Source organism: Helianthus annuus, chromosome 11 (genome assembly GCF_002127325.2).
Source record: "Helianthus annuus cultivar XRQ/B chromosome 11, HanXRQr2.0-SUNRISE, whole genome shotgun sequence".
In the NCBI taxonomy this organism is placed as follows: domain Eukaryota; kingdom Viridiplantae; phylum Streptophyta; class Magnoliopsida; order Asterales; family Asteraceae; genus Helianthus; species Helianthus annuus.
Window position 1 is genome coordinate 29,894,112 of NC_035443.2, and position 72,089 is coordinate 29,966,200.

General features: G+C 38.9%; 1 protein-coding gene and 2 long non-coding RNA genes across 3 annotated transcripts; 1 reads left to right on the forward strand and 2 right to left on the reverse strand.

Annotated features, from left to right (window-relative positions):
• Positions 1 to 8,593: 8,593 nt before the first annotated feature.
• On the forward strand, positions 8,594 to 9,922 carry LOC110888011 (vegetative cell wall protein gp1-like). Its single transcript, XM_022135559.1, has one exon. It carries the CDS (start codon positions 8,594 to 8,596, stop codon positions 9,920 to 9,922), a length of 1,329 nt encoding a protein of 442 aa, XP_021991251.1.
• A 22,407-nt stretch (positions 9,923 to 32,329) lies between these two features.
• Positions 32,330 to 35,070, reverse strand: LOC110891882. The gene is made up of 3 exons (XR_002565631.2): positions 34,768 to 35,070; positions 33,531 to 34,029; positions 32,330 to 32,535 (listed from the first exon to the last, which is right to left on the reverse strand). It is a non-coding gene; the product is annotated as an uncharacterized LOC110891882 (long non-coding RNA).
• Positions 35,071 to 38,299: 3,229 nt separating this feature from the next.
• Positions 38,300 to 40,947, reverse strand: LOC110891881. Its single transcript, XR_004872306.1, has 3 exons — positions 40,643 to 40,947; positions 39,406 to 39,904; positions 38,300 to 38,410 (listed from the first exon to the last, which is right to left on the reverse strand). It is a non-coding gene; the product is annotated as an uncharacterized LOC110891881 (long non-coding RNA).
• Positions 40,948 to 72,089: the final 31,142 nt, after the last annotated feature.

The window sequence follows — 72,089 nt, forward strand, 5'->3', positions numbered from 1 at the left end:
TATCAATAAAATGAAACACTTTTTTGTATCCATGGTTATGAAACAATTATTCTGTTGCAACACTCCCCGACGTTTCCGCCACGGTTTGTTGTCCTACGTGGTCGGGGTGTGACAGAAGAAGTTGGTATCAGAGCCAATGGTTATAGGGAATTAGGCTATTAGTAATGCTTTGACCTAGACTATAACTTTAGGACCCTAACACAAGTTTACTTGCATTTAGATTTTAAAATAATACCGTCACCTACCCTTAGGTGATAACCACAATAAGTTCGAATCCGCTTTGAAAACTAATCATCTGTTCTAGGATGATTGATTACTAGGTTTTGAACCCTTTGTTATATGGTTTTGAACCCTTTGAGTTTTCAAAATCTCGTCAAAGTTTGGGTCTTAATAGTGTGAACACGTGCAAATTGGAAGAGTGGGTGCCTGTACCCTGGGTCTTCTGTCTAAGGCTAGAGTGTTCGTACAAATCCGCAGTATCGGACCAGTCACTCTTACCTGGGAACTCTTGAGGTGAGTGCCCACTTATAGGCGAGAATGTCTTCGCGATACATTATTTTTGACCCATTTACTTTGATTAGTCTCTGCGTGTCGTTTGTTTGTTCGAGGTAACGAACGAATGATCGCCTCTCTTGTGTTTTATCGATGCCTCTTTTGTTTTGATTCTCCTGTTTCCTTGTTAGACAATGCCTCCTCTACGTGAAGCACAATCTTTTACTATTGAAGAAATCGCAGCCCTGGTCTCTTAGCAAGTGGCTGCTGTGCTTCCCGGCGTTGTGACCCAAGTCCACGAGATATACAACAACAATAATAACAACAATAATGCATCGTGTAATTTCAAGAATTTCAATTCTGTGAAGCCGCTTATGTTTTCTGGGTCACAAGGAGCAACTGCGCTCCTGCAGTGGTTTGAGAGTATCGAGAGCACATTCAAACATGTGTGCAGTGTCCGAATGCGCGCAAGGTTGAATTTACTTCAAGTGTGCTCGAGAAGCGAGCGCTCACCTTGTGGAATGGTGTTATGCGCGATAGGGGTGCCGAAGTGGCATTGGCACAAACGTGGGATGAGCTTCGGGCTCTCATGATGAAAGAGTTTTGTCCCCGTCACGAGATTCGGGCTTTGGAGCGAGAGTTTGACGATTTAAAGCAAGATGGGGCTGAACACCGTGCGTACACGGACCGTTTTGAGGAACTCAGTCTATTGTGTCCCACTATGGTTACCCCTCTTGAGAAAGCAATCGAGAGATATATTGATGGTTTACCCGACTCTATTCTGGATATTGTGACCGATGTTAATCCTACTACCCTTCGTCAAGCGATCGAATTGTCTGCTACCCTGACTGAGTCTCAATTCAGGAAGGGTAAACTCACCCGCAAGGGTGATAAAAAGAAGTCTACCGATTCTGCAAAAGACAAGAAAAAGGGTAAGGGTAAGGAAGGTGAGACATCGAAGAAATCGAGGAAGCGAAAGGGTGCCCAGAACTTTGCTGTTACAGCACAGACTGATCAGAACCCACCGGCTCAGCCTCCTACGAAGAAGGCTTATGCAGGTACCGCACCTCATTGTGCATGCTGCAATAGTCATCATCTTGCACAGCAAGCATGTAAGCAATGCACAATGTGTGGTAAACTTGGGCATTTGGCCAATATTTGTCGCTCGGGACAAAATCAGGTTGCTCAGGTTCAAGCTCCGGTTCAGGGGAATGCTGCAAGATTCCCACCGGGTTCATGTTTTAATTGTGGAGAGTTTGGTCACTTCCGCAACAACTGTCCTAGGTTGGTGAATGCGAACGCGAATGCTAATGCGAACCCGAATGCGAATGTGAATCCTGCCCGAGGGCGAGCATACAATCTGAATGCTAACGAAGCGAGGGCCGACAACGAAGTGGTTAACGGTACGTTTCTTGTTAACAATCGACCTGCATCTATTCTTTTTGATTCTGGAGCCGATAGAAGTTTTGTTTCATTATCTTTTGAGCCTTTGCTTGCGATACCTCGAACTAAACTGAGGAAACCCTTATCTGTCGAAGTTGCAACTGGTAAACCTCTTGTTCTTGATTCTGTTATTCGTGGTTGTCAATTAAACCTTGATAACCATCTTTTTCCTATTGACCTCACACCGATGCAACTTTGGAGCTTCGACATTATCGTTGGAATGGATTGGTTAACCAAACACCATGCTGAGGTGGTTTGCTTTGATAAGATTGTTCGTATTCCCTTGTCTTCTGGTGATGTTTTGGAAGTTCGTGGAGAGAAACCTTCAGGTGGATTGAAGCTTATGTCGTGTATGGAAGCCCAAAGGTATTTGAGAAAAGGATATGTTGCTTTTCTAGCACATGTCACTGAGGAGAAAGGCAAGAGTAAGAGTATTCAGGATATCCTGATTGTTCGGGATTATCCAGAGGTGTTTCCTGATGAACTGCCTAGTTTGCCTCCAGTTCGTTAAGTACAGTTTCATATTGACCTTGTACCCAATGCCAACCCGATTGCGAAGGCACTTTATCGTCTTGCACCGTCGGAGATGCAAGAGTTATCGAAACAGCTTCAAGAGTTATCTGATAAAGGATTCATCCGTCCGAGCTTTTCACCTTGGGGAGCTCCTGTCCTCTTTGTGAAAAAGAAAGATGAATCTTTTCGAATGTGTATCGATTATCGTGAGCTTAACAAGCTTACCATCAAGAATCGATATCCCCTACCTCGAATTGATGATCTCTTCGACTAGCTGCAAGGTGCTTCATGTTTTTCCAAGATTGATCTGCGATCTGGGTATCATCAACTTCGTGTTCTCGAAGAAGATATTCCCAAAACTGCGTTCCGCACAAGATATGGGCATTATGAGTTCACTGTCATGCCTTTTGGTTTGACGACTGCTCCAGCCATCTTCATGGACTTAATGAGTAGGGTCTGTAAACCTTATTTAGACAAGTTCATTATTGTGTTCATTGACGATATTCTTGTCTATTCGAAGTCTCGAGCCGAGCACAAGCAACACCTTCGCTTAACGTTGGAACTCCTGAATAAGGAACAACTTTTTGCTAAATTATCCAAGTGTGAATTTTGTCTTAAAGAAGTTCAATTCTTGGGTCATATAGTCAATAAGCAGGGTATTCATGTGGATCCATCCAAGATTGTTGCTATTAAGGACTGGAATACACCAACAACACCTACAGAGATTCGATCTTGTCTTGGTCTTGCTGGTTACTATCGTCGATTCATTTCAAACTTCTCAAAGATCGCGGTTCCACTCATTGCTTTGACTCAGAAGAATAAGCCTTTTGAGTGGGGACCCAAGCAAGAAAAAGCGTTTTAAACGCTGAAACAGAAGCTTTGTGATGCTCCTGTTCTATCTCTGCCCGATGGAAGCGATAATTTCGTTGTCTATTGCGATGCGTCCAACTTAGGCCTTGGTTGTGTCCTCATGCAACGGGGTAAAGTTATTGCACATGCATCTAGATAGCTGAAAATTCACGAGAAGAACTACATAACTCATAATCTTGAGTTAGGAGCTGTGGTTTTCGCGCTTAAAATCTGGAGACACTACCTCTATGGAACGAAGTGTGTGGTTTTCACAGACCACAAAAGTCTCCAGCATATTCTTAATCAGAAAGAGCTGAAAATGAGGCAACGACGTTGGGTCGAACTCTTAAGCGATTACGATTGCGAGATTCGCTACCATCCTGGTAAGGCGAATGTCGTAGCCGATGTGCTTAGCCGAAAAGAGCGAGTCAAGCTTCATTCTGTTCAAACGCTATCTGATCTTCAAACTCGTGTTCTTCAAGTCAGCAATTTGGTGTTTCACAAAATTTGATAGGTAATGAATAACCACGTCAACTTGAGCTTAAGCTCGAAAGGAAGGACGATGGTTTGCTCTATTTCAAGGATCTTTTGTGGATTCCGAAACAAGACGATCTTCGCACCTTGGTAATGGACGAATCTCATAAGTCTCGATATTTTATCCATCCCGGTGCTGATAAGATGTACAAGGATCTTCGTACTAAGTTCTGGTGGCCTGGTATGAAGAAGGATGTTGCCTTGTATGTATCAAAATGCCTGACTTGTCTCAAAGTCAAGGCTGAACATCAATGACCTTCTGGTTTGCTTGTACAACCAGAGATACCGGTTTGGAAGTGGGAGAACATTGCGATGGATCTTATAACTAAATTACCGCGTACGTCTAAAGGTCATGATGCTATTTAGGTTGTTATCGATCGATTAACGAAATCAGCTCATTTTATTCCAATTCGCGAGGATCTATCTGCTAATAAACTTGCAAAGATTTATGTTTGTGAGATTGTCTCACGACATGGTGTTCCTTTGGATATCATTTCTGATCGTTATGCTCGGTTTTCATCTCATTTCCGGAAGACCATGCAATCTGCTTTGGGAACCCAACTAAATCTAAGCAATGCTTATCATCCCCAAACAGATGGTCAATCTGAGCGAATGATTCAAACTTTGGAGGATATGCTTAGAGCATGCATGATAGACTTTGGTGGTAATTGGGATTCTCATATGCCATTGATCGAGTTCTCTTACAACAATAGTCATCATGCTAGTATTAATATGGCACCATTCGAAGCTCTCTACGGTCGAAAATGCCGTTCACCTGTCTGTTGGAATGAGATCGGAGAAGCTTCGCTTACTGGACCTGAGCTCGTTCTGGAAACAACAGACAAACTTGATGCACAAAGCACAGTTAGCACACTGAGCGGATAACCCAAAAAACATACTGACAATGCCAGCACCTAGACAGACAATGTTTTTGAGGCCAGTATGAGCCAGAGACAGAATACTACACTAGTAGGGAGTGTAGGGAAGTGAGGACCATAAAACTGCGTCACTAGGTGATAGTTATAGTGCCGGAAAGTGCCTAAACCACACTCTAAGTGCAGAATTCTGCACTTAATAACAAAAAATTCAGCATTTAATTATGCTAGTAAGGTGCAAAAACTTGACAAAATGGTCCTAGATACTTTCCAAAGTATTGGGAATTAAAAGTGTCACTAAAAGTATTATAAAAGACATCTTACGGATTAATTAAGCACTTTAACGAACAACACCCAACCGGACAACCGGACACTACCCGAAACACAAAAATATTGCCAAACACATTGTTATTATTTTTCTGAGCTAGTTAGGGTCTCCGAACACCCTAACACACTATGTAATTAATAACACACCATAAATCACTAACTTAGCATTTGAATTCTAACTAGATCCCTAACTATATTGTTAAAACCCAACCCTATACCCCCCCCCCCCCTTGGCGACGGTCACCATGGGTGACCCACTCATTGATTTCTTTCATTATTAATTTAGATTATGTTGGTGGATAATAAGGCATGTTACACAATGGTTAATGAGGGTTAGGGGATTATAAGTAAACCTTGAGGATCTTCATTCTCTCACCATCAAACTCACCAACATCAACAAACACTCCTCCCTCTCTTCTCTTTGGTCTCGGCCGACCCCCACACCACACACCACCACCATCATTCAAGCTTCTTCAACCAATCTAAGGGCATCCAAAGGTGTTAGTGATCATACAAACAAGCTTGGTGTGTTCGGAAGCTCAAGGACCTATTTCATCTTCTTTTATCCACCACTTTTACACTCTTGGACTCCCCTAGCCTTGTGCTAGTGGTAAGAACTTAGATCCTTGCATTTTACATGTTGTTTAAGTGGTTAATGATGATTAAAGATCAAAATGATAAGAACTCTAAAGAACCATGAACAAAGTCTTGAACATAAACTAACTTGTGATGAAGTATGGTTAAAATGATGAAGAAATCATGATTTTCATGTGTTGTTATGCTTGTTGTTTATTGTTTGCTAGTAAAAATGATATGGATCATCATATGGACTTGCTAGATCATGATTAAAAACATGAACTAGCAAGATGGAAACAGTAAGAATGTTGTGGATGATGGAATCATCCACGCATAAACTATGAACTTGAATACATGGGTGTTTTCTTGAAAAATAAAGATCAAAGTAAGTTATAATCTTGTAGATCTAAAGATCCAAGAGTGGTTTTTCAAAAGAACCGAGTGAAAAGTATGAGTTTTGTTAAAACTTGGATCTTACATAAACTTAACACATTTTTAGTGGATAAACAAGTGTAGAAACACTTGTGTAATAAGAAAATTTCACAAAGAAATATTTTTAGAAAATATGACTAGAAGTTGTAAATATTCAAACTCTTTAAAAATGAAGTTTTAAAGGAACTAATCACATTTTTAAAGGTAACAAGACTTACAAAGTATGCTAGTAAGTTACTACATACTTTTATAAATTTTCAAGTTCATGAGTTTATGGTTTATGCTTGTTTTTGACAAGTTTGGTAAATAGAAGTTGTATGTTGATGATTGAGAATTGATTGAATGATTTTACAAAAGAAAATGATATGCTAGTAAGCATGGACGCCTCCATTTACAAAGGAAACTCTGGCGAAATTTTTCTAAAATTTCTAACAACTGTTACAAATATATTTTTAACTTGGTTTTCAAAATAAACTTCGCCATGATTTTTATTACAAAAATACTAAGTGCCGGAGGTTGATTTTCGTAAATAAAATTTGATAAATATATATGTAGAATATATATTTTATACTAAAACGCTTGTGTGATTGTTTGTTTATTCTGTGCACTAGATATATTATTTTTAGGATAAAATAATATAACTATTATATACCATGAATTACGACTCCAAAATAATACCAAAACTCTCACGAAATAAATATTTAAGTTACGCAATTATTATTGCAATACGAAACGCTAAAACGTAACTTATGTAATATTTCAGAAAAATACTTTTACACGTATATTTTTGGTAAAATATTATTTTGGAAAATCTATGAAGTAAAATATAATATTTTTGGGAAAAATATGTATATTTTAAATTAAAATGTTTTAGACAAATAATTTAAATATATTTTTCTAAGTGGGACTTAAAATATATTTTTCGGAATTACAAGTGTACATGTATAAATACCCCCATCTTTGGGAAAGAAACACACATATAAAATACTTGAGAAGTGTGGACCCGAAATAGTTGCCTAACTATTTTTCCTAAATACAAAAGTTAAGTTAAAATAATTAATATTATTTTAACAAGTAGCCAAACTTGATATAATATCAAGGTAGCGCAACTCAAAACATTAAACTCTAAGCCAGGGCACGCCCATCCGTCTAATAGGCATTAGTACGTGTAGGTCATCGTGCAGCAGACCGAGTTTGGATCGACGACTATTTCAGGAGACGCACTTCTGTGAGTTCATTTCCCCCTTTTCTCTTTTCTGTTTTCAGATTTATACTTCGGGGGTGAAATACATGCGACAATTATTACAAACATTTATTTACATGGTATGGTTAGCGTAAGGAGGGTTTACTACTAGATCATGTGAGGGGTGGGTACAACACTTAAGGCCATCAATCCTCGTTGTTAGGACCGAGGGACACAAGAGTGATAGATCTATTTGGGTATAGCGAGCCCACACCCGTGAGGCCGGGGCGGCCCATAGAGGTGACTGTGTCTTACAGTCGAAGCCCGGTAACAAATTTGCTAGGTTTGAGTCTTCCTGCACCTTTTCACACATACCAGTGGCTTTGCAACCCATTGGTGATCTCTTTTTTTTCCTTATTGCTACATACCAGGGACTTTTATTCATACATGAAGGGTTTATACATACTCACTTTTACATGAACTCGCTCAACTTTTGTTGATTTTTCAACTACATGTATTTCAGGAAATTAATGGATCTGGCGAAGTGTGTCAAGCTGCGTAGGGAATAATGATGTCATCCAGGTTTAGGAGGTGTAACCCTTACCTGGACGGGTTACATGTCCTTAATCCATGTTTTTATTCATGTGTTTTGTTGTGTCATGTGAACACGTTTTAAATTATGTCATGGTTGTAACTTGTTTTATGTATCGACATTTTAAACAATGATGTTGTGGTAATTTAAATTCAATGAATGGATGATCATCATGTGTTTTATTTTCATATAGCATTGTTATGATTGTTGCTATGGTATTAAGAAGTCACACCAAATAAACTCACGTTTCCGCAAAAGCCAGGGTGTGACAGCTTGGTATTAGAGCCTCGATCATAGCGAACTAGGATTCCTTCTCGAGTCTAGACTATGATCACTAGGGCTCTCACGAAAACATTTTTACATTGCATACACTAAATGTCCAGATAAAGGATACAAAATTTTTTTACAAACAAAAAGGCACAAATACACTTTTTCAAAATTCATGGTTTAGTCTTAGAGACTGAGGGAGTTCAGCCTTAGAGGCTGGGAAGGTTCAGCCTTAGAGGCTGGGGAGGTTCAGTCTTAGAAGCTGAGGGAGGTTCAATCTTAGAGACTGAAGCGTTCAATCTTAGAGATTGGGGAGGTTCAGTCTTAGAGACTAGGAGTTGGTCTTAGAGACCAGGGAGTTAGTCTGAGAGGCTAGGAATTCAGTCTGAGAGGCTGGGAGGGGTAGTCTGGGGAGACTAGGAGGATTACTTGTTTGCTTTATTGTGACTTACATGTTTATTTTATTTTATGTTGATATATGTGCATATATGAGGTTGTGTTACAAACACCATGGTTTCTTCTTCCGACACAGGAGTATCAGACACAGTGGACCACATGGCGGTTGTGTCAGACGATGAGATACCATCCGAGGGAGATGTTTACACGTCAGATACCACGAGCACGGATGACGATGATTTTCAGCCGTTCGCTCTGCCAGACATCGGAGTTGAGGTTCATCCTGCTGATGGCATTCCTGCTGGGGATCTACCTCTTGCTGTGATCCCTGCTCCCGTTCCACTTGTTGCTTTTCCCATGGCAGATGTGCCACTCAATGTCGTGTCTGATGATGACATTGATCTTTTCGAGGAGGGTCCCCCTGAGGGCGACTATGAGGGTGGGGCCCCGATTGATGTTGATGCTATCCTTCCTATTGCTGAGGCTCCTGTAGAGGAGGCTCCTCTTGATTCACCTATTCCAGACTCGTTGGAGTCTGTAGCATCTGCTTCTTTGCACGACCAGGGTGTGCAGCATCACTCTCCTGACGCTGACCCCGACGTAACGATGTCAGCTGCACCTGGTCCGTCACACAAGTTTGAGTTTGACCATGAGATCGATGGCGATTTTGACCCAGTTTTTCCTCCTGATTTCGATCCTGATCATGAGATCGAGATTATTCATATGGACCAGCCCTTAGAGGCGCTAGTGGCTCCTATTGATCCGTTGTTTGACATCCCTTCCAACTTTGATATGGACCTCGCTAACCCTGAGCCTGTCATGGCCCCAAAGCCTGTTGTTACTCCTGACCCTGCACCAAAGCCCGACCCTGTTCTCGATGATGCACCAGCCCTTGCACCACCCATTGCTGACCTTCCCACTGTTGCACCACCAGTGGTGGATGATCCTATTGCTGATGCACCTTTACTTGATCCCGTGCCGGTATTGGTTGACCGTGCACCTTTCGCCGCTCACATCGATCCTCGTTATGCTGACACCCGTAACGGGTGGATCGAGGATGATGACAACTACCCACCGTTTGTGCTACCCGTCACTCCTCCCGTAGCACCTGTTTCCGCACCTTCTGAGATTCCATTGTTACCCCCACACACCTCTGACGCCCATCGCACTGATCTTCCCATCACATTCCTCCAGGACATACCGCCACCTCGTCCTGGGGAGGGTTCATCAAGGCAGCCGCCTGTTTTTGTTCCACCTGTACCGTCATCAGTACCATTCATGTCCCAGTTCCCTCATACTGCACCATCATTCGTACCTTCGGGCGAGCCGTTTTTGTGGACTACGCCCCATGTTATGCCATTATCTGACCCGTACCACCCATTTCATGTGGGTATACTACGGAGGATATACTTGCGTCGTTGCAGCTACAGCAGGACGCACTGAGCCGTCGTATTCAGGAGTTAGAGAGAGCTCCATGTCCACCTTGTCACTGTCATACCCCCTTTGCAGCACCACACACTCCCCGTCCGCTTTCCCCTGATTCGGATGTTCGTTTCCTTACATCTGAGCAGCAGATTGCCTATTTACTGTGCGTCTGTCGTGCACTTGAGGAGGACTGGTTGCACATGCGTCGCTTGCTCTTCTCTCATTTTCCTCCTCCTCCTCCTCCGCCATCAGCATAGATATTTTTGGTTTGATGCAGGTCGATCATTTTGGTGAGAAAGTCGCAATTGAGCCAGCATACGAAGACTTTTGAGAGACCACACTTTTTGTATATGATATGTGTAGTTTGACTTGTATTTTGAGGGTGATGTGACCCTAAGATATCATTTGGATGTATGATGTACTATTAAACATGTAAAACAATATTGTGGTCGTGATTAATGAAAGCTCATTGGCAACGTTCTCACTATATGCTTTGTTGAATTATTTATTTTATATATTAACATGGAATGTTATGTGATTGATGAATGTTACTATATATGCATATTTATTATACTTACTATGACCTGACCGACATGATCATATTTTAGAAGATGCCTCCACGACGCGACGCGTGCATGCCCACTACTGAGGCGGAACTCCAAGGGATAATTGCCGCGGCTATAGCCCAGTATGCGGCCTCCCATGCAGAAACAAGCGGAAATATCTCGAACAACAACGGCAATAACAATCCACCCAATGGTAATGTTAAGTCGTTTGAGATATATTACAATACATTAGGATATTTCTAGCACGTCCGCTAATACCATTTGTAAATTCTAACGTATGTGCAGGGTGCACCTACAAGCAATTCCTCGACTGTAAGCCCGTGAATTTCAACGGCACTGGAGGTGCTGTTGCGTTTGTCAGGTGGGCTGAAAAGACAGACTCTGTCCTAAGGATGAGCAAGTGTGCTCCTGAGCAACAAGTGACCAACATCTCAGGGCTGTTTCTTGATGGGGCCCTATCGTGGTGGAATCTACAAGTGCAAACTTTAGGAGAAGCGGCAGCTTATGCGTTAACCTGGAATGAGCTGAAAGAGCTAATGAGGAAAAAGTACTGCTCGTGAGCTGAAATACAGAAGCTAGAGACTGAGTTCTGGCACCTAAAGATGGAAGGACCTAAGATTGCAGAATATGTTCAAAGGTTTCATGATTTGTCCCATGTGGTGTCGTACATGGTCACACCCGAATTTAAACGTGTTGAGCGCTTTATCTGGGGATTGGCACCCGAGATCATGAGCATGGTTACCACGTCCAATCCTGCAACGATCAAAGAAGCCATCGATCTCAGTGTGGCACTTACTGAGGAAGCTATTAGATTGAACAAGTTTTCAGTTTCGGAATCAAAGAAGAAGGAGACTCATGTGGAGTCGTCTGGTGAAAACAAAGCACACCGGCAATGTGAGTAAGAAGGGTGAACCAAGCACACCGGCCAGAGCCACAACCGGTGTCGAAAACAAAGGGAAGGGTTACATGGGCACTCTGTCCAAGTGTGATACATGCCAGCGCCATCATTCTGGCCAGTGCAGATTGAGGAAATGCGAGTCATATGGGAAGAACGGCCACTCGAAGGATACGTGTTGGGCCGGAACTGGTGCTAGGCGTGGTGGTAATCAAGGTTATGGGAATGGTAATGGAAACCGCCAACAGGGAGGAAATGGCGGAAATGGAAACCGTGGGAATTTTGCGAACTAAACTGGGAGTGGAAATCGCAACCAAAACAACACTCAGGGTGGAAATGGAAATGGTAATGGTCGGGGACCGGGATGTTTCAATTGTGGAGACGTTGGACACTTTAAGAGGGAATGCCCAAAACTGAATCAAGCTCGTGGGAGAGTATTCAACATTGGCGCAAGGGAAGCACGCGAGGATCCAAACATTCTCACTGGTACGTTCCCTATAAACCAACGCTTTGCATCTGTTCTGTTTGGTACTGGTGCCGACTATAGCTTTGTATCGTTAGAATTTAAGAAAATGCTTGGGTTAACTGCTAGTAAGTTAGATGTTCCGTACTCAATCGAACTGGCTAATGGAAAGCTAGTTGAAACCAATGAAGTCATCAGAGGATGCATAATTGAGCTGGGAGAACGCGAGTTCACTTTAGATCTACTACCAGTCGAGTTGGGAAGGTTCGACGTGGTAGTAGGGATGGATTGGTTGTCAAGCAACAAAGCCGAGATTGTTTGTCACGAAAAGACCATTCGCATCCTAATAGAATATGGAGAGACGATCGTAGTCCATGGAGAAAAGCGTGATACGCCTCTGAGAATCATTAGCTGTCTGAAAGCTAGAAGGTGTTTACAGAAGGGACGTGTTGCCTTCTTGGCACACATCGTGGATAAAGAAGCTGCTGAGCCAAAGATCGAAGACATTCTGGTCATAAAAGCATATCCTGAAGTCTTTCCAGAAGACTTGCCAGGATTACCGCCCCAAAGACAAGTCGAGTTCCACATTGACTTAGTTCCAGGCGCCGCGCATGTGGCTAAGGCACCCTACCGACTTGCGCCTTCAGAGATGCAGAAGTTGTGAACGCAGCTCCAGGAGCTGTTAGACAAAGGATTCATCAGACCAAGCTTCTCACCTTGGGGAGCTCCAGTTTTGTTTGTTAAGAAGAAGGATGGTAGTTTTCGCATGTGTATCGACTACTGAGAACTGAACAAGTTGACAATCAAGAATAGATATCCTCTGCCAAGAATTGATGACCTATTTGACCAGTTGCAAGGTTCAAGTTTCTACTCAAAGATCGATTTATGTTCAAGTTATCATCAACTGAGGATACAAGAGGAAAGTATTCCCAAGACTGCTTTTAGAACTCGATATGGACATTACGAGTTTCTGGTGATGCCGTTTGGGTTGACAAACGCGCCAGCCGTTTTTATGGATTTGATGAACAGAGTTTGTAAGTCGTACCTCGACAAGTCTGTGATTGTGTTCATCGATGACATTCTGATCTACTAGAAGACGAAGGACGAGCACGAACAACATTTAAGAGCCATTTTGGAGCTACTTAAAAAGGAGAAGTTGTATGCCAAGTTCTCGAAGTGCGAGTTCTGGTTACGCGAAGTCCAGTTTCTTGGACATGTGGTTAATGGAAATGGAATCCATGTGGATCCCACAAAGATCGAAGTGATAAAGAACTGGGGAGACTCCAAAGACGCCAACCGAGATTCGGCAGTTCTTAGGTTTGGCAGGTTACTATCGAAGGTTCATTGAGGATTTCTCAAAAATCGCTCAACCTTTGACTTCCCTTACTCAGAAAGACAAAAAGTTTGATTAGGGAGACAAACAAGAAGAAGCGTTTCAGTTATTGAAGAACAAGCTTTGTAATGCACCAATCTTATCACTACCCGAAAGAACGGATGATTTTGTGGTATATTGTGATGCCTCGCGTCAAGGTTTGGGTTGCGTGTTGATGCAGTGACAGAAAGTTATAGCATACGCGTCACGCCAATTGAAGGTCCATGAGAAAAATTATACCACGCATGACTTGGAGTTAGGCGCGGTGGTATTTGCATTGAAGATCTGGCGACATTATTTGTATGGCACGCGATGCACAATCTTCACTGATCATAAGAGCCTGCAACACATATTTGACCAAAAGGAGCTTAACATGAGACAAAGACGCTGGGTAGAGCTGTTGAACGACTACGACTATGAAATCAAGTATCATCCAGGGAAGGCGAATGTGGTCGCCGATGCCCTAAGTCGGAAAGAAAGGATCAAGCCCATAAGGATTAGGGCTTTGGAAATGATTGTCAAGACAGACCTCTCATTGCGCATCCGTGCCGCGCAGAGAGAAGCTCTCAAAGAAAGGAATGTTGAGGACGAGTATCTCCGTGGGATGGAGAAGCAATTGGTACCAAACGAGGAAGGAACTTTGTGCTTCATGAAACGAATTTGGGTTCCTCTGTTTGGTGGATCGAGAAAGGTTATTTTCGATGAGGCTCACAAGTCACGATACTCGATTCATCCAGGAGCGGATAAAATGTACCAAGACCTTAAGGATTTCTACTGGTGGCCTAGGATGAAAGGCGATGTTGCAGTATATGTTAGCAAATGTTTAACGTGCGCCAAGGTAAAGGTCGAATACCAAAAGCCTTCAGGTCTTCTACAGCAACCAGAAATACCAAAATGGAAATGGGAATAGATTTCATAACGAAACTGCCAAGGACGCCCAAAGGCCATGATACGATTTGGGTAATAGTAGACCGTTTCAAAATTTGCGCACTTCTTGCCAATCAGGGAAAAAGACAACACGAATAAACTAGCTGAGATATACATGAGAGAGATTGTTGCACGACATGGAGTGCCTCTCTCAATCATCTCTGATAGAGATGGACGATTCGTGTCAAGGATTTGACAATCCTTTCAAGAGGCATTTGGTTCTCAATTAAATCTGAGTACAGCATTTCACCCGTAAACTGATGGACAGAGTGAACGAACGATTCAGACGTTAGAAGACATGCTGCGAGCTTGAGTAATGGATTTAGGTGGAAGTTGGGACACTAACCTACCATTGGTCGAATTTTCATACAATAACAGTTATCATGCAAGTATTCAAGCCGCACCGTTCGAAGCTCTTTATGGACGCAAATGTCGATCACCAATTTGTTGGCCTGACGCGGGTGATAGACAACTAGTTAGTCTGGAATTAGTCCAAGAAACGACAGACAAGATTGCACAAATCCGATAGCGCATCAAAGCGGCTCGCGATCAACAAAAGTGTTATGCGGACCGAAGAAGGAAACCTCTGGAATTCGAGGTGGGAGATATGGTTTTATTGAAGGTTTCACCCTGGAAGGGTGTGGCATGCTTTGGGAAGCGTGGGAAGTTAAATCCACGTTACATTGGCCCATTCAAAATCCTGCAAAGGATTGGGCTTGTAGCTTACAAATTGGACTTACCTGCTGAACTTAATGGCGTTCATGATACATTCCATGTATCAAACCTGAAAAAGAGTCCAACTCAAGAGACAGTTGTCATTCCTGCCGACGAAGTTCATATCGACGACACGCTCCACTTTGTTGAAGAGCCAGTTGAGGTTACTGATTGGAAGATTAACAAGACACGCCGGAGTAGTGTCAAACTCGTCAAAGTTCCATGGAATGCAAGACACGGGCCATAATTCACGTGGGAACGTGAGGATCGTATGAAGGAGAAATACCCCCATTTATTTCCCAAGACCCCTGCAACTAGAAGCAGAACCTAAAATTTCGGGACGAAATTTTCTTAACTGGGGGAGAATGTGACAACCCTCACATTTACAGGTATCCGTACAACTAATTAATATTTAATTTGTGCTTAATGACTGTGCTTGATTACAACTGTAGATTTAACTGCTTACTGATTTCTGTTACATACATACATATGCATCACATTTCATACTGTCACTTCATTTATTTCATAAAAACATTAGTGACAAACTTGATGCACAAAGCACAGTTAGCACACTGAGCGGATAACCCAGAAAACGTGCTGACAATGCCAGCACCTAGACAGACAATGTTTTTTGAGGCCAGTATGAGCCAGAGATAGAATACTACACTAGTAGGGAGTGTAGGGAAGTGAGGACCATAAAACTGCGTCACTAGGTTATAGTTATAGTGCCGGAAAGTGCCTAAACCACACTCTAAATGCATAATTCTGCACTTAATAACAAAAAATTCAGCATTTAATTTTGCTAGTAAGGTGCAAAAACTTTACAAAATGGTCCTAGATACTTTCCAAAGTGTTGGGAATTAAAAGTGTCACTAAAAGTATTATAAAAGACATCTTACGGATTAATTAAGCACTTTAAGGAACAACACCCAACCAGACAACCGGACACTACCCGAAGCACAAAAATATTGCCAAACACATTGTTATTATTTCTCTGAGCTAGTTAGGGTCCCCGAACACCCTAACACACTATATAATTAATAACACACCATAAATCACTAACTTAGCATTTGAATTCTAACTAGATCCATAACTATATTGTTGAAACCCAACCCTATAAAACCCCCCCCCCCGGCGACGGTCACCATGGGTGACCCACTCATTGATTTCTTTCATTATTTAATTAGATTATGTTGGTGGATAATAAGGCATGTTACACAATGGTTAATGAGGGTTAGGGGATTATAAGTAAACCTTGAGGATCTTCATTCTCTCACCATCAAACTCACCAACATCAACAAACACTCCTCCCTCTCTTCTCTTTGGTCTCGGCCGACCCCCACACCACCCACCACCACCATCATTCAAGCTTCTTCAACCAATCTAAGGGCATCCAAAGGTGTTAGTGATCATACAAACAAGTTTGGTGTGTTCGGAAGCTCAAGGACCTCTTTCATCTTCTTTTATCCACCACTTTTACACTCTTGAACTCCCCTAGCCTTGTGCTAGTGGTAAGAACTTAGATCCTTGCATTTTACATGTTGTTTAAGTGGTTAATGATGATTAAAGATCAAAATGATAAGAACTCTAAAGAACCATGAACAAAGTCTTGAACATAAACTAACTTGTGATGAAGTATGGTTAAAATGATGAAGAAATCATGATTTTCATGTGTTGTTATGCTTGTTGTTTATTGTTTGTTAGTAAAAATGATATGGATCATCATATGGACTTGCTAGATCATGATTAAAAACATGAACTAGCAAGATGGAAAAAGTAAGAATGTTGTGGATGATGGAATCATCCACGCATAAACTATGAACTTGAATACATGGGTGTTTTCTTGAAAAATAAAGATCAAAGTAAGTTATAATCTTGTAGATCTAAAGATCCAAGAGTGGTTTTTCAAAAGAACCGAGTGAAAAGTATGAGTTTTGTTAAAACTTGGATCTTACATAAACTTAACACATTTTTAGTGGATAAACAAGTGTAGAAACACTTGTGTAATAAGAAAATTTCACAAAGAAATATTTTTAGAAAATATGACTAGAAGTTGTAAATATTCAAACTCTTTAAAAATGAAGTTTTAAAGGAACTAATCACATTTTTAAAGGTAACAAGACTTACAAAGTATGCTAGTAAGTTACTACATACTTTTATAAATTTTCAAGTTCATGAGTTTATGGTTTATGCTTGTTTTTGATAAGTTTGGTAAATAGAAGTTGTATGTTGATGATTGAGAATTGATTGAATGATTTTATAAAAGAAAATGATATGCTAGTAAGCATGGACGCCTCCATTTACAAAGGAAACTCTGGCGAAATTTTTCTAACAAGTGTTACAAATATATTTTTAACTTGGTTTTCAAAATAAACTTCGCCATGATTTTTATTACAAAAATACTAAGTGCCGAAGGTTGATTTTCGTAAATAAAATTTGATAAATATATATGTAGAATATATATTTTATACTAAAACGCTTGTGTGATTGTTTGTTTATTCTGTGCACTAGATATATTATTTTTAGGATAAAATAATATAACTATTATATACAATGAATTACGACTCCAAAATAATAACAAAACTCTCACGAAATAAATATTTAAGTTACGCAATTATTATTGCAATACGAAACGCTAAAACGTAACATATGTAATATTTCAGAAAAATACATTTACACGTATATTTTTGGTAAAATATTATTTTGGAAAATCTATGAAGTAAAATATAATATTTTTGGGAAAAATATGTATATTTTAAATTAAGATGTTTTAGACAAATAATTTAAATATATTTTTCTAAGTGGGACTTAAAATATATTTTTCGGAATTACAAGTGTACATGTATAAATACCCCCATCCTTGGGAATTCTGGACATGAAATAGTTGCCTAACTATTTTTCCTAAATACAAAAGTTAAGTTAAAATAATTAATATTATTTTAACAAGTAGCCAAACTTGATATAATATCAAGGTAACGCAACTCAAAACATTAAACTCTAAGCCAAGGCACGACCCATCCGTCTAATAGACATTAGTACGTGTAGGTCGTCGTGCAGCAGACCGAGTTTGGATCGATGACTATTTCAGGAGACGCACTTCTGTGAGTTCATGTCCCCCTTTTCTCTTTTCTGTTTTCAGTTTTATACTTCGGGGGTGAAATACATGCGACAATTATTACAAACGTTTATTTACATGGTATGGTTAGCGTAGGGAGGGTTTACTACTAGATCATGTGAGGGGTGGGTACAAAACATAAGGCCATCAATCCTCGTTGTTAGGACCGAGGGACACAAGAGTGATAGATCTATTTGGGTGTAGCGAGCCCACACCCGTGAGGCAGGGGCGGCCCATAGAGGTGACTGTGTCTTACAGCCGAAGCCCGGTAACAAATTTGCTAGGTTTGAGTCTTCCTGCACCTTTTCACACATACTAGTGGCTTTGCAACCCATTGGTGATCTCTTTTTTTCCTTATTGCTACATACCAGGGACTTTTATTCATACATGAAGGGTTTGTACATACTCACTTTTACATGAACTCGCTCAACTTTTGTTGATTTTTCAACTACATGTATTTCAGGAAATTAATGGATCTGGCGAAGTGTGCAATCGTGTCAAGCTGCGTAGGGAATAATGATGTCATCCAGGTTTAGGAGGTGTAACCCTTACCTGGACGGGTTACATGTCCTTAAACCATGTTTTTATTCATGTCTTTTGTTGTGTCATGTGAACACGTTTTAAATTATGTCATGGTTGTAACTAGTTTTATGTGTCGACATTTTAAACAATGATGTTGTGGTAACTTTAAATTCAATGAATGGATGATCATCATGTGTTTTATTTTCATATAGCATTGTTATGATTGTTGCTATGGGATTAAGAAATCACACCAAATAAACCCACGCTTCCGCAAAAGCCAGGGTGTGACAAGGTTTCACCTTGGAAAGGAGTCGTGAGATTTGGAAAGAAAGGAAAACTTGCACCTCGATATGTGGGACCATTCAAGATTGTGGAAAGAATTGGGAAGGTTGCCTATCGACTAGAGCTACCTCCAGAGCTTGGAAATATTCACCCGACTTTTCACGTTTCCAATTTGCGAAAGTGTTTAGCTGACGCTGATCTTTATATTCCTCTCGACGAGATCCAAATCGATGAAACAATGCACTTTGTCGAGAAACCTGTGGAGATCGTGGACCGTACTTTCAAACAGTTGAAGAACAAACGGATTAAATTGGTCAAAGTTTGTTGGGAGTCCAAAAGTGGCCCAGAGTTTACTTGGGAACGTGAGGACCAGATGAAGGCGAAATAACCGCATTTGTTTTCACAAGCTTCCTCTAGTTAAAATTTCGGGACGAAATTTCTTGAAGTAGGGGAGACTGTGACAACTGTGTTTCTATAGTCGTGGTTCAATGTAAAACAATGTTGATTATTAATAAAACAATGTGCTTTGGTGTTATTATATGTGTTTTTGAGTTACTATGTGTGTATTTGTGTTTGGTGATTTTTCAATTTGATTCAATTCCGATTTCAAGCTCTAAATCGCTTTCTAGATGGTTATATGCGCACTGATGCGTAAATATAACCAGTTTAACGCAACAAACACTCCGGAATAGTGAAATAGGCTTAATATACCTTAAATAACCTCTACATAACTTAGAAATAAGTTTTGGATGGTTTGGTGTGTTGAAATCAAGTTTGTTCAATCGCAGGGACTATTTGTGCCAAACTGCAAAACTATACCGATTTGTATAGTAACGAACATTCTGGAACTTGATCATAATTTAAACATACCCTAAATATCCTTTACATAGCTTAGAAATAGGCTTTGAGGGGTTCGGTATGCTAAAATAAACTTTATTGATCAATAGGGACTAAAAGCGTCAAAAAGTGCACAAGTTTGCATTTTCGCGCATATCTTACGTTCTGAATACATCCGGCCATCCAAAAATTCATGTAATCATTAAAATATTATGTTTTAGTGATTGGCTTGATAAAAATCCATTTGTCGCTTGATTTGGATCGTTTTTGCGTTCGTTACGACTTCCGTCGTAATTAAGCGAATAACGCAATCGTACGACCAAACGAACCGATATCCGAGATATTTTTAGCACATTTCAAGTTCCCTATACTTTAACTTCATTTTACAGCTTTGAAATAGGGTTAACGGGGCTTAAACGTGTCAAAAATGCATCAAATAACAAGTTTGGGGCTTCAGGGGCCTGTTCTGCCAAACTGTGAAAGTATCAGACCTGCAAGGTCCTTACGGACTGTATGGGGATGCTCTTGCGGTCCGTAAGCAGGTGCCAGACCAGCAGAATGCAGAAACATTGAACCTGGTCCTTTCCACATGTTCCCATGGTTTACACCCCCTGAATTTCATTCTATGGGCTGGTATTTAGATGCCCCTTGTATTTGTAAACCATGTGCCCACAGGGATGGTTGAGAATGAAGCTCGGTTTTCGATAAACGATCTTAACGGTTCAAGGAAATCTATAAATACCCACCTTCACCTCACTTGCAAACCCACACTTGATCTGATTTTGGCTCTCTAAGTTGAAGTTTATGCTTCAAACCCGAGAGTAAATCGGATCAAGAGCTTGCAGGGACCTTCTGTAAGTATTCTTTCGTGCTTTTCATTCGTTTTTATCGTTAAAGTCAAATTGTGTTTGACTTTCTGCATTGACCAGTTTATGGTCAACGCGAAGTTCGTTTGAACTTCATAACGTGAGCGTAATCACGATGGTTATAGTCCCTAGTGGCTATACCTACTGATTACCACCTCTAGGCTCAATGACGAGTCGTAGTTTCGGCCAAAATGCGTATTCTCGCGTATTTTGTAACCAAACTACTCTAGGGTATCAAAATCGTTTGTTTTGATATCAAAACCTGTTTTCTAACTTAACTAAACATGTTCTAGCATGTTTAGCTCGTCACTTTTTTTAGATTAGTGCTTATGTAGAGTCGTAAGTCAAGCGGACTAAACACCCGCTTAGACTTTCGAACACGACACGTTTGGTCGACCATTAGGATCCGACCAAACATGTCTAGTGACCATAGTAGCATAGGGAATAACCTTCCGAGGTTATACCTTATGGGCACCTAGTTTAGGTAGTTGTATGATAAGTAGTTTATATGCCATAGGTAAATTACCAAAATACCCTTTTCATGTGTAATTGGTAATTAAGCATATGTAACCTAAACTTTTGTCACGTAACCGATTATGTAACATATTTAAACATGTTTTGGCATATAATACTTGTCATAGGACTAGTTTGACGTCTCGAACGCGTATTTGCGCACACGACATATTAAAGTAGCGTAAGCTACCTTAATGGGTCGCGATGGGTCGAAAGCACTTAGGTTAGGTTTCACTTTAGGATGTAAGATTTGTTAAACCATATCACATGAGTTCCAATACTCATTTGGTTTACAAGACTTCATTCTATCCGATCGTCCGATTTAGGCGTCTATTGTTTGACTAGTGGTTCGATTACTAGGTGCTACTTGATTCCTTTGGTTTGCTTGAGGTTGTTTGAAGTTCTATTGATTGAGGATACTTTGCACTTCATGTGAGTACATAGTTCCCCTATTTTACTATTTTTAAACGTTTTGGGGTGATTCATATATACGAAATGTTTTCAAGGTTAAACGATGTTTTCAAAAACGATTAAGGTGGTTTATACAAAACTAATAACGATTTCAATAAAGTGAACAAACTTGTTGGTTGTAGTCACATAACAAATGACATTCATTAGTATTAATCAAGCCGACCAGTATTAGGTTATGGTACCATTTGATCTGACAAATCCCGTTATTTTACTGCACCAATGGTTATGTGTGGGGGTTGTGGGTAACGACTGAATCTAATGTTTGTTAACTTACCCTTTGGTGGTTTGTTAACTCGAGAAGCGAGAAGCGAGAAGCGAGGTGGTCGAGTCACTAAGGTTTGAATGTTGTTAGCAAGACAACCATATATAGTTTTCACAATTAAAACGAGGATGATTTAAATGATTTAAACGAGTTAACGGTTTGGAAACGATTTTAACGAGTTAAACGATTTGGGTAAACGATTGGTTTTTGGTTAGTGATTAGATAACGGTACGGGTGTGATATGATGAAAAAGCATGGTGGATACGCCGCTGGTACTTCCTATATATAAGTGTTTTCATCATATTACATATCGTGGCGTTATTTAGTTCACTTGGGTAAACGATTTTGAAACGATGTCAGACAACGATGTTTTTCTAAAGGATATAAACCATACGAGTTTTTAATGAGTTTTTTACAAGATGTTTTTACAAGTTGGTTTTCTAAAACAAAATGTTTTGGGGTTAAGAATCATGGCTACGAGATTTTACATACTATAACCAACTTGATTTGAGTTGATTCTGTTATGTTGCGATACACTTTTCAAAACGAGGTTTGTATTTTGACTCTTGTAGTCTAATTAAGTACTGCAACATATAAACGAAGCCATGATTCCGATACTCTTATAAAACCTATGTACTCGCTAGCATTTCTTTGCTGACTTTGTTTTTACATATGTTTCAGGTGTTGTTGCATGATGTGATCTCTAGGATGCATGCGTCACATAGGATCTGGACGAGGCCTTAGTGACTTTAAAACAATGATAGACAATATGTAACTTGTTTGTTCTATGTCAAGACAATGTTAATGTTTAATTTTATCAATAAAATGAAACACTTTTTGTATCCATGGTTATGAAACAATTATTCTGTTGCAACACTCACCGACCTTTCCGCCACGGTTTGTTGTCCTACGTGGTCGGGGTGTGACACCCCATGCCAACACTGGCCCCATTGTGGTCGACACATCGATCAATAGCTGCGAAACGGTGGGAAGAAATGTATAGACCGTGGTTACAGCACTACTACGAGTTAATCGATCCTAAATCAGACTCAGAGAAAGACAGAGACCCGAGTTTAAATGTTATCGAAGATTAAGCAGAAACTTGTATTTTTTGTAAATTGTAGAAATTTTTTAATTTATAAAGTTTGTATCATTTTTAATTTTTATAATTCATAATATTTGTATTATTTTTAACTTTTCTAAATTATATTTGTATTTATCACTAAATAATATTGTTTTCTATAAATAAACAAAGGAAAACACAAAAAAATGGAGCTTTATACACGCTGCGTAGGGATTCCTACGCATCGTATTAGACCAAAATGACAAAACAACCCAGTGGTGACTTGTTTTTCTTATATTGCCTCTTATACAAGAGGTCGTGCGCTCTCGCCCATGCGTTGGCGCAGTACTTCACCTCTGCGCATCATCGATAGGAGCGCGGACTGTTATACGGTGGCGCCTACGTGACTAGATAGCCCCTTCGTTGGGCTATCACCCGGAGAATGACCGCGACCGTGTAGGCCGGGCGAAACAGCCGAAGCGGATGGGGATGAACACAGTATCCGGTTTAAGAATCAGGACGGCGGGCAATACCAGCTTACACAGCTGCCGGCATAGTTCGATCCGGTATTTCCCCCGCACGATCCGGAGGTGCCGGAGGCGCATAAGCCGGCCGTCGTCATTCCAGAGACACCACAGCCGCTTGGACCACCCGGGGCGCCTCAGATCCCCCGACATGTTTGGCCCGGTCCTTGTCACACCCCGACCGCGTATAACATGCAACCGCGGCAGAAAATGTCGGGGAGTGTTGTGGACAGAATTAATTGTTATACAACCATGGAAATTAAAGTCACATTTTATTTATCAAACACGGGTGTTACATTGTCTTAAAAGGAAGTACAGAATTCAAAACATAGTTATACTAGTTCTATCTCCATTTTTAGTCTCTAAGGCACAGGTCCGCCCTAGTATCGTGATCAACATCTTATGGAATAGCTCCTGAAAACACATGTGAAAGTAGGTACGTCAGCATAAAAATGCCTGTGAGATACATAGGTTTTATGAAAATGGGATTCATGACTTGAGTTTAAAGAAATGTTTTAATAACAGTCAGTCATGAACCTTGTAGATTGTCTTGCTTTGTAAACCATTTGAAAAACGATAACATAAGATGATGTGTATAGATAAGTGTAAGGTTAAACGAGTAACCAGTAAAGTGAGTTGAATAAGATAAGTTGTTTGTGAAAATAATGTCTTGTGAAGAATATGTTATTTGTGTAAAATGTAATGTGTCTAAACTGAAAGGATTTAGATAACGCCACGATATGTAATATTATACAAACATTTATACATAGGAAGTACCAGCGGCGTATCCACCATGTTTGTATCATATTACATACGCCACGTTACTCAAATCATTTACCCAAACCAACCACCATGTAAATTGTTCATGTATAAACCAAATGTCAAGTGTTATTGTGTAAATCATGTCAAAATGTCTATGTTCAATGTAAACCACCAAATGTGTATGTCAATGTCAACGTGTTTATTGTTCAATGAAAATCATGTAATGTGTATCCCAAAATGTATCATGTACGGTAAGCGAAATGTATCAACTTAAACCGTATGTAAAATGCACAAAACAAGTCGTTGAAGTAAAACGTGGTTTAAATCAACGTTATGTTTTGTGGAAAAATGCATGCTCTATTGATATTAACATTTATGCGGTATTGTGAAATATGCATACATCCAAGCCTTGAGACTGTGGCGATAAACCCTTAAACAAATTAAAGGTTTATCTAAGTTATGTATATCGAATTCGGTCATTCCTTACAATCCTATCAAACCCAGGACTTCAGGAACGGGAGTTGTCAATTCCTATGGTACCACTACCTACTAACGAACGGCGTAGCTAATGTTAATGAATGTATTGTCCCATGTTAAACAAACCAAATGTCATAACAAAATGAAGGCATGTGATGTAAACAATTGTACTAAGTATGCTAAGTAAACATACGAAGCAGAAATGTTCATGTAAATCAATGTATCCATATGCTGAGTAAACATATGCAACAGAAATGTTCGTGTAAATCAATGTGTCCATATGCTGAGTAAACATATGCAACAGAAATGTTCATGTAAATCAATGTGTCCATATGCTGAGAAAACATATGCAACAGAAATGTAATGTAAATCAATGTGTCCATATGCTGAGTAAATATATGCAACAGAAATGTTCATGTAAATCAATGTGTCCATATGCTGAGTAAACATATGCAACAGAAATGTAATGTAAATCAATGTGCTAAGTACTCACACAATGGGAATACATAGCATGAAATGTAATGAAATCATGTACTATAATGTACTAACAACATAGCAGGCATATGATGTGAAAACATGGAAAGCATGAAAGTAACAGATAGGCACATGTGTTTCACCCCAAAACAGTTTGGAAAACAGTAAAAGATGGGGTTCTATGTACTCACCTGAGATTGCTTTGGAGTTCTTTGTATAATAACCAGATAATGCTAAAGATCACGGGATATCAAACGGCACCTAATAGGTAGCTATGTTAATATACCGGACCAAATCGGAAGGATCGGATAGTATGCGGGTTCGTAAACCAAACGAGTATGGAGAATCGTGTAATATGGTTTAACAAAACTTACATACTAAAATGAAACCTAACCTAAGTGCTTGTGATCCATTACGACCCGTTTAGGTAGCTTATGCTACCTTAATGCGTCGTTTGCGTAGAACGCGTTTGGAATGCCTAACATCGTGACCACAAGGCATAACCTCGGAAGGTTATAGCTATGGTCACCTAACGTGTTTCGTCGGATCCGAATGATCGACCAAATGGGTCGGGTTCGAAAGTATAAGCGATGGTTTAGATCGCTTACCTTACGACCCTATATAAGCACTATATTAAAAGTGACGAGCTAAGCATGTTAGAACATGCTTAACTAAGTTTAGAAAACAGGTTTGGCATCAAAACAAACGGCTTTGATGCTCATGAGTAGTTTGGTTACAAAATACGCAAAAATGCGCATTTTGGCCGAAACTACGACTCGTCACTGAGCCTAGATAACGTGGTAATCAGTAGGTATAGTCACTACGGACTATAACCATCGTGATCACGCTCACGTTACGAAGTTCTAATGAACTTCGTGTTGACCATAGGCTGGTCAATGCAGAAAGTCAACAAAACGTTGACTTTCGGACTCAAAAAGCGAATAAAAGAACGAAAGAATACTTACGGAGGGTCCCCGAATGCTAATCTAGATCAAAGAGCTCAAGTATGAAGCAATGGCATCAACTTAGAGCATTTTGATCAGATTGTGTGAGTTTTTAGCAACAAGGGGGGGTATTTATAGGAAAAGTAGAGCCGTTAGGATCGTTTCTTGAATATCGTGCCACGATCTTGAGCGTCCACTTGTCAAAATGTTGTGGTTACTGAGAATGGCCCTTGGCTCTTGATTGGGTGAAAGGGCATTGCCCCTTGAACGAACGAAAAGCCAACTGCAAGTGGGTTCAATGAATCTGCTGTACTGGGGACCCCTTACGGACCGTATGGGTTTTGGCTTACGGTCCGTAAGCCCTTAGTTTGGCAGATTTACAGTTTTGGTCCCTGCAGCTCAGAAACTTGGTGTTTGATGCATTTTTGACACGTTTAAGCCCCGTTAACCCCATTTCAAAGCTCTAAAATGAAGTTAAAGTATAGGAAACTTAAAATGTGCTCAAAAATATCCCGGATGTCGGTTCGTTTGGCCGTACGGTCGCGATGTTCGGTTAATTACGACGGAATGCGCATAAGCGCGAAAGACGATCCAAATTGTGCGACGAATGGATTTTTCTCATGCCATACACTAAGGCATAATATAAGGATGCTTACATAAATTTTTGGATGTCCGGATGTATTCAGAACGTAAGTTATGCGCAAAAGTGCAAACTTGTGCACTTTTTGACACTTTTAGCCCCTGAATGATCCAAAAGTTTGTTTTAGCATACCAAACCCCTCAAAGCCTATTTCTAAGCTATGTAAAGGATATTTATGGTATGTTTAACTTATGGACATGTTCCGGAATGTTTATTACAGTTCAAATTGGCATACTTTCGCAGTTTGTCAAGTTTAGTCCCTGTAAGCGAATTAACTTGTTTCTGCCATACCAAAGCCTTCAAAACTTATTTCTAAGTTATGTAAAGGTTATTTAAGGTATGTTGAGTATATGTTGATGTTCCGGAGTATTTGTCGCATTAAACTGAGCACGTTTAAGCACCAGTTAGCGTATAACTCTCCAGAAAGCGATGTAGAGTTTAAAATCGAACAAAAGTTAAAACATGAAAAATGTAAAACACAACCAAACAAACATTGGGATAAAATAACATTGTTTTATTGATAATTGAACTGTTCACAATGATTACAAGCACAAATGTTACAGTCTCCCCTACTTGTGGAAATTTCGTCCCGAAATTTAATTAGAGGAAACTCGTGGAAAAAGATGTGGATATTTTGCCTTCATTTGATCTTCACGTTCCCAAGTAAACTCGGGTCCACGTTTAGATTCCCAGCGAACCTTGACCAAAGGAATGCGCTTGCGCTTAAGCCACTTGACTTCACGTTCCATGATTTCCACTGGTTTCTCAACAAATTTCAGTGTTTTATGAACACGAATTTCGTCAAGCGGTATGTGGAGGCTCTCATCAGCTAAACACCTCTTGAGATTGGACACGTGAAAGGTTGGATGAACATTTCCAAGTTCAGGAGGTAACTCCAGTCTGTAGGCTACCTTACCGATTCTTTCGACGATCTTGAATGGTCCAACGTATCTAGGTGCAAGTTTTCCTTTCTTTCCGAATCTGATCACACCTTTCCAAGGTGAGACCTTAAGTAATACACGATCACCGACTTGAAAATCCAAGGGCTTGCGTTTTAGGTCCGCGTAACCCTTTTGACGGCTTCTAGCTGTCTGAAGGTTATCACGAACTTTCTTTACCTTATCTGTTGTCTCTAAAATGAGGGCAGGTCCAGTAAGCTGAGCCTCGCCGATCTCATTCCAGCAGACTGGTGAACGACATTTTCGACCATAGAGAGCCTCGAAAGGAGCCATGTTGATGCTGGAGTGATAACTTTTGTTGTAGGAGAATTCAATCAATGGAAGATGTGAATCCCAACTACCACCAAAATCGATCATACAAGCTCTAAGCATATCCTCCAGTGTCTGGATTGTTCTTTCAGATTGACCATCCGTTTGCGGATGATAAGCTGTGCTCAGATTAAGTTGGGACCCCATAGCAGATTGCATGGTTCTCCAAAAATGAGAAGTGAAACGAGCATCTCTGTCAGAAATGATGTTCAAAGGGACACCATGTCGAGCTACAATTTCATCTACGTAAATTTGAGCAAGTTTGCCAGCAGAAAAATCCTCACGGATTGGCAAGAAATGCGCTGACTTGGTAAGACGATCAACGACTACCCAGATGGCATCGTGACCTTTCTTTGTGCGCGGAAGTTTGGTAATGAGATCCATAGTAATGTTTTCCCATTTCCAAACTGGGATCTCTGGTTGCTCCAATAAACCGGCAGGACGCTGATGTTCATCCTTAACCTTAAGACAAGTAAGGCATTTGGATACGTATAAGGCAATGTCTTTCTTCATACCATGTAACACCCTAACACGCTTTAACTGAAAAGACGCAGCGGAATTACGTACCATAAAATTTCTTTCATTAAAAACGTTTTATACTACTTGAAACTTCAATATAAAATAACCTTTTTACAATATACGCAACCTTCGTACTCATTTACAAAATGAAAGTCTAACTTATGTCTATCATTTTACATACTCCAGGATCCCCGTACAATCTATCTTACAACTCGGACCTTGATCGCTACACCTCATGATGATAATTTGTCATTCGTACAACCTGCACCCACCACATACATTCACAGCATTAGTATACATCATTTACATACAAGATTCTTAATCGTGTAATCTCGCTACGTTCTATCCACATATACTTTTCGTCCCGTTTTCTTTCTAGGTCTAGTCATCCCATCCGGGCGTCTAATCCTTGACGAACTTCAATGTAGTACCTGCACCATATTTCATTCTCGAGGCACACTTTTAATAACGTCAATACTTAAATGTATTGAAACTACGCATACATTACATACCTGACTGTGTACATACATCTCTACCCACATACATGCCTACATACATACATAACTACATACAACCATAAATACATGCATACCTAACTACTTACAATCATACATTCATAAAATGAATCATAACTACACATGTGCACACCTTCGCTCACACGTACATGTACTTACATAATTACATAAATACATTCGTACATACATACATACTACCTCATCTTCATGATTACTTATTAGCTTAAGTGTTTTGGGAAGAAGCTAAATCTATATATATATACTGACCCACATACTTAATTCGTTTTCCGTACACACGCTTACCCTTTCCATTCTTACTCACGCTTCCTAAACGCTTTTTAAATAACTTTCGGGTACATTTCGGACCTTAAAGATGAGTTCCACACTTAACCGTAGCTTATCAAGCCATTTGGTAGGGTTAAGGTGCATTATAGGAGCTTATCGGGGCTTGGGATGAATTCACGAGGCCCGAAATCAAGGGAAAACAAAGAAAATACATAACTTACAATTTGCACCTGACCTCCACCGTAAGCTACGGTGGCTACCGTAGCTTACGGTGGCCCCAAAACATTACGGTGGCAATACACTGTCTTACGGCAGAAGGAAAGGCCCAGCATCCACCGTAGCTTACGGTGGGCACCGTAAGCTACGGCGATGCCCAGATCAGCCCCCAATTTTAATACTAAAATGCGCATAACTTTCTCGTCTTGCATCCGTTTCACTTGAAACTTGTTTCTAAACGTTCATAAAACATTTCCCTACCTTATTAACTAAAAATTTATCCCTTGAGGTCCTTAAACCTCATAAATTACATCATCGATACACGATTCATGCATATATGTTTGACCCGTTTGATCTATATCATGCATTTCCCAACTTACCTAGCCACATTCGGCTACCTTCCGTTAGACTAACCCTATCACTACTTTTACTTCATACTTTCTTACATAACTTCTAGATAATTTACCAAATAACAAAACATATTAAATCAAAAGGGTAAGTTTGGGATTCACTTACCTTGAGCGTCCGTTTTCGTATCCACTTTCTTGTCTCGTCTTGACCCGTTAGTCTTTCTTGCTTGAGTCCATTTCCACATGATCCCTAATGCTTTCGTGTCACCGCAATCACATCCTTGTTAGTATACATGATTTTACATAAAAATGATCATGTCGAATGCATAACTCGCAATTAGGTTTCATAGTCAAGCCTAACAAACATAAGGCATACGCCCAAATCATATCTTTTCAAACTCATACAATCCATCATGTTAACGCATAAAATGCATATTAATTTAACACATACCATATGACGTTCCAAGATCTTATAATTGTGTCAAAAATCTAGCTATGTCCCTTATGTCCAGTTGACTTCCAAAAGTCAACGGTTTAATGTATAAACTTCCGACTTAACTTCATATATTCACTACATCATATTAGGCTATACATATGACACTATATACATTTCCTACTTATGATGCAAATGTACTTACAACCACATAATCACATAATCATACACGCATACATATTTACTCACACATACATTCGTTTCATTACACACACGTTCTTGTTAGCATATGAAATTATATAAGAGAACAACCATATTAATTCACAATTCGCATTCGACTTCCATTAATCATATCAATAACACGTGGTACACTCATGGTGAAATACTCATTTAATCGCATGATCACTTGTTTACATGTACGCACCATACTAGGAACCTCATTAATTCTACAATTGCACCATAATTCATACTTAACAATGAACTATATCTAAACTCAATTCTCATGTTATTTTACTATCAAACACCCTTTTATCACATTCCATAACTAATTACCACTTTCTTGCATACTATTTCACCTTCTACACTCACTTAGTCATTTCATCGAACACTTGGCATGCGTACAAGTTTCTAAACATGATGTACAAGTAACCTTCATTCTTTTCTTCCTAATTCTTGTTTTCAATCATCCAAACTACCAATAACAATTCAATCTCATACCCTATTCAATATAACTAACAATTTGGTCACATGCAACATATCATATCAAGAATTAAACAAAGATTGGACATGGGTGACATACCCATGTCGCCATTTCTACTAACCCAAGTGGGTTTCATCTCCAAATCTCAATTAACATCAAATCTTGCATAATTCACATTCCAATGATAATTCTAACATATGTTCATGCTTAATTTCATCCCAATTCATGGATTAAGACCTAACCCATTTCATACAAGATCACCAATCTTAGTTTTTGAGACATACCTTTTGATCCTCTTGTGATGGTGAGCATTAATTCGTGTTTATTCATGATTTTGAGCTTGGATTCAACCTTCAATTTGGACTTCTTTAAGAACTAGGGTTTGCACCCCTTTGTTCTTCTCCAGAGCATTCCACGCACACACACGATGTATGTGTGTTGTGTGTTGTGATTTTATTTAATAAAACATAACTTTCCCCCTTGTTCATATATGGTCCCTCAAGTTTGTTCCCTTGTTTGCTTTGCTAAACTTTTGACTAGGTATAATAACCTAGTTACTACATTCTATATTATTAAACATGGGGTCTCATTAGCAAATTTAGTAATTCGAGTTTTTGTAACGTTACTTAACTAGGTTAAATAACCTAGTCGTTTATTTCATGCTAAGTCATATAAGAACACATGGCAATTATAAACATTCGGGTTTTGGGATGTTACATACCAGGCTACCAATACTGAATACGAAGATCCTTATACATCTTATCTGAGCCAGGATGAATAGAATAACGAGACTTATGGGCTTCATCCATAAGCAAGGTACGAAGATTATCTTGGCTCGGGACCCACAAACGGTCCATGAAGTAATATGATCCATTGTCCTTCAGTTCAAGAGCAGGTGTTATGTGATAAGGAAATTCCTTATCCATTAAACCTTGTGAAACACAAGCTTGTTGAGTCTGAGATATACGGGCTTGGATATCGGTTTGAATAACAGATTGGACACGTACACAGTGAAGCTTAGTATGTTCCTTGCGACTTAAAGCATCGGCTACAACATTCGCCTTACCGGGATGGTAGCGAATCTCGCAGTCGTAGTCGTTTAGAAGTTCAACCCAACGTCGTTGCCTCATGTTGAGCTCTTTCTGATTGAAGATGTGTTGAAGACTTTTGTGGTCAGTAAAAACCACACATTTTGTACCGTACAAATAGTGTCTCCAGATTTTGAGAGCGAAGACAACTGCACCCAACTCAAGATCATGAGTGGTGTAGTTCTTCTCATGTATCTTCAACTGTCTTGATGTGTATGCTATGACTTTGTTTCTTTGCATCAGGACGCAGCCAAGGCCCAACTTAGATGCATCGCAATAAACGACGAAATCATCATTGCCCTCAGGCAATGTTAGGACAGGCGCGTCGCAAAGTGTAACACCCTAGTTATTTTATATGTAAATACCAACAATTAGATGTGTAGTTAAGACTACACATGCTATATAAATACGGGTTTATTAAAAACTTTTACAAATCATCCGTTATTCTACAAAACGTGATCGAATTCGTTGATTAAAATCTACAACGTTGCAATGCGCGGAAGCGTGTATCTTTATCGTGTTCGGTTCTTCGCTGAGCTTGATCGTCCTCCGGCATCCCAGAAAGCACCTATATTTCATAAATCTGAAATGCTTTAGTCATACGGTATCTAAAACGCATCTAAACGAGTCCGGAAAACAAAACTGACCAAAAATACATTTTTTGCACAAGGTCCACCGTAAATTACGGTGGACACCGTAATTTACGGTAGTTCTTGTTTTGATTTGTTTCCATCGTAAATCAGGAGTGTTTCACCGTAAACCATTTCAGGTCCACCGTAAATTACGGTGGCACCGTAATTTACGGTGGCACCTGCATCACACCTTTCCATTTTGCCGTAATTTGACACGAAATCTTTCGTATCTTTCAAACCGCTTATCCGTTTGACCTACCGTTTCTTCCTACATGTTTGTAATTTAATTCTCCATCATGTGGAGTTAAGATCTGACATCCGGATTAAATAAAATTGAGACTTTTAAGCCTTCGGCTTATTATCTTTTCAACAATTTTCGACCCGACTATGTGATTATCAAACAAACATGTTTGTTTGACCACCATTCCTCATGAACCCTTAAATTCTAATATTGTCAATCATATTAAGTACTGAACACGGGTTTCTACACAATTATTTACCCGTTTTTGTTTAAAATCTTATTTTGACCCATTAAGGGTATTTACGACCATTTTAACACAAACGGTGCTCATTTCTCATGTACCTCATAGTTCCACCAATTTGTTATTAGCTAGTCTTCCACCACAACTATGAATGTGGTGGATTTAACGAAATGGACTATTTATTCCGAGTTTAATCCTACGGATGTGTTATTTTTGCGGCAACACACAAATTAAGCATTTAACTCTTGAAAGTTTATGTCTACAACTTTCATGCGCGTCTAAAGGTTACAAGATCGTAAGATAAGTTCCTAAACAACCTTTATAAGTTGTTTGCTCAATTTACCCTTCAAGGGCATTTTAGTCGACATTAGCCCCTCATTTACTACGAAGGGCTTTCAATACATATTTGACCAAGTTTGTATGTTAACTATAATCGTATGCATACGTACCTGGCTAGGGTCAACATATAGACCCAATTTATACCTCGCTTTTATCATCACACTTAGTGTGGGCGAAATTAACTGAATCGCTAATCGCTCCTGTTAACACAAGACTTGACAATCGCATTAGTCGATATTGTCAAATAGTGTTATCACCACCATTTGACCCGTTCGGCCTATATGCCCAACGTTGCCTATTAAATCAAAAACATGGTTTTTGACTTCTAATTCATACATCCATCCCGTCCCGGATTTCATTACCGAATCCCCTTTTTGCCATAAACCATGGTTTTTATCATCTTTATATGTTCCGACTCGTATCAATCACGTCGGAAATCCACATTTTCAATATTAGCATTATTGCATCTATAACGTATAGAATGAACAAGTAATCTACACAATTATGTAAGTTTCACTTACCTTGCATCCGAGCTACGCTTTTCTTCCATGCTTGACTTGTTTGACCCGCTTTCACTCCAAGCTTCCACCTAGCTTGTTACGCGTCAAACTATCATCATCGTTTTCAAGGTGGTTAGTTTAATCATACTCTAATACGATTATTCCACCTTATGCATTTCATATCAAAATTGCTATTTATCGTATTATAGGTCAGTTTGACCTTTTTAATAGTCAAATGCCCATTAGTATACTAATTTGCATTTTCGAGTTATCAACTAGTTTTAGCACTCTTTAACTACTCGGTAGGCGTTATCTTTAGACCTCCGTTTTAACCAAAGTTCTAATCGCGTTTAACACATTTAGAACTCTCTTTAATCACTTTTTGCATAATAGTCGAAACATCACAACTAGGTGTTTTAACTACAAAATTCTAGTTTCGAGCCTTCTTTGAGGCATTTCAACGAACACCTTAAGGGCAGAATTTTACATGTTTATTTATCATGTCTCTAGCTTATCTCTTACCCCAAATTTCACATAAATCAACCATCTTACAAAGTGGTTAACTTCTATAATTTCTGAATTCACTTCACAATCGTCAATTTACACTAGATCAACAATCTATTTCCTAGTGTTCATCATATTAACATAAAACCCACTTAGCTTATCAATGGATCATCATGAATCTCATAGTTTTTCCAACAATCTAACATGTTATTGACTAGGGTTTACTCCTAGACATCATATTACTTCAAGATTCACTCATGCATGACATAATCAAGCTCAATTTCAGTTTCTTACAAATAACCTAGAATTTTGAGATGGATCAAAACGTCACAATTTTACATACCTTGTGATCCTTTCAACTTGGTGTTCATGAATACGAGCTTGGATTTCGATTTGGGACTGATTTGGCCTCTCAATTTCTTGGATTTAGGCAAGTTAGGGTTGAACAAAGGAACTTCCTTTGCCCCTGTGGAAGACATCGACCAGAACACACACTCAAGGTGTGTGTTTTGGTGTAGAGAGTTTTATTTAATTAAAACTTGTTTCTAGTTTGTCCCTTATGGCCCCTCTAATTCACCCAAGTTACATTGAGTGTATTTTAACCAATTTCTTTATTACTACAAGACTTGTAATTTAACTAGGTTATTTACTTCCTAATTATTTTATCTTGTTCATAACCGATATTTAATATATATGTACGAAACCTATATATCTTTGGGGGGTGTTTCCCTATCCTTTATATTTCGGGTCCCGTCAACTCGGGCCTTTTATATACTTTGTTTTCCTCAAAGTATTTACCCTTCTTTTAATTAACATCAAGTTTATTTATTTAAATTCTAATATTCGTCGGGTAAATTTTACTACCAACGGTGCTTTATCCGTCTTTTAGTATTAACGCGATTTGATTACCAAACCCGTTTTCGGGGTGTTACAAGTCTACCCCCCTTAGAGAGGTTTCGTCCTCGAAACCTGTTCTTACATAATTCATTGAGTTTAAACTCAATGTATTTGAGCCGAGAGGTCTTTTAAACATTACCTATACTTCTTAACCAATCGTTAGTATTACCCGAAAAGTACGGTAACATCTTTTAGTTACTAATTGTCTTCATATCTCATACGACATAGTGTAACTTCGAAATAACGTAATTCCGTTATTTCTACTAGTTTAGTTAACTTAGCGATTTCCATCGCTTTTATATATTATCGAATTCTTTATGAATCCATTACTTTGACCCGTTTAAAGGTCTCTAGTGAAATCTTTCACTCTAGCAACAATTCCTTTTATTTTCAAATTTATTTATTCGGTTTAGTTATACCGAATTTACCGTTTACTAGCGAACCAAATTTCTTAACTTGAATTGCTGACCTTAACCGGTTTCACTAACTAGACTTATTTGTCCAGTTCCTTTTTACCGCTTGCTTGGTTATAATGTGATTCTACTTCACATTACATTTCTTGACCATGATTGTGTTACATCATGTTTAATTTATATCAACCTTTCATTTTCGAAAATATCACTTTTCGAGTATATCGTCTTGCGCCTATCAGTGTCAAGACTTGTATCTTTCATGCTTACTATTTAAATTCCTATCAGAATTTATGTTTGTAAAAAAAAACATTATTTCTTACTAAAACCGAAGTTTTAGTTTTAGGATCTTCTCTTTAACTTTTGTCAATCATCCATACTAGGATACTGACAGTCCGTAATTTAATCCCTTACAGTATTAGTTTTATGCGGGGATTCTTAACTGATTTCCTCGCTTTATTCCTTCTAACCCGTAGGTTTTATCACTTAGCCTTACGGGCTATTTTTGATTAGACATTCACCTTTCTAAGGCGAAGTCCTTATAACTTCTTTCTAATCATGACCCGTGGGTCGTTTTAGTCCGTATATCTCTCATTTGTTTATAACCCTAAAGGTTATGTTGATCCCGTAGATCACTCTTTTTACTAGTGTCTTATTAAAATATATATATTTGGTGTAAAAGCACTCTTTTTACGTTTGAATTTCATTTGTCTCAAGCTTACCGTTATCCGGCTTGCGCTTACTTACGCCTTCAAGCATTATACTTTATTCAACCCATTCAATCTCAAAATGGCTGAATATAATTATCAGAATTTCTATTTACGAAATTTTTATGGTTTTTTTTTTTTGTCATAACTCATAATCCGAGTCTTTTGACTTTAAATTCAAGTTCTCGTTTCTCGGTTTACGTATGTGTTTAATTCTTACCCATCAACCGGGTGTTTTACCAAAGTCGTTATTATTGCAATCCTCCCGGTATGCATTAAGACCTTGCTTCATTTTTATATTCTGACCTTGTCTTTAAGTTCGACGTTTTACAAAAATGACCCGTTAAGGGACATATTTGCATTTTCCAGGTTCGAGTGCAAGTACACCCCCTCCCAATGCATATCTAACTCATCTTACATGTTTACATTCTCCGGGTTCGAGTGTAAGTATCACTCCCTCCCAATATTTGTCTAAATCGTTTTACATGCTTGATGTTTTCTGGGTTCGAGTGTAAGTACACTCCCTCCCAATACTTGTCTAAATCATTTTACATGCTTGATGTTTTCTGGGTTCGAGTGTAAGTACACTCCCTCCCAATACTTGTCTAAATCATTTTACATGCTTGATGTTTTCTGGGTTCGAGTGTAAGTACACTCCCTCCCAATACTTGTCTAAATCATTTTACATGCTTGATGTTTTCTGGGTTCGAGTGTAAGTACACTCCCTCCCAATACTTGTCTAAATCATTTTACATGCTTGATGTTTTCTGGGTTCGAGTGTAAGTACACTCCCTCCCAATACTTGTCTAAATCATTTTACATGCTTGTTTGTCCCTTCACTCGGGCTCATTATCCTAATGTAATACGCTCCCGTCACTTGGTTGTGCGTTTACATTATTATCAAATATTTTGCTTATCTGATTCATTTGGGCACTTTTTAATTAGTCCCATTCACCCTGCCCTTACTACATCGGATGTAAACGTGTCCACCATAAGAAGTTCATGGTAACATATGCCGCTACTTACTTGGCCAGAGTAAGCGATTAACACATGACACGCATGACCTTTTTACAGTTTTCACATCACGCCCTATGTAAGTAATACCTCTATCTGTTTTTCTTGGAAACAATATCCCGGATAGGTTTTCTATTCAGGTCTTTCCAAGTTTTTAATTTACATATGCAACTTTTAAGTTCCTACTTATTGTTGCATATTACTATTTATGCTATTATTTAAAATGTGCACCTGGTAATGTTTTCCCCGAGGGGCGTTCTTTGCCATTAACCTTGTGCGCGGTCATTACGCGATTTAGTCCTCGGTGAGTATGCTCCTCTTGTCATACTTCGGACCGTTCCATCATCATATCCACAATTCGTTTGACTCTCGTCGTCTTCAAACGCGAGTGTCCTTTAATTAAAACATTCACAAAAGTTAGTAACGTCAACCTCAATAATCGCCCGTATTATAATACAAGGCTTTTTCTACTACACGCGTCAACGCGCGTATTTTTGTCAACTATTTCAATCATTTTAATTGGGGTAACGCGTATCACACGATAGCCCTATGTGTTGTTTACAACACTTTAGCATACTAACTATTCACGTACTTGTACTTACCGGATTTGAGATCAAGCCTCGAACCGAACACTATTCTTTGTCAAGAGCATAAGGTTTAAGTCCAAGCATGGTTCCTCCCCACCATACTCGAATCTCTTAAACCAAGGCTCTGATACCAACTTGTAACACCCTAGTTATTTTATATGTAAATACCAACAATTAGATGTGTAGTTAAGACTACACATGCTATATAAATACGGGTTTATTAAAAACTTTTACAAATCATCCGTTATTCTACAAAACGAGATCGAATTCGTTGATTAAAATCTACAACGTTGCAATGCGCGGAAGCGTGTATCTTTATCGTGTTCGGTTCTTCGCTGAGCTTGATCGTCCTCCGGCATCCCAGAAAGCACCTATATTTCATAAATATGAAATGCTTTAGTCATACGGTATCTAAAACGCATCTAAACGAGTCCGGAAAACAAAACTGATCAAAAATACATTTTTTGCACAAGGTCCACCGTAAATTACGGTGGACACCGTAATTTACGGTAGTTCTTGTTTTGATTTCTTTCCATCGTAAATCAGGAGTGTTTCACCGTAAACCATTTCAGGTCCACCGTAAATTACGGTGGCACCGTAATTTACGGTGGCACCTGCATCACACCTTTCCATTTTGCCGTAATTTGACACGAAATCTTTCGTATCTTTCAAACCGCTTATCCGTTTGACCTACCGTTTCTTCCTACATGTTTGTAATTTAATTCTCCATCATGTGGAGTTAAGATCTGACATCCGGATTAAATAAAATTGAGACTTTTAAGCCTTCGGCTTATTATCTTTTCAACAATTTTCGACCCGACTATGTGATTATCAAACAAACATGTTTGTTTGACCACCATTCCTCATGAACCCTTAAATTCTAATATTGTCAATCATATTAAGTACTGAACACGGGTTTCTACACAATTATTTACCCGTTTTTGTTTAAAATCTTATTTTGACCCATTAAGGGTATTTACGACCATTTTAACACAAACGGTGCTCATTTCTCATGTACCTCATAGTTCCACCAATTTGTTATTAGCTAGTCTTCCACCACAACTATGAATGTGGTGGATTTAACGAAATGGACTATTTATTCCGAGTTTAATCCTACGGATGTGTTATTTTTGCGGCAACACACAAATTAAGCATTTAACTCTTGAAAGTTTATGTCTACAACTTTCATGCGCGTCTAAAGGTTACAAGATCGTAAGATAAGTTCCTAAACAACCTTTATAAGTTGTTTGCTCAATTTACCCTTCAAGGGCATTTTAGTCGACATTAGCCCCTCATTTACTACGAAGGGCTTTCAATACATATTTGACCAAGTTTGTATGTTAACTATAATCGTATGCATACGTACCTGGCTAGGGTCAACATATAGACCCAATTTATACCTCGCTTTTATCATCACACTTAGTGTGGGCGAAATTAACTGAATCGCTAATCGCTCCTGTCAACACAAGACTTGACAATCGCATTAGTCGATATTGTCAAATAGTGTTATCACCACCATTTGACCCGTTCGGCCTATATGCCCAACGTTGCCTATTAAATCAAAAACATGGTTTTTGACTTCTAATTCATACATCCATCCCGTCCCGGATTTCATTACCGAATCCCCTTTTTGCCATAAACCATGGTTTTTATCATCTTTATATGTTCCGACTCGTATCAATCACGTCGGAAATCCACATTTTCAATATTAGCATTATTGCATCTATAACGTATAGAATGAACAAGTAATCTACACAATTATGTAAGTTTCACTTACCTTGCATCCGAGCTACGCTTTTCTTCCATGCTTGACTTGTTTGACCCGCTTTCACTCCAAGCTTCCACCTAGCTTGTTACGCGTCAAACTATCATCATCGTTTTCAAGGTGGTTAGTTTAATCATACTCTAATACGATTATTCCACCTTATGCATTTCATATCAAAATTGCTATTTATCGTATTATAGGTCAGTTTGACCTTTTTAATAGTCAAATGCCCATTAGTATACTAATTTGCATTTTCGAGTTATCAACTAGTTTTAGCACTCTTTAACTACTCGGTAGGCGTTATCTTTAGACCTCCGTTTTAACCAAAGTTCTAATCGCGTTTAACACATTTAGAACTCTCTTTAATCACTTTTTGCATAATAGTCGAAACATCACAACTAGGTGTTTTAACTACAAAATTCTAGTTTCGAGCCTTCTTTGAGGCATTTCAACGAACACCTTAAGGGCAGAATTTTACATGTTTATTTATCATGTCTCTAGCTTATCTCTTACCCCAAATTTCACATAAATCAACCATCTTACAAAGTGGTTAACTTCTATAATTTCTGAATTCACTTCACAATCGTCAATTTACACTAGATCAACAATCTATTTCCTAGTGTTCATCATATTAACATAAAACCCACTTAGCTTATCAATGGATCATCATGAATCTCATAGTTTTTCCAACAATCTAACATGTTATTGACTAGGGTTTACTCCTAGACATCATATTACTTCAAGATTCACTCATGCATGACATAATCAAGCTCAATTTCAGTTTCTTACAAATAACCTAGAATTTTGAGATGGATCAAAACGTCACAATTTTACATACCTTGTGATCCTTTCAACTTGGTGTTCATGAATACGAGCTTGGATTTCGATTTGGGACTGATTTGGCCTCTCAATTTCTTGGATTTAGGCAAGTTAGGGTTGAACAAAGGAACTTCCTTTGCCCCTGTGGAAGACATCGACCAGAACACACACTCAAGGTGTGTGTTTTGGTGTAGAGAGTTTTATTTAATTAAAACTTGTTTCTAGTTTGTCCCTTATGGCCCCTCTAATTCACCCAAGTTACATTGAGTGTATTTTAACCAATTTCTTTATTACTACAAGACTTGTAATTTAACTAGGTTATTTACTTCCTAATTATTTTATCTTGTTCATAACCGATATTTAATATATATGTACGAAACCTATATATCTTTGGGGGGTGTTTCCCTATCCTTTATATTTCGGGTCCCGTCAACTCGGGCCTTTTATATACTTTGTTTTCCTCAAAGTATTTACCCTTCTTTTAATTAACATCAAGTTTATTTATTTAAATTCTAATATTCGTCGGGTAAATTTTACTACCAACGGTGCTTTATCCGTCTTTTAGTATTAACGCGATTTGATTACCAAACCCGTTTTCGGGGTGTTACAAGTCTACCCCCCTTAGAGAGGTTTCGTCCTCGAAACCTGTTCTTACATAATTCATTGAGTTTAAACTCAATGTATTTGAGCCGAGAGGTCTTTTAAACATTACCTATACTTCTTAACCAATCGTTAGTATTACCCGAAAAGTACGGTAACATCTTTTAGTTACTAATTGTCTTCATATCTCATACGACATAGTGTAACTTCGAAATAACGTAATTCCGTTATTTCTACTAGTTTAGTTAACTTAGCGATTTCCATCGCTTTTATATATTATCGAATTCTTTATGAATCCATTACTTTGACCCGTTTAAAGGTCTCTAGTGAAATCTTTCACTCTAGCAACAATTCCTTTTATTTTCAAATTTATTTATTCGGTTTAGTTATACCGAATTTACCGTTTACTAGCGAACCAAATTTCTTAACTTGAATTGCTGACCTTAACCGGTTTCACTAACTAGACTTATTTGTCCAGTTCCTTTTTACCGCTTGCTTGGTTATAATGTGATTCTACTTCACATTACATTTCTTGACCATGATTGTGTTACATCATGTTTAATTTATATCAACCTTTCATTTTCGAAAATATCACTTTTCGAGTATATCGTCTTGCGCCTATCAGTGTCAAGACTTGTATCTTTCATGCTTACTATTTAAATTCCTATCAGAATTTATGTTTGTAAAAAAAAACATTATTTCTTACTAAAACCGAAGTTTTAGTTTTAGGATCTTCTCTTTAACTTTTGTCAATCATCCATACTAGGATACTGACAGTCCGTAATTTAATCCCTTACAGTATTAGTTTTATGCGGGGATTCTTAACTGATTTCCTCGCTTTATTCCTTCTAACCCGTAGGTTTTATCACTTAGCCTTACGGGCTATTTTTGATTAGACATTCACCTTTCTAAGGCGAAGTCCTTATAACTTCTTTCTAATCATGACCCGTGGGTCGTTTTAGTCCGTATATCTCTCATTTGTTTATAACCCTAAAGGTTATGTTGATCCCGTAGATCACTCTTTTTACTAGTGTCTTATTAAAATATATATATTTGGTGTAAAAGCACTCTTTTTACGTTTGAATTTCATTTGTCTCAAGCTTACCGTTATCCGGCTTGCGCTTACTTACGCCTTCAAGCATTATACTTTATTCAACCCATTCAATCTCAAAATGGCTGAATATAATTATCAGAATTTCTATTTACGAAATTTTTATGGTTTTTTTTTTTTGTCATAACTCATAATCCGAGTCTTTTGACTTTAAATTCATGTTCTCGTTTCTCGGTTTACGTATGTGTTTAATTCTTACCCATCAACCGGGTGTTTTACCAAAGTCGTTATTATTGCAATCCTCCCGGTATGCATTAAGACCTTGCTTCATTTTTATATTCTGACCTTGTCTTTAAGTTCGACGTTTTACAAAAATGACCCGTTAAGGGACATATTTGCATTTTCCAGGTTCGAGTGCAAGTACACCCCCTCCCAATGCATATCTAACTCATCTTACATGTTTACATTCTCCGGGTTCGAGTGTAAGTATCACTCCCTCCCAATATTTGTCTAAATCGTTTTACATGCTTGATGTTTTCTGGGTTCGAGTGTAAGTACACTCCCTCCCAATACTTGTCTAAATCATTTTACATGCTTGATGTTTTCTGGGTTCGAGTGTAAGTACACTCCCTCCCAATACTTGTCTAAATCATTTTACATGCTTGATGTTTTCTGGGTTCGAGTGTAAGTACACTCCCTCCCAATACTTGTCTAAATCATTTTACATGCTTGATGTTTTCTGGGTTCGAGTGTAAGTACACTCCCTCCCAATACTTGTCTAAATCATTTTACATGCTTGATGTTTTCTGGGTTCGAGTGTAAGTACACTCCCTCCCAATACTTGTCTAAATCATTTTACATGCTTGTTTGTCCCTTCACTCGGGCTCATTATCCTAATGTAATACGCTCCCGTCACTTGGTTGTGCGTTTACATTACTATCAAATATTTTGCTTATCTGATTCATTTGGGCACTTTTTAATTAGTCCCATTCACCCTGCCCTTACTACATCGGATGTAAACGTGTCCACCATAAGAAGTTCATGGTAACATATGCCGCTACTTACTTGGCCAGAGTAAGCGATTAACACATGACACGCATGACCTTTTTACAGTTTTCACATCACGCCCTATGTAAGTAATACCTCTATCTGTTTTTCTTGGAAACAATATCCCGGATAGGTTTTCTATTCAGGTCTTTCCAAGTTTTTAATTTACATATGCAACTTTTAAGTTCCTACTTATTGTTGCATATTACTATTTATGCTATTATTTAAAATGTGCACCTGGTAATGTTTTCCCCGAGGGGCGTTCTTTGCCATTAACCTTGTGCGCGGTCATTACGCGATTTAGTCCTCGGTGAGTATGCTCCTCTTGTCATACTTCGGACCGTTCCATCATCATATCCACAATTCGTTTGACTCTCGTCGTCTTCAAACGCGAGTGTCCTTTAATTAAAACATTCACAAAAGTAAGTAACGTCAACCTCAATAATCGCCCGTATTATAATACAAGGCTTTTTCTACTACACGCGTCAACGCGCGTATTTTTGTCAACTATTTCAATCATTTTAATTGGGGTAACGCGTATCACACGATAGCCCTATGTGTTGTTTACAACACTTTAGCATACTAACTATTCACGTACTTGTACTTACCGGATTTGCGATCAAGCCTCGAACCGAACACTATTCTTTGTCAAGAGCATAAGGTTTAAGTCCAAGCATGGTTCCTCCCCACCATACTCGAATCTCTTAAACCAAGGCTCTGATACCAACTTGTAACACCCTAGTTATTTTATATGTAAATACCAACAATTAGATGTGTAGTTAAGACTACACATGCTATATAAATACGGGTTTATTAAAAACTTTTACAAATCATCCGTTATTCTACAAAACGAGATCGAATTCGTTGATTAAAATCTACAACGTTGCAATGCGCGGAAGCGTGTATCTTTATCGTGTTCGGTTCTTCGCTGAGCTTGATCGTCCTCCGGCATCCCAGAAAGCACCTATATTTCATAAATATGAAATGCTTTAGTCATACGGTATCTAAAACGCATCTAAACGAGTCCGGAAAACAAAACTGATCAAAAATACATTTTTTGCACAAGGTCCACCGTAAATTACGGTGGACACCGTAATTTACGGTAGTTCTTGTTTTGATTTCTTTCCATCGTAAATCAGGAGTGTTTCACCGTAAACCATTTCAGGTCCACCGTAAATTACGGTGGCACCGTAATTTACGGTGGCACCTGCATCACACCTTTCCATTTTGCCGTAATTTGACACGAAATCTTTCGTATCTTTCAAACCGCTTATCCGTTTGACCTACCGTTTCTTCCTACATGTTTGTAATTTAATTCTCCATCATGTGGAGTTAAGATCTGACATCCGGATTAAATTAAATTGAGACTTTTAAGCCTTCGGCTTATTATCTTTTCAACAATTTTCGACCCGACTATGTGATTATCAAACAAACATGTTTGTTTGACCACCATTCCTCATGAACCCTTAAATTCTAATATTGTCAATCATATTAAGTACTGAACACGGGTTTCTACACAATTATTTACCCGTTTTTGTTTAAAATCTTATTTTGACCCATTAAGGGTATTTACGACCATTTTAACACAAACGGTGCTCATTTCTCATGTACCTCATAGTTCCACCAATTTGTTATTAGCTAGTCTTCCACCACAACTATGAATGTGGTGGATTTAACGAAATGGACTATTTATTCCGAGTTTAATCCTACGGATGTGTTATTTTTGCGGCAACACACAAATTAAGCATTTAACTCTTGAAAGTTTATGTCTACAACTTTCATGCGCGTCTAAAGGTTACAAGATCGTAAGATAAGTTCCTAAACAACCTTTATAAGTTGTTTGCTCAATTTACCCTTCAAGGGCATTTTAGTCGACATTAGCCCCTCATTTACTACGAAGGGCTTTCAATACATATTTGACCAAGTTTGTATGTTAACTATAATCGTATGCATACGTACCTGGCTAGGGTCAACATATAGACCCAATTTATACCTCGCTTTTATCATCACACTTAGTGTGGGCGAAATTAACTGAATCGCTAATCGCTCCTGTTAACACAAGACTTGACAATCGCATTAGTCGATATTGTCAAATAGTGTTATCACCACCATTTGACCCGTTCGGCCTATATGCCCAACGTTGCCTATTAAATCAAAAACATGGTTTTTGACTTCTAATTCATACATCCATCCCGTCCCGGATTTCATTACCGAATCCCCTTTTTGCCATAAACCATGGTTTTTATCATCTTTATATGTTCCGAATCGTATCAATCACGTCGGAAATCCACATTTTCAATATTAGCATTATTGCATCTATAACGTATAGAATGAACAAGTAATCTACACAATTATGTAAGTTTCACTTACCTTGCATCCGAGCTACGCTTTTCTTCCATGCTTGACTTGTTTGACCCGCTTTCACTCCAAGCTTCCACCTAGCTTGTTACGCGTCAAACTATCATCATCGTTTTCAAGGTGGTTAGTTTAATCATACTCTAATACGATTATTCCACCTTATGCATTTCATATCAAAATTGCTATTTATCGTATTATAGGTCAGTTTGACCTTTTTAATAGTCAAATGCCCATTAGTATACTAATTTGCATTTTCGAGTTATCAACTAGTTTTAGCACTCTTTAACTACTCGGTAGGCGTTATCTTTAGACCTCCGTTTTAACCAAAGTTCTAATCGCGTTTAACACATTTAGAACTCTCTTTAATCACTTTTTGCATAATAGTCGAAACATCACAACTAGGTGTTTTAACTACAAAATTCTAGTTTCGAGCCTTCTTTGAGGCATTTCAACGAACACCTTAAGGGCAGAATTTTACATGTTTATTTATCATGTCTCTAGCTTATCTCTTACCCCAAATTTCACATAAATCAACCATCTTACAAAGTGGTTAACTTCTATAATTTCTGAATTCACTTCAAAATCGTCAATTTACACTAGATCAACAATCTATTTCCTAGTGTTCATCATATTAACATAAAACCCACTTAGCTTATCAATGGATCATCATGAATCTCATAGTTTTTCCAACAATCTAACATGTTATTGACTAGGGTTTACTCCTAGACATCATATTACTTCAAGATTCACTCATGCATGACATAATCAAGCTCAATTTCAGTTTCTTACAAATAACCTAGAATTTTGAGATGGATCAAAACGTCACAATTTTACATACCTTGTGATCCTTTCAACTTGGTGTTCATGAATACGAGCTTGGATTTCGATTTGGGACTGATTTGGCCTCTCAATTTCTTGGATTTAGGCAAGTTAGGGTTGAACAAAGGAACTTCCTTTGCCCCTGTGGAAGACATCGACCAGAACACACACTCAAGGTGTGTGTTTTGGTGTAGAGAGTTTTATTTAATTAAAACTTGTTTCTAGTTTGTCCCTTATGGCCCCTCTAATTCACCCAAGTTACATTGAGTGTATTTTAACCAATTTCTTTATTACTACAAGACTTGTAATTTAACTAGGTTATTTACTTCCTAATTATTTTATCTTGTTCATAACCGATATTTAATATATATGTACGAAACCTATATATCTGTGGGGGGTGTTTCCCTATCCTTTATATTTCGGGTCCCGTCAACTCGGGCCTTTTATATACTTTGTTTTCCTCAAAGTATTTACCCTTCTTTTAATTAACATCAAGTTTATTTATTTAAATTCTAATATTCTTCGGGTAAATTTTACTACCAACGGTGCTTTATCCGTCTTTTAGTATTAACGCGATTTGATTACCAAACCCGTTTTCGGGGTGTTACACAAAGCTTTTGTTTCAAAGTCAAAAACGCTTCCTCTTGTTTGACTCCCCAATCAAATGGCTTGTTCTTCTGAGTTAGAGCAGTTAGAGGAACTGCAATCTTCGAGAAATTCTCAATGAAGCGGCGATAATAACCCGCTAGACCAAGAAAAGAACGAACCTCAGTAGGAGTAGTTGGCGTATCCCAATCCTTAATCGCACTGATCTTGGAGGGATCTACATGAATACCTTGTTCGTTGACAATGTGTCCCAAGACTTGAACTTCTTTAAGCCAGAATTCACACTTGGAGAATTTGGCGAAAAGTTGCTCTTTCCTTACGAGTTCCAATGTAAGACGAAGATGTTGTTCATGATCAGCTCGTGTCTTAGAATATATCAAAATGTCATCAATGAAAACTGTGACAACTCGAATTTCCAAGATTCCTATTTCGCATTTATTGCACGTTCATGTATTGTTTAGTTGTATAATTGCACAAATAATTGGATATGGAACTGTAACGTTTTGATACAATGAAGTGTATTGTGTGATTATGCATGGTTATGTGTTAATTGTGAAAGACTTGTCAAATATGTGAACTTGGTGGTGAAACTGTGAAATTGTTGTGAGATGGTGTGCTTGTGTAAAATATAATAATAAAGGGTGTAAAGAGTTATTAGTGAAACCTAAATCATACTTAACCCTAAATCATTCACTAAACCTCACATAAAAATCCAAGCACGTACTTTCACTTCTTTGGTTCTCTCTGGCAATCATCACATCATCATTGGCAAGCTATTCATCACTTTCGATTCCACATTTTCTCTAGAATCAACACAAGGTAAATGATTATTGTTTATTGATTGCTTGATTATTATCAATTCTTGATTCTTGATTATGTGTTCATGAAAACCCTAGTTCTTCACATGCTAAGTTCTGTAATCGTTAATGTGATTCTGATTATTGTGATTATGATGATTGACTAGTTGTATAATCGATTGCTTGATGATTTTGATGCATGATATGAAGAAATATTGATTGTTGTGTTGATCACTGCTATACAGATACGTAATTAGGGTTTTCTGGAGCGTATGAAGAACGTAACTGACACTCTTATGATTTATGTTCCGCTTGATGACTGATGTTACTTGTAGTCTGAGGTTATCAAGATGCCTTAGTCCGACTTTTATATGATACATAAATGTGTCCGACTTTTAGATGAAGCATGCTAGTCCGACCTTTTGTTTTTAAAGGGATGTCCGACCTCTTGTGAATGGCAAGGGTCCGAGTTTTGGCAAGACCATAGGGAGTCTGAGTTTGTTTAATGCATGATGTAGTCCGACCTTTGCAAAGTGTGGGGGTCCGACTTTTATTATGAGCATGTTGTCCGAGTTTGATGATGACCATAGTTGTCCGAAGTTTAAACCCCCCACCACCCTTTAGTCCGACTTTTGGAAAGGTAAACATCCCTTGGTCCGAGTTTAGGGCTCTAAGGCCTTGGTCCGACATTTTAACATGGCACAAGGATGTCCGAGTTTTGAGGGGGGGCCTCCCCTGTCCGAATTTAAAGGGGGGGGGGAGCCCCTTGGTCCGATTTTTTTGGGATAAAAACATTTGTATCCGACCTTTGAGATGTTGTCTGAACTCTTGGTGGAAGATCTATTGAGCCGAGTCTATTGCATGAACATATGATCTGAGTTTTGGTTGCCTGTTAAGTGATTAACTTGGTAGGATTTAACTGTGTTACATTTATTAGATATGTACAGGTTATGCCAATTGATTAGTCTAGTAAACCGTAAAGTGTGTTATTGATAAACTGCGTTAGATTGTAAATTCAGTTAAACATGTTAACTCCGTTATGACTGTAAAGATGTTAACTTAGTAGACGTGTAACATTGCTAGTGTGTAAATCCTGTTAAGGGTGTTAACTTGGTGAAGTATGTTAACTGCATGTTCTTCTTATCAAGCATGAATTGTATGAAGACGATTAACTGGTTGTAATGCCTGATGATAACTGTTACACACACTTTGTGATGAACTTTGCATGCAAAACCTTACAAACATGTACTGACTGTGAACACATGCATACTCTAGGCTTTGATTGATTACTTGTGAGTGCATAACCTAGCATACCGAGCAAACCAAGGTGAGTTCACACTCTTACTAAGGCATGGGATTCCCAGGGCACGGGAATTGGGATTGAAGGATTGAGATTGAATAGAACTGTACTTACACTGTTACAAGACTACCATACCATCGTCCTCGGTTGTGCAGGACACATGCGTAAAACCTACGTATACTTGTATTGCTCACTGTCCTCAGGTTGCGAAGGACACTCACGTAAAACCTACGTGAACTTATACTCGCTACTGCCTCGGTTGTGTCAGGCACTTACGTAAAACCTACGTAAACCCCCGCGTACCCCTATCCTCGGTTGTGAAGGATTACTTACGTAAAACCTACGTAAACTTGTACGTGTTACTGTTCTCGGGATATGTAGAACACTTATGGTTACGAATAGTCTAGTGGTTAGACAACATGGGAAGCCCCTACCAATAGAACGTACTATCGGCCCAGTAGAGCCACATGTTACAAACGAATATACAATTACGCATTTACTTTCTGTGAACTCGCTCAACTAGTTGTTGATCCTCTGTTACATGCCTTGCAGGTCGTTAGATACATGGAGCTTGCACAGGGAGGAGCTGGTCGTTGTGGGCTTGGATCGTGATTGTCTTGTTAAACACTTACGACATTTGATACTTTATTATGATGGGTTTTATTTATATGCTTCCGCTAAACAATGATAACTTACTTATGTTTTGGAACACCTTTCATATGGATTTTGTTTGGTTTAATAGCAATTACTTTTACTATATATATTATTCTATATGATTGGTGGCTTGATCCTGGTCAGTCACGCTCCCAAGCGGTGATACTCCGCTGGTGGATTTTGGGGGTGTGACAGATTGGTATCAGAGCCATTGGTTATAGAGAACTTGGTTTTAATATGGGGAAAACGTTTTTATTAAAACCAGACTATAACCAGAACAGTGCTCTCAACGATCCACAACGACGCTTCGCTCCACGTGCAAGACTCAACATACTAGGTAATAAGGTTTATGTTTATTGCCTGCATGCTAGAATTGCATAGAACTTTGCTCGTAGTATGCTTAGATTACACTGCTCATTACTTGTTATTGCTTGAGAACACCTATGTGCTTACACTCTTCTGTCATCGCACTATTCGCGAACCTTTCTCACTTATGTTGCCTTTGATGTGAAGATCAATGGCCGGACGAATTAACATGACACAAGCCCAGTTGACGGCTTTCGTTAATGAACAAGTTGCTGCGGCACTTGCAGCTGCTCAAGCAGGTAGTATACCCTGCAGTTTAGACTCACACTAGGATCTTTAGATCCTACATTAACTCTTGTGTTTAACCTTGTCCTATTCGTACACAATAGGTCAACACGCTCAGCAGCCCGTCTACACTTTCAAGAACTTTATGGATTGTCGTCCTAGCACATTTAGTGGCACTGAAAGAGCGGTTGGACTCCTCCACTGGTTTGAAAAGCTCGAGTCTGTGTTCGAGATGTGTGAATGCCCTGAGGCTCGCAGGGTGAAATATGCCACTGGTACTTTAGAGGGGATCGCTCTAACTTGGTGGAACGCACAAGTGCAGATCTTAGGGTTGGCAGCTGCTAACGCCACCCCTTGGGATGATTTCAAGGAACTGATCAAAAGGGAATACTGCACACGGGAAGACATTCATAAGTTGGAAGATGAACTTTATCATTTGAAAATGACTGGGTCAGAAATCGAAGCTTACACTAAACAGTCGAACGAGTTGGCTGTGCTGTGTCCAACTATGGTGGACCCTCCAATCAAGCGCATTTAGTTGGGGGTGTTCATCGAATCGAATATCGAATTTTCGAATTATTCGAATCGAATTGTTCGAAAAAAATTTTTTACTCCTTGAATTCGTATTCGATTCGAATTCGATTAAAACCTATCGAATTCGAATCGAATTCGTATTCGAATAAAAAACCCAATTCGTATTCGATTCGTATTCGATTAAAATTTCGAATTCGAATCGAATTCGAATAAATTCGATTTAATTCAGATTCTTTAAAACATGTAAAAACTATAAAAATGAAACAGAAATTTTAAAGCACCCATAAAACACGATATCACATTAAAAAGTTTCAAATAAAGTACCACAAGTCTAACATTCAAAACGAGAAGCCGGGAATAATCGCTCCACATTATAAGTTAATATTTTTATGTTTAGAAATCTATTGATAGATTTGTTAATTAGGTTTTACTTATGGGTCATGTAGTGGGTAATTTTAATACTTGGAAAAAAATTAGAAAAGAAATTATAGTGTAGTTTAATAAAAGTTATATATTTATTATATAAAAAAATAATAAATAAAAATGTATAATTTTTATTCGAATTTCGAATCGAATCGAATTTGAAATTATAAATTCGTATTCGATTCGTATTCGATTTACTTGACTCGAATTGAATCGAATTCAAATTCGAATTCTTATAATCGAAACGAATTCTTGATAATCGAATCGAATTTAAACGAATTTCGAATTTTTCGAATTCGAAACGAATCCTGAACACCCCTACATTGAGTTGTACCTCAAGGGATTAGCGCCAGAGATACAGAGCCATGTGACATCGGCTAATCTTGACAACATTCAGGCTATTCAGCGCCTCGCTCATCGCATCACAGATCAGGCAGTGGATCAGAACAGATTGCCTAAACGTATCAGCGCTACTGCTACCGCTACTACTTCTGCTACACTTGCTACTCCCAGTGACAACAAAAGAAAATGGGATGGGGATTCTAGCAAGGGACCAGCTTCAGTTCAGTCACAGGTTCAGCAGCGAAAGACTGACAGTGATCAGAGTCCCAATCAGCACTCCTCGGGCAGCCACAGGCAGGGTGGATATCGAGGGAACCTCCCAAAGTATAACAACTGCAACAGACACCACAGTGGCCAGTGTAACAAGGGTCGCTGTCAAAGATGCCTCAAGATGGGTCATGAGGCCAAGGATTGTAGAAGCCCTCGGCCTGGGAACCAGAATCAGCAGCAGCCACAAGCACAGCAGAATCAGCAACAGGGCAACAAGGGGTGTTTTCATTGCGGCGCAGAAGGGCACTTCAAAAGGCACTGTCCTCGGCTAAACAGGAACCAGAACAACAACAACAATAACAACAATCAGGGAAATGGCAACAACAACAACAACGGTGGGAACAACAACGGCAATGAAGCAAGGGGTCGTGCATTTGTGTTGGGGCAGGGTGATGCCAGAAATGATCCCAACGTAGTTATGGGTAAGTTTCTTCTCGACGATATTTATGTTACTGTTTTGTTTGATTCGGGTGCGGATACGAGTTATATGTCTTTGAAAATGAGTAAATTGTTAAAACGTACACCAACACCCCTAAACACCAAGCATGTCGTAGAGTTAGCTAATGGTAAGAGTGTAGAAGCCGCGCATGTAGTCAAGGGTTGTAACATCGTTCTAGCGGGTCAGGCCTTCTCGATTGATCTTATTCCAATAGTTCTGGGTAGTTTCGACATCGTCATCGGCATGGATTGGTTATCCAAGCTGCAGGCGGAGATCCTATGCAAGGAGAAGATCATTCGTATTCCTCGTACGGGAAAGGAACCTCTCGAAGTTCAAGGCGACAAGAGTGGTGCTGTGGTTGGCATCATCTATTTCTTGAAGGCTCAGAAATGTTTACGAAAGGGTCACACGGCCATTTTGGCTCTAGTTACTGATGCATCGACAAAAGAGAAAAGAATAGAAGATATTCCAGTTGTACGTGAATTTCCTCAAGTGTTTCCCGAAGAGTTGCCTGGTCTACCGCCTCATCGCCAGGTCGAATTTCAAGTCGAGCTAGCTCCAGGAGCAGCACCTATAGCTCGTGCACCGTATCGTTTAGCTCCAACTGAATTGGAAGAACTGTCTAAGCAACTACAAGAGCTCTTGGATAAGGGTTTCATTCGTCCAAGCTCTTCGCCTTGGGGAGCTCCAGTATTATTCGTGAAAAAGAAGGATGGCACTTTCAGGATGTGCATAGACTACCGCGAACTGAACAAGGTCACAGTGAAGAACCGTTATCCTCTTCCACGCATTGACGACTTATTCGACCAGTTGCAAGGGTCGAGTTAGTACTCCAAGATTGATCTAAGGTCAGGGTATCATCAGCTGAGAGTCCGGGATGAGGACGTCTCCAAAACAGCATTCAGAACTCGCTACGGTCATTACGAGTTTCTAGTCATGCCATTCGGGCTTACGAACGCGCCTGCAGTTTTCATGGATCTTATGAACAGGGTGTGCAAACCCTATCTTGACAAGTTCGTCATTGTCTTCATCGACGACATTCTGATCTACTCCAAGAGTCAGGAGGAACACGAGCAGAACTTACGACTTATCTTGGAACTTCTTCGAAAGGAACAACTGTACGCCAAGTTTTCAAAATGCGACTTCTGGCTTCGTGAAGTCCACTTTCTAGGCCATGTGGTGAACAGGGATGGGATTCATGTCGATCCATCCAAGGTAGATTCGATCAGGAACTGGCCTGCACCGCGTACACCAACAGAAATACGCCAATTTTTGGGTTTGGCGGGATACTACAGACGATTCATCAAAGACTTTTCTAAGATCGCACAGCCGCTTACGCTACTGACACAGAAAGGTGTCACCTACCGTTGGGGAGATTCCCAGGAAACCGCTTTCCAGTACCTAAAGGATAGGCTTTGCAGCGCACCTATTCTCTCATTGCCAGAGGGCACGGATGATTTTGTGGTCTATTATGACGCGTCGATACAGGGACTTGGTTGTGTATTGATGCAGCGGGATAAGGTTATTGCTTACGCTTCTCGTCAACTCAAGGTTCACGAACGGAACTACACGACGCACGATTTAGAGCTGGGAGCTGTTGTTTTTGCACTTAAGATATGGCAACACTACCTGTACGGTACCAAGTGCACAATTTACACCGATCACAGGAGTCTCGAGCATATCTTCAAGCAGAAGGAATTGAATATGCATCAGCGAAGATGGGTCGAACTGCTTAATGATTACGAATGCGCCATCAAGTACCATCCAGGCAAAGCCAATGTTGTGGCCGACGCCCTCAGCCGGAAAGACACTCTACCTAGGCGTGTACGAGCTTTGCAGCTCACTATTCAGTCTGATCTTCCTGCAGAAATACGAGATGCTCAGGTGGAAGCATTGAAACCAGAAAACGTAAAGGCTGAAGCTTTACGCGGCTTAAGGCAACGATTAGAACAAAAGGGAGACGGCGCCTACTATGTAACAGGGCGTATTTGGGTACCACTATACGGCGGTTTACGAGAACTTGTGATGGATGAAGCTCACAAGTCTCGCTACTCGGTACATCCAGGTTCGGATAAAATGTATCATGACATCAGGACTACATATTGGTGGCCTAGCATGAAGGCCCACATAGCAACTTACGTCGGCAAATGTTTGACATGTGCAAAAGTCAAAGTGGAGTATCAGAAACCAGCGGGCCTACTTCAGCAGCCCAAGATACCGCAATGAAAATGGGAAGAAATTTCCATGGATTTTGTTACAGGCCCACCCAGATCTCAGCGTGGGAATGATACTATATGGGTGATCGTGGATCGACTCACCAAGTCTGCACACTTCCTGGCTATTAAGGAAACGGATAAGTTCTCCACTCTCGCAGACGTTTATCTTAAAGAAGTTGTTTCGAGGCACGGGGTGCTCACCTCCATCATTTCGGATCGGGATGCGCGATTCACGTCAGAGCTATGGCAAGCGATGCACAAATCTTTCGGCTCACGGTTAGACATGAGCACAGCATATCATCCTCAGACGGATGGGCAGTCTAAGCGCACGATCCAGACTCTCGAAGACATGCTTCGGGCATGCGTTATCGACTTCGGCAACGGCTGGGAAAAGCATCTCCCTTTGGTGGAGTTTTCGTATAATAACAGTTATCACACCAGCATACAAGCCGCTCCATTTGAGGCATTGTACGGGCGTAAATGCCGGTCACCTCTCTGTTGGGCAGAGGTGGAGGATAGTCAGATCACGGGTCCAGAGATTGTAGTGGACGCCACGGAAAAGATTGCACAAATACGACAATGCATGGCGGCAGCACGCGACCGTCAGAAAAGCTACGCGGATAAGCGTAGGAAGCCATTGGAATTTCAGGTCGGGGACCGGGTTTTACTGAAAGTCTCACCCTGGAAGGGTGTGGTACATTTTGGCAAACGAGGCAAGCTCAATCCACGGTATGTCGGACCGTTCGAAATCATTGAGAAGATAGGCAAAGTGGCCTACAAGCTAAACCTACCAGCTGAACTCGGTGCAGTTCACAATGTTTTCCATGTGTCGAATCTGAAGAAGTGCCTATCAGATGAGACCCTCGTAGTTCCTTTTAAGGAACTCACTATCGACGAGCGGTTGCAGTTCGTCGAGGAACCAGTTGAAATCATGGACCGGGATGTTAAGGTCCTCAAACACAAGAGAATTCCTCTTGTCCGAGTTCGTTGGAACTCCAAACGTGGCCCAGAGTACACCTGGGAACGCGAAGACCAGATGACAGAAAAGTACCCCCAGTTATTCGAAACCAATGCAACTACTACTGAGGCTGAAGCTCCTACTGCGGAATTTCGGGACGAAATTCCAAATCAACGGGGGGATGATGTGACACCCCAGGAAAACCAGTAAACGATACAATTTACCTAGCTTCCTCAGTAACCGCATGCTAAATTTCGGGACGAAATTTCTTTCAAGTTGGGGATAATGTGACAACTCGAATTTCCAAGATTCCTATTTCGCATTTATTGCATGTTCATGTATTGTTTAGTTGTATAATTGCACAAATAGTTGGCTATGGAACTGTAACGTTTTGATACAATGAAGTGTATTATGTGATTATGCATGGTTATGTGTTAATTGTGAAAGACTTGTCAAATATGTGAACTTGGTGGTGAAACTGTGAAATTGTTGTGAGATGGTGTGCTTGTGTAAAATATAATAATAAAGGGTGTAAAGAGTTATTAGTGAAACCTAAATCATACTTAACCCTAAATCATTCACTAAACCTCACACAAAAATCCAAGCACGTACTTTCACTTCTTTGGTTCTCTCTGGCAATCATCACATCATCATTGGCAAGCTATTCATCACTTTCGATTCCACATTTTCTCTAGAATCAACACAAGGTAAATGATTATTGTTTATTGATTGCTTGATTATTATCAATTCTTGATTCTTGATTATGTGTTCATGAAAACCCTAGTTCTTCACATGCTAAGTTCTGTAATCGTTAATGTGATTCTGATTATTGTGATTATGATGATTGACTAGTTGTATAATCGATTGCTTGATGATTTTGATGCATGATATGAAGAAATATTGATTGTTGTGTTGATCACTGCTATACAGATACGTAATTAGGGTTTTCTGGAGCGTATGAAGAACGTAACTGACACTCTTATGATTTATGTTCCGCTTGATGACTGATGTTACTTGTAGTCTGAGGTTATCAAGATGCCTTAGTCCGACTTTTATATGATACATAAATGTGTCCGACTTTTAGATGAAGCATGCTAGTCCGACCTTTTGTTTTTAAAGGGATGTCCGACCTCTTGTGAATGGCAAGGGTCCGAGTTTTGGCAAGACCATAGGGAGTCTGAGTTTGTTTAATGCATGATGTAGTCTGACCTTTGCAAAGTGTGGGGGTCCGACTTTTATTATGAGCATGTTGTCCGAGTTTGATGATGACCATAGTTGTCCGAAGTTTAAACCCCCCACCACCCTTTAGTCTGACTTTTGGAAAGGTAAACATCCCTTGGTCCGAGTTTAGGGCTCTAAGGCCTTGGTCCGACTTTTTAACATGGAACAAGGATGTCCGAGTTTTGAGGGGGGGGCTCCCCTGTCTGAATTTAATGGGGGGGAGCCCCTTGGTCCGATTTTTGTGGGGTAAAAACATTTATATCCGACCTTTGAGATGTTGTCTGAACTCTTGGTGGAAGATCTATTGAGCCGAGTCTATTGCATGAACATATGATCTGAGTTTTGGTTGCCTGTTAAGTGATTAACTTGGTAGGATTTAACTGTGTTACATTTATTAGATATGTACAGGTTATGCCAATTGATTAGTCTAGTAAACCGTAAAGTGTGTTATTGATAAACTGCGTTAGATTGTAAATTCAGTTAAACATGTTAACTACGTTATGACTGTAAAGATGTTAACTTAGTAGACGTGTAACATTGCTAGTGTGTAAATCCTGTTAAGGGTGTTAACTTGGTGAAGTATGTTAACTGCATGTTCTTCCTATCAAGCATGAATTGTATGAAGACGATTAACTGGTTATAATGCCTGATGATAACTGTTACACACACTTTGTGATGAACTTTGCATGCAAAACCTTACAAACATGTACTGACTGTGAACACATGCATACTCTAGGCTTTGATTGATTACTTGTGAGTGCATAACCTAGCATACCGAGCAAACCAAGGTGAGTTCACACTCTTACTAAGGCATGGGATTCCCAGGGCACGGGAATTGGGATTGAAGGATTGAGATTGAATAGAACTGTACTTACACTGTTACTAGACTACCATACCATCGTCCTCGGTTGTGCAGGACACATACGTAAAACCTACGTATACTTGTATTGCTCACTGTCCTCAGGTTGCGAAGGACACTCACGTAAAACCTATGTGAACTTATACTCGCTACTGCCTCGGTTGTGTCAGGCACTTACGTAAAACCTACGTAAACCCCCGCGTACCCCTATCCTCGGTTGTGAAGGATTACTTACGTAAAACCTACGTAAACTTGTACGTGTTACTGTTCTCGGGATATGTAGAACACTTATAGTTACGAATAGTCTAGTGGTTATACAACATGGGAAGCCCCTACCAATAGAACGTACTATCGGCCCAGTAGAGCCACATGTTACAAACGAATATACTATTACGCATTTACTTTCTGTGAACTCGCTCAACTAGTTGTTGATCCTCTGTTACATGCCTTGCAGGTCGTTAGATACATGGAGCTTGCACAGGGAGGAGCTGGTCGTTGTGGGCTTGGATCGTGATTGTCTTGTTAAACACTTACGACATTTGATACTTTATTATGATGGGTTTTATTTATACGCTTCCGCTAAACAATGATAACTTACTTATGTTTTGGAACACCTTTCATATGGATTCGGTTTGGTTTAATAGCAATTACTTTTACTATATATATTGTTCTATATGCTTGGTGGCTTGATCCTGGTCAGTCACGCTCCCAAGCGGTGATACTCCGCAGGTGGATTTTGGGGGTGTGACAAAAACGATGATGAACTTATCCAAATAAGGTTTGCAGACCCTATTCATCAAGTCCATGAAAACAGCAGGAGCATTAGTCAAACCGAACGGCATGACTGTGAACTCATAATGTCCTTAGCGAGTACGGAACGCCGTCTTGGGAATATCTTCCTCATGCACTCGAAGTTGATGATATCCAGATCGCAGATCAATCTTCGAAAAGTAAGAAGCGCCTTGCAATTGATCAAAGAGATCATCAATGCGAGTTAGGGGATATCGATTCTTGATGGTAAGCTTGTTAAGCTCACGATAATCGATACACATCCTGAAAGATCCATCCTTCTTCTTTACAAAGAGAACGGGAGCACCCCAAGGTGAAAAGCTAGGACGGATAAAACCTTTGTCGGAGAGTTCCTGAAGCTGTTTAGATAATTCTTGCATCTCAGACGGTGCAAGACGGTATGGAGCTCTGGCAATAGGATTTGCACCAGGTACGAGATCAATACGGAACTCGACTTGGCGTGCTGGAGGTAGACCAGGTAACTCTTCAGGGAAAACTTCAGAATAATCCCGAACGACAGGAATATCTGAAATAGACTTACCCTTGCCTTTATCTGCTGTAACATGTGCTAAGAAAGCCACATAGTGCTTTCGCAGATATTTCCGAGCTTTAAAACAAGACATGAGTTTGAGACCACCGGCAGGTTTCTCACCACGAACCTGTAGGATCTCGCCTGTCGACAGCGGCACACGAACAAACTTCTCAGAACAAACTATCTCTGCGCGATGCTTAGATAACCAATCCATACCCACTATAACGTCGAAGCTTCCAACTTGCATTGGCATGAGGTCAATAGGAAAAATATGGTCGTTAAGGTTTAACTGGCAGTTGCGTAGAACAGAATTAAGAACAATGGGTTCACCACTGGCAACCTCTACTGTCAAAGGTTTACCTAGTTTCGTTCTAGACACGCGAAGCATTGTCTCAAAAGACAATGACACAAAGCTCTTGTCGGCACCCGAATCAAAAAGAACAGATGCTGGCTGATTATTAATAAAGAACGTACCGTTCACCACTTCGTTGTCTGCTTGTGCTTCTTATGCATTCATGTTGAAGACTCGACCTCGAGCCTGAGCCTGATTTTGGTTTGCATTCTAGTTCTGGTTGGCTAGCCTTGGACACCGATTTCTGTAGTGGGTCAGATCCCCACAGTTATAACAAGCACCTGGTGGGTATTGTGGTCGTGCAGCCTGACCCTGTTGCTGAGCAAGAGGCTGAGCAAATTGTTGAGCAGGGTTCTGAACTGCGCGATTCTGAGCAAACCGACAAACATCGGCAAGATGACCCGACTTCCCACAGTTAGTACAGAAACGGCACTGATATTGCGGCTGATGGTGACTGTTGCATTGATTGCACAAAGGTGCACTTCCTGAATAGGGCTTCTTTGCTGGAGGCTGGTTGGGAGCTGCCTGGTTTGCTTGGGCAGTGACAGCATAGTTTTGGGAAGCCTTACGCTTCTTTGCCCTTTTTGATGAACCAGACTCCTTTCCATTCTTGTTTTGACCTTTCTTGCTATCTTCTTTGTCAGCCGACTGCTTCTTGCCCTTGTCACCCTTCCTGTGTAACTTATTCTTTCGAATCTGCGACTCAGTCAACGTCGCTGATAACTCGATCGCCTGACGGAGTGTGGTAGGGTTGCTACCAGTAAGAATGTCTTGTACCGAGTCAGGCAGGCCGTCGATGTACCTTTCGATAGCCTTATCGAGTGGGGTAACCATAGTCGGGCAAAGCAGACTCAACTCCTCAAACCTATCAGTATAAGCCCTGTGCTCGCCACTATCTTGCTTCAAAACATCAAATTCTTTCTCCAACGCTCGTTGTTCATAACGAGGACAAAACTCCCTCATCATAAGAGCTCTCAGTTCAGCCCATGTCTGAGCTAGAGCAACTTCTGCACCTTGATCTCTCATAACCCCGTTCCACCACGTAAGAGCCCTCTTCTGAAACACACTCGAAGAAAACTCGACTTTGCGATTGTCAGGACACTGCACATGACGAAAAGTGTTCTCGATGCTCTCGAACCACTAAAGAAGCCCAGTTGATCCCTCAGAACCACTAAACTTGAGTGGCTTAGCCGAGTTAAAATCCTTGTATTTTCATGTACCATTGTTGTTGTTGTTGGCCTCGTTCCATTGAGCAAAGAGATTTGGGAATTGAGCAGCCATCTGCTGCGCAATAATTTCTGCCAGCTCGGCAGTAGCTATCTGGTTGTCGCGTCGAGGAGGCATTCTAGAAGAGAAAAACATGAAATGAAACGAGTGAGATGATTGGATGAAGAGAATGAGATGAAGCAAGATCAACAAAAGCAAAGATGGCGGTTATGTATCGCAAAGCAAACAAGCGACATGAAATGTCTAGTCAAAGTAAACGGGTCGATAATAATGTATCGCGAAGACATGTTCGCCTATAAGTGAACACTCACCCCAAGAGTTCCCAGGTAAGAGTGACTGGTCCGATTATGTGGATTTGTACGAACACTCTAGCCTTAGACAGAAAACTCAGGGTACAGGCATTCACTCTTCCAGTTCGCACGTGTTCACACTATTAAAACCCGAAAACCTTGACGAGACTTTTGAAAATTCAAAGGGGTTCAAAACCTTATAACAGAGGGTTCAAAACCTAGTAATCAATCATCCTAGAACAGATGATTAATTTTCAAAGCGGATTCGGAATAGAAGTTCTCGTTGTGGTTATCACCTAAGGATAGGTGATGTGTATGTTTTAAAATCTAAACACAAGATAACTTGTGTTAGGGTCCTAGAAAGTTATAGTCTAGGTCAAAGCATTACTAATTATCTAATTCCCTATAACCATTGGCTCTGATACCAACTCTTCTGTCACACCCCGACCGCATATAACATGCAACCGCGGCGGAAAACGTCGGGGAGTGTTGTGGACAGAATTAATTGTTATACAACCATGGAAATTAAAGTCACATTTTATTTATCAAACACGGGTGTTACATTGTCTTAAAAGGAAGTATAGAATTCAAAACATAGTTATACTAGTTCTATCTCCATTTTTAGTCTCTAAAGCACAGGTCCGCCCTAGTATCGTGATCAACATCTTATGGAACAGCTCCTGAAAACACATGTGAAAGTAGGTACGTCAGCATAAAAATGCCTGTGAGATACATAGGTTTTATGAAAATGGGATTCATGACTTGAGTTTAAAGAAATGTTTTAATAACAGTCAGTCATGAACCTTGTAGATTGTCTTGCTTTGTAAACCATTTGAAAAACAATAACATAAGATGATGTGTATAGATAAGTGTAAGGTTAAACGAGTAACCAGTAAAGTGAGTTGAATAAGATAAGTTGTTTGTGAAAATAATGTCTTGTGAAGAATATGTTATTTGTGTAAAATGTAATGTGTCTAAACTGAAAGGATTTAGATAACGCCACGATATGTAATATTATACAAACATTTATATATAGGAAGTACCAGCGGCGTATCCACCATGTTTGTATCATATTACATACGCCACGTTACTCAAATCATTTATCCAAACCAACCACCATGTAAATTGCTCATGTATAAACCAAATGTCAAGTGTTATTGTGTAAATCATGTCGAAATGTCTATGTTCAATGTAAACCACCAAATGTGTATGTCAATGTCAACGTGTTTATTGTTCAATGAAAATCATGTAATGTGTATCCCAAAATGTATCATGTACGGTAAGCAAAATGTATCAACTTAAACCATATGTAAAATGCACAAAACAAGTCGTTGAAGTAAAACGTGGTTTAAATCAACGTTATGTTTTGTGGAAAAATGCATTCTCTATTGATATTAACATTTATGCGGTATTGTGAAATATACATACATCCAAGCCTTGAGACTGTGGCGATAAACCCTTAAACAAATTAAAGGTTTATCTAAGTTATGTATATCGAATTCGGTCATTCCTTACAATCCTATCAAACCCAGGACTTCAGGAACGGGAGTTGTCAATTCCTATGGTACCACTACCTACTAACGAACGGCGTAGCTAATGTTAATGAATGTATTGTCCCATGTTAAACAAACCAAATGTCATAACAAAATAAAGGCATGTGATGTAAACAATTGTACTAAGTATGCTAAGTAAACATACGAAGCAGAAATGTTCATCTAAATCAATGTATCCATATGCTGAGTAAACATATGCAACAGAAATGTTCGTGTAAATCAATGTGTCCATATGTTGAGTAAACATATGCAACAAAAATGTTCATGTAAATCAATGTGTCCATATGCTGAGTAAACATATGCAACAGAAATGTAATGTAAATCAATGTGTCCATATGCTGAGTAAACATATGCAACAGAAATGTTCATGTAAATCAATGTGTCCATATGCTGAGTAAACATATGCAACAGAAATGTAATGTAAATCAATGTGCTAAGTACGCACACAATGGGCATACATAGCATGAAATGTAATGAAATCATGTACTATAATGTACTAACAACATAGCAGGCATATGATGTGAAAACATGGAAAGCATGAAAGTAACAGATAGGCACATGTGTTTCACCCCAAAACAGTTTGGAAAACAGTAAAAGATGGGGTTCTATGTACTCACCTGAGATTGCTTTGGAGTTCTTTGTATAATAACCAGATAATGCTAAAGATCACGGGATATCAAACGGCACCTAATAGGTAGCTATGTTAATATACCGGACCAAATCGGAAGGATCGGATAGTATGCGGGTTCGTAAACCAAACGAGTATGGAGACTCGTGTAATATGGTTTAACAAAACTTACATACTAAAATGAAACCTAACCTAAGTGCTTGCGATCCATTACGACCCGTTTAGGTAGCTTATGCTACCTTAACGCGTCGTTCGCGTAGAACGCGTTTGGAACGCCTAACATCGTGACCACAAGGCATAACCTCGGAAGGTTATAGCTATGGTCACCTAACGTGTTTGGTCGGATCCTAATGATCGACCAAATGGGTCGGGTTCGAAAGTATAAGCGATGGTTTAGATCGCTTACCTTACGACCCTATATAAGCACTATATTAAAAGTGACGAGCTAAGCATGTTAGAACATGCTTAACTAAGTTTAGAAAACAGGTTTGGCATCAAAACAAACGGCTTTGATGCTCACGAGTAGTTTGGTTACAAAATACGCAAAAATGCGCATTTTGGCCGAAACTACGACTCGTCACTGAGCCTAGATAACGTGGTAATCAGTAGGTATAGTCACTACGGACTATAACCATCGTGATCACGCTCACGTTACGAAGTTCTAATGAACTTCGTGTTGACCATAGGCTGGTCAATGCAGAAAGTCAACAAAACATTGACTTTCGGACTCGAAAAGCGAATAAAAGAACGAAAGAATACTTACGGAGGGTCCCCGAATGCTAATCTAGATCAAAGAGCTCAAGTATGAAGCAATGGCATCAACTTAGAGCATTTTGATCAGATTGTGTGAGTTTTTAGCAACAGGGGGGGTATTTATAGGAAAAGTAGAGCCGTTAGGATCGTTTCTTGAATATCGTGCCACGATCTTGAGCGTCCACTTGTCAAAATGTTGTGGTTACTGAGAATGGCCCTTGGCTCTTGATTGGGTGAAAGGGCATTGCCCCTTGAACGAACGAAAGGCCAACTGCAAGTGGGTTCAATGAATCTGCTATACTGGGGACCCCTTACGGACCGTATGGGTTTTGGCTTACGGTCCGTAAGCCCTTAGTTTGGCAGATTTACAGTTTTGGTCCCTGCAGCTCAGAAACTTGGTATTTGATGCATTTTTGACACGTTTAAGCCCCGTTAACCCCATTTCAAAGCTCTAAAATGAAGTTAAAGTATAGGGAACTTAAAATATGCTTAAAAATATCCCGGATGTCGGTTCGTTTGGCCGTACGGTCGCGATGTTCGGTTAATTACGACGGAATGCGCATAAGCGCGAAAGACGATCCAAATTGCGCGACGAATGGATTTTTCTCATGCCATACACTAAGGCATAATATAAGGATGCTTACATAAATTTTTGGATGTCTGGATGTATTCAGAACGTAAGTTATGCGCAAAAGTGCTAACTTGTGCACTTTTTGACACTTTTAGCCCCTGAATGATCCAAAAGTTTGTTTTAGCATATCAAACCCCTCAAAGCCTATTTCTAAGCTATGTAAAGGATATTTATGGTATGTTTAACTTATGGACATGTTCCGGAATGTTTGTTACAGTTCAAATTGAAGTTTAATCCCTGTAAGCGAATTAACTTGTTTCTGCCATACCAAAGCCTTCAAAACTTATTTCTAAGTTATGTAAAGGTTATTTAAGGTATGTTGAGTATATGTTGATGTTCCGGAGTATTTGTCGCATTAAACTGAGCACGTTTAAGCACCAGTTAGCGTATAACTCTCCAGAAAGCGATGTAGAGTTTAAAATCGAACAAAAGTCAAAACATGAAAAATGTAAAACACAACCAAACAAACATTGGGATAAAATAACATTGTTTTATTGATAATTGAACTGTTCACAATGATTACAAGCACAAATGTTACAGTCCTGACCCATCATATCAGCGGCTACGTCGCGACGTTGACAGGCACAACTATTTGTTTGAGTGGGTGGTTGCGGAGCTGCATGAGCGCCGACAGCGTGACGGGTTACCTCCACGACCCTTCATTACGGATGCGGAATGGGATCAGCATCAGCACCATCAGCAGAAGCCATAGTATTTTATCATTTTATCATTTTGTTATGTATGCACAAACTTTTGTTGTATATATCAAACTTTTGGTGTACACATAAAACTTTTGCTGTAAACGGTTTAACATATTCGAACAGTACCGGGTATCTCCACTTATTTAAGCTATAATATTTTAACGTTATAGTATTCGAACCATATATACGCTTTTCAAAATTTTAACATTATACGCTTTTCGACGACATCGACTAAATAAATTAATGAGGACGTCGACTAAATAATAAAAAACATTATATATTTCTAACTCGTTATATATTTTAAGCGAGTTAACGTTGTAACCGGGTGAGAATTTATACCACAAATAGGCCGAATGATTAAACAAAATTCTGAAAGGTTATATACGCTGCGTATAGCTCTATACGTAACGAATATAAACCTTGTAAAAATCTGATGCTTAAATGACCCCAAATTTTCAGATGATGGTTTGTATACACTGCGTAGAGAGCTATACGCAGCGTATATAAACCCTTGTCTTCTGTGCAATGATTGGTGATTAGGCACTGAGATCCATGGTTTACCTACGCAGCGTATAGGGTTAACCATATACGCTGCCTATACGCTGCGTATAGACCTATACGCAGCGTAGGTAAACCCTGATTTTACTAGGGTTTGGTGTGTCAATAGACACATTGGTGTGCCAATAGGTACACCCTTTTGAAAAGCCTAATTAGTTTAACTGGAGTTCTGTTCTCATTTCTCTGAGTTTCTAAATATGTTGGGTAAACCACTTATAGTTCCAGACATAGGTTCTGTTTGTTTTTGCAGACATAAACTGTCTGCAAGCTGATTTCATCTGTTTTCATGTCTGCAACTGAAGATGTGGTCTGAAGATCTGTAAGCTGAAAATATAAGACTGTTTGTTTTTTTAAATACATTAAAACCCTAATTTTCTCATTTCATGCGCACACCACTCCAGACCTTTCCCTTCATCTCCCTGCTCTCTCCCTCTCAAGTAAACACCAGCGACCGGAGTCCGATTCCGGTAACCGGTTACCTCCGACAAACCCCCAACACCCACACAACACCCCTCGTTCTCCCTCTTTCTCTGATGGGTTAACTCCGGCCCGACACACGCACCTCCACCTCTCTTCTCTTGCTTTATCAGCGAGTTATTCTCCGGCAAGCGACCCCCCCCCCCCCCCGAATCACCTTCTTCCCTGTAACACCTTCCTCGTCGCACAGATCAGGGACTGAGAGAAAGAGAGAGAACAGAGAGCGAGGAACAGAAGCAGATGAAGAAGAAGATGACGAAACGATGGCGGAGGAGATGGATCAGACGGAGGAGATGAGTTGCATACGGTGGCAGAGAAGACGGAGGAGATGAGTTGCAGAGAGTTGGTTTGGGTTATTGGATTTTGGGATCAATGAGCTGTTGTGAAGATGTTTGAAGAAGGATACTCATAGCTTTTTTTTAAGATGAAAAAAGCCGTTTGCAGATCTGTTTAACAAAAAAAAAACAAACAATCTTCAAGGGTAACGTCTGCGCGCCTGCAGACAACAGTTCTTGTTTGAAGAAAAAACAAACACCCCATAGTATGAGTGTGCTCCGAATGTACATACGTCATTATGTACAGTACTGAATTTGAACCTGTAATATGCTACGAACCTAGCTACCTATGATTAGCATTGTTTACTTCTCTTCACAGCTCAAATATGTTACATAATAAACATTATGTGCGCCTCTTAAGAGACTAATTAGCAACCGTTATTTTGTTATGCATGTTCATATGAAACCATCGTTTAAGTAAACATAACATGATCATGCCTAAAGACCGCATGCCAAAAGCTCATGAAATCATATAAGATAAAATAAACAATATAGAGCCAATAGCTAGCCTTAATTGTGTTTTGCGGTTTCTAATTTTAGAAAGATATCTATTTTATATTCTGGATGTAGGCCATGGCACCAATGGACGTAATGCATTGTTCCTAACTTTTTCTCCATTATAATTAAAATTAATGCATGAAAAATAATTTCAAAACTCATACAAAATAAGCAGATTATGTCTAGGCAATTATGTCGGGTTTAGCCTAACTGTTGTGGGCGTGGAAGAGATGGCGCCGAGAAGGCGCGGAAGAGATGGCGCGGAGGAGCCATGTTGCGTAGCACTCCGACATGGCAGTGGAGCAAAAGAGGCGTGGGGTGGGGCGGGGTGGGGTGGGGTGTTGACCTGGTCATGGGTGCTAAGGCTTTTGAAGTTTTATTTTAAACGGTTAAATACTTAAATACCATGAATACCCCACCACAACATACTACCATGTTTTAATATTTCATCCCGTCACAACACATCTTAGTTGGTTTTGAAAACCCCACTTTCTATATAGTGTCTACGTGACACCTACAAAACACACATTTTTCACATTTCATACCTCTCACTACACATATTATTAACATATTTTGTCAAAAACACAATCAAATTTTTGCCTAATTTGTTTATATCTATGTATATATAATGAGAAAACTCATTTAAATAAGAAAACTCAAAAAAAACCTTAAAAGATACACCAATTTTTTTAAATATTTTTGCTATAAATATACATTTTTGAAATAAAAAAATTGAAAAAAAAAAGGTATTACAACTCCCTAACCTCAGTCTCCATAAACCTAAACACCCCCTCCCCCCCCCCTCCCACACCACCATCAAGAAAACAAAAAAAACCTAAAAATTAAACCCTAAACTTAAACACCCCCCCCCCCAAACTTAAAAAAGCAAACCCTAAACCCCAAAAACCCTAACTTTAAAAGCTAAACTAAACTGAAAACCTAAACGCTAAGTCTAAATTGCATGTGCAATATAACATATGTTGCACATGTGTTATACTATTTTATTTATTGTCTTAAAAATGTTAGATTTACAACTAAAAAAATATTTTTTTTAAAAAATTGTGTGTTTTAAGCTTATTTTGGTAGCATTTAGCTTGGGTGGGGGCCTAGGTTTTTTTTAGGGGGGGGGGGGTGGTGGGGTATTGGGGTATAGTTTTTTTTTTTTTTCGAGGGTGGGGGGTGGGCGTTGAGGTTTTTGGGTGGTAGAGGGTTTCATTGTTTGTTTTTGGTTTATTTTGATTGTGTTCACATTGGTTCTCATTGTTTTCATTTTAAAGTTGGGTTCCGCACGAATCTTAACCCCTGTGTGTGTGTGTATATATATTGTTTTTTGTGTTCATTTCATCAAAACATATTCAATATAGATGCATTACATTTGTTTACATTTCACTAGCATGTGTTTTTATAGACATTTACATCCCTTGGCTGTTTAAAGAAACAAACCAAAAAACATGTCACATGGCAAATGTTATGTGACATATATCTATCAATTGGTATTGGTATTTTGTTACATGTTTACGCATGACATAATCTCTAAGTCAACTTCAAATAGACATGACTGTAACCGCATGTTAACAATATACAGACACGCGTAGGCTAAGTGTGCTTATATGCGATAGCCTCAATCAAAAACAAAACAAAAAGAAAAGAAAAACTAAATATATGTAATTTCATTTGATCAACCTAGTGTTTCCATAAAAACCCTATAAATGTTCTTTAACTAGTATTGAAACTCGCAATTCGCGTCGGAGTCGTAGGAGGTATTGGTGATGATATATTTGTTACATGACATATTGATGATTTATTATAGACCATACAAACTTTAAACTAAACGGTGGTAAAAATAAGCAATCAACACAGTTAAGTAAACATATCTAGAGTTAAAAATTAGCTTTAATCTAAGCGACTGAAAAATAAGTAAGCAACACGATAAGTTAAATAAATAATAGAGTTAAATGCCAAAATAGTCCCTGACGTTTGGTCACTTTTGCCGTTTTAGTCTAAAACTGAAAACTTTTTAATCTGGGTCCTTGTGGGTTCAATTGTATTGCCATTTTCATCCAGAATACAAAGTGAATATGATTTTTCAGTTAACCACGTGCCTTTTTATCGTTTTCCTCCCATTTAATGAAGGGCAAAATGATCTTTTAACATTTTATTATAATATATTAATAAACAAAAAATAAAACTAAAATCATAAAATTCCTTTATAAAACCCTAACCGTCCTTTCTTCAACCCTAGTCTCCACCGTCCTTCTTCAACCCTAGCCACCTACAACTGAACTGAAGATTAACACAAAGTGAAGATTCAAAAGGTTTCAGTTTTGAATTAAAACAGCAAAAGTGACCAAAAACAACTCAGTGACCATTTTGACATTTAACTATAAATAATAAGTAATATAGTAAAGAATCAAGCTTATAAAAAAGATAAAAGAACAAATATTTGTTAAAAAGTTAACTTTATTAAATTTTTAACGACGTATGATAACTCTATTAAAGTTTGGGGTTGAAACATAAATCGTTTATAGAAAAAAAAAATATATATTATTAAACGTCTGTATAATAAATATATGTATTAAAAGTCACAGACATAACTAAATCGTTTATAAAATAATATTAGAGCTCAGAGATCGTTTAAAAACTTTATTAATGTTTATGGTAGAAATATAAATTAATTAAAAAACAATAATATTATAGCTCTATAATTATAAACTAAAAATGAAAGTGGACCAAATAAATATTTATTGCTGTTCACAATTTATAATTTATCTATAGAATGTGGGTGTTTGTTTGTTTGCTTTTTTGTGTTCTCTCTTACATGTCACATTTAAAGTATTGATAGGGTCATAGGTTTGCATCATGGTACAACTCTCATGGTGTTAGCCCTTTAGCCCTCCCATTTAATATATTGATACAATTATATTGTCTTCATGGGGCAAACCAAAACAAACTGATTTTAATTCATTACAATCCAACGTAAATTTGTTTTATCATCAAGGAAAGTATGATATGAAACCGAAATTCCATGAGGAAATAAGAAAAATGTTATACCATTCCTGATCAATACCTCCGATTTCTAGTAAAGCCGCTCCAATATAAAAACTAGTTGATTTAAGTTGCATGATACAACAAGAACGGTGGCTTATTGTCGACACACGTGATTGATCGTTATAAGTCGCTTCAACAAATGTTTTGAAGAAAACAATTCTTGTTCGATTGGAGTCATTTTGACAAAGTAATGGCATTATCAAATTAACAACAGTATCATGTTAAAATTCATGGTTCCTATCGGTTTAAGTCAAGTTTTATTTCGATGTTTCAACTTTTTTTTTTTAATGAAAAGATAGTTTATTTCATTCATACTTGTCAAGTTACATCAAAATAGAAGGTAGACGGGCAACAAGCTGCGCCGCCACACATTTCTGAATTGCAAACCCTAATCTACCAAAGACAAAACTCCGTCCCTCTGAGGCTGAGCAATTCTTGTTTACAAAAAAAAAAAAAAAAAAACACTCGGAGCTGTTTGGTAGCATCTTAATGACCATTCAGATGATACCTCTTAATGGTTTAAAACCTCTGAATGAATAAGAGGTAACCTCAAGTCTGAATGGTTAAGAGGTAATCTCTGAATGGTAAATCATCACATGTCACATTCTTCTACCTTCTCATTGGTAAAATTCTTAATGGTTCCATTAAGAGGTAGCCTCTTAATGACCATTCAGAGGCTACCAAACAGCCCCGAATGTACTAATATGCCACTTCCCAAATGTACCGAGGCTGCATATTGAAGAAACACAAATCCAAAAGGATCAAAGCCTAAATACACATTTAAGTATACTCTCAAAACTTACATAACATATATATTATATTGTCTGTTGGTGTGAATGTGCGAAATAATCCAAAGCAGACTATTCTCTTTGTCTATAATTTATAATTATGTCCGAATTATCGGCATTTACACAGGATCATGCCGTCTTTATACCTCTCTCGTATCCATAAAACCAAGTGTTGTGCCCAACTTGGTACGTACAGTAATTTTTAATTATCATTTGGTCGTGTTCCTTCCTAACCATTCATGCCCACAAAATCCCCAACATGTAAATTCTAAAAATAAATGTGCAACCTGAGAGGCTGAGATTTACAATATAGTTTACAGCAGAATGTTTTCAACTAGTATTGATTATAGTTTTATGACACCAGACTAAAAGAAAACAATAATGTTGAATATATGAACAGTTAGATGAATCTATGAAGGCTTTACTAATTTTATTGTACATATTCCTATAATTATTTGTCCCAAATGATTGTCTGTTTTTTGAAATGTGAATGGTTACAATTTACTAATTTCCATCTTTTACCCTTAATTAATTCTTTTTTTTAATTCATTTATCGTTGATTTTAGTTTTGTTGACGGGCAATTGCAAATCTGATAATAAAAACTATAAAAATTGTACTAGCGGGTATACTCGTGCTACGCAATGGGACAATATCTTTTGCTACGTAGCAACTGGTTGTCTTTGAATAATTTCATAACTAATGTATGATCGGCTTCCTTGTTTAACTAACACAATTTTGTATGGTTATCGTTTTTACAACTATTTAAGGTGAAACAAGAAATCTAACACTCTTTCACTAAAAAATTGAACAATTTTAGAACTTTTTAGAAAAAATAATGATTCTTACAATAAATTTTTACTTTTAGAATGAACATTGTAGATGCATTAGGTTTTTAATGCTTTCTTTAATTGAGTGAACTAAAGAGGAAGTGATTTGTTAAACGGGAAAGATACACATCTTATGCATTGGTAAGTTGTACCATACGCAGCAAACCTGTCTTAAGCGTATTAAAATTTGAGGTAAATTAAAATATAGGTATATCTTAATTTAATTTTATTTTTTGGAACAAGGAAACTATATAGAACTACATGGTTGGTGAGAAAAGTACATGAAAAGCAATGGTTTTTTAACCTAATAAATCCAACCTAACTTACAGTTTTTCACACAACTAGAAAACCACAGAAACGAAAATAAAACATTGTATAAAAAAAAAACAAATA

Excerpts from the sequence above, each read along its gene's own strand:
- LOC110888011 (XM_022135559.1), top strand. The coding sequence starts at position 8,594 with ATGGTTTCTTCTTCCGACACAGGAGTATCAGACACAGTGGACCACATG.